The sequence below is a fragment of the Cricetulus griseus genome, chromosome 6, assembly GCF_003668045.3.
Source record: "Cricetulus griseus strain 17A/GY chromosome 6, alternate assembly CriGri-PICRH-1.0, whole genome shotgun sequence".
Taxonomy (NCBI): domain Eukaryota; kingdom Metazoa; phylum Chordata; class Mammalia; order Rodentia; family Cricetidae; genus Cricetulus; species Cricetulus griseus.
In genome coordinates, this window is record NC_048599.1 from 13,039,721 (window position 1) to 13,111,809 (window position 72,089).

Here is a 72,089-nt window from a genome sequence, read left to right on the forward strand (position 1 = left end):
CCCTGGCTGTGCTGGGATGTGCTTTGTAGACCAGGCTGGCCTCAAACTCACAGAGATCCACTTTTCTCTGCTTCCCAAATGCTGGGATTAAAGGCACGTGCCACCAGGCCCAGCTTTAACTTAGCTTCTTATTAACACATCTTGAAATGATTTTTTTGTGTGAGAGCACCTAAGTAGAGGTCTCTAGAACACCTCATTTAACATGGCCAGCAACTCTGAAGCCATCTCCCCAGTGGCTGAGAATAAACATGTGTGTTATCTTCTGCATATCAAAGGAGGTGACAGCCAGGTTGACTGAGTTTTTAAAATGTGGTGACTTGCTGAATGCTTTAGCAGAATAACATGTTTAGGCCTGGGGATAGCTCTGCAAGGGAAAAGCCAGTTAGTCTCATTTTACAGAGAACACTGAACTCAGACAAATTGATCTCAAAATCACTGGCCTCCTAATTTCAGGTTCATGCTAGCATCAACATGAGACAGTGGTAGTCAAACTTCCCATGACCTTAATCTGGAGTTCCCATGCTGGGGAGAGATGACACCCACTGGTCCTGATTCTGTGCTGTCTGGAACCCTACACCCTGTGCTCTCAGCCTGGTCTCTGGCTTATGTATAGCAGTTCCCGCCAATCTGCCTCTAATGCCTTTAGCAGGAGCAGCAGGCTCATCGTGCTTCCCTGGGGCACACACACACACACACACACACCTTCATCTTAAATAAACACCGGCCAGGCCTCCCCAAGGCTGGGACTGTCAGGGTGGGCCTCTTCTCACCAAAGACCTTGATTTCAGACTTTGAGTCACCCTCAAATGAGGCTTCTACAGAGCCAGAGAGACCTCAGGCCACGACGAAGTACTGTCAGTCACAGCATCCCCTGGACAGCCATCACAGTCTCACACTTCACCTCCCTCCCCTGTGAGCCCATGTTGCATGGAAGCTAAGGAATGTACAGGTCAAAGCTGCTGACATAGAACCGGAGCCTGGGAAGTCCAGTGCAGAGCTCACAGGCTTCAGACAGAGGCCTAAGCACCTGGGGTTGTGTTTCCTGAGGCTGCCTGGTTCTCATTTCCTGAGTGGCGCCAGGGTGAAGTGTCACTGAAGCATGTCAGCCACTCTCAGGCTCCATGGTCAGGCTCTGCTTGTCTTCATGGCTTTTTAAATTTACATTTATTTACTTTTATGCGTATGAATGCTTTTCCTGCATATTGCTCACATGAGCTATGCCTGTGCCCGACACCCATGGAGGTCAGAAGAGGGCGTCAGATCCCCTAGAACTGTAGTTACAGATGCTTGTGAGCTGCCCTGTGGATTCTGGGAAATGAACCTGGGTCTTCTACAAGAGCAGCAAGTGCTCTAAAATGATAAGCCATCTCCAGCTCCTCTTCATGTTTTAATACATGAAGGTATGAAGGTCACATTGTGCTCTCCATTCTGCTCTGACCTGGATGGCTCTGACCAAGGCTCTGGGCCAGGGGCCAGCGGCTCAAATCTTGACGCTGAGGTTCCTTAAGCATGGGGTCCCTGGCTAAGTTCTGCCACTGGCCCCTCCTTCCTCCCCCACAGTGGTAGGTATGGAAATGACACCTTGTGGGACTGTTATTTGTACTCATGGGGTGATGTGTCCGGGTCACAGAAACTGGGACCTTCACAGAGTAGGTTTTCAGCTAGCACACACATATCCTTGTGTCTCTTCAGGCCCAGCTGGGCCCTGAATCTGTCTCCTCTGTCCAATGGAGAAGGGACAGGGTTTTCCTCAGACTCTTCTATGACAGGCATGTAGAAAATGCTAAGGCACACTGACTCTGAGGCCCATAGGGTGGTGACTGAAGGGTGAAGCCTGCTGCCTCTGCCTTCTCTTCCAGTCTGTCTTTGGCTCAGACTCGCATTTGACCGCACACAGGCGTGTCCATCACCAAGGAGTCTGCCTAACCCAGCTCAATCCTCCCTCATCCCCATCTTTAACCACAGAGGACAGAGTAGGTCATTGTCCTAACCCTGCAGCTTCACTTCTGCCTCAGACATCCCACACAGCTGGATCCAGCTACATGAGAGAACTGTGCGCAGCTGGGAGGCAAGGGTTCCAGCCCCTTTCACACTCTGTCTTTGATGTCAGGACAGAGATGTGCCTACCTCTGTGGTTACTAGTTACCACCCCAGCCTCAGCCCAAGGTCCCTGCAGCTGTGTGGGTCCTATCCTTGTTTCCCACCTTGGTGGGCCCTGCAGGAGGAGGCCCAACATCTAATATCAGAAGGCACCATGGATCCAGGTTCTCACTCCCTGGCCTTTCCTGGGGCCGTCTCCTAGAAGCTTCATGGCCAGAGGTCAGAAAAGAAACCCCAAGTTGCCGGGTAGTGGCAACTTTTAATCCCAGCATTCAGGAGGCAGGGGCAGGCAAATCTCTGTGAGTTTGAGGCCAGGCTACAAAGTGAGTTCCAGGACAGGCTACAAAGCTACAAAAAAGTTGAAGTCTTCCAGCTCAGGAGTGGCCCCTTGCACCTGTTTCCTGTGATGTCACTGAGACAGCTCATGGCCCTGCCAGGAAGCCCGAGAAGCCCCATTTGTCACCCTGAAGCTCCAGGGGGTCTCTGAAAAAGCAGAGTGGGCGATGTTGCCAGTTCCCAGTGGCCCCATAGCAGGGACCTTGTGGCAGGACTGTGACCTTAGTGCAGAGCAGTGATTAAGGAAGGAAGAGAGGGGCTGGGTGGCTCTGATGGATATAGGGGACTAGAAGAAGGACCAGGCTGCATGATGAGGACATGCCAGCCCCACAATGGGAGGCTAGGCCTAGAAAGTGCTGGAATGTCATGGAAGCTGGGAGGGAAGATTCTCTCCCATGTTCTCATCACAGGCTGACTGGGGACCCACCCTGAGGGCAGATGGACTTGGGGACTGGGCTCCCAGTTGAGGTCTCTAGACTTCTGGATAGGAGCAGAATGTAAGGATGTCCCAGTAGAGCAGAGCCCAAGGGTGCCCCAGACATCAGTGCCAGAAGCCATGGCCCAGCCACTACCCAACATACTCAAGGAGCCGCACCAAAGGAGACCTGGACCTGTGCTCATATCCCAGGCACTGTGAGATATTTCTAGATGTCATTGTGGAATTGCAACCTGGAGTAAAGACTTCAGTGAGGTGTCTCCTGATCCCTAGAGGAGAACCAGGCGTCAGGAGGGGCAGGCCTAGCAGAGTGCCACTGCTTATCCCAGACCCCATAGGCTGACCCTCGTCCCAGGTCACAGAGAGGACTCAGAAGGACAAATCCCACTGTTCCTGCTGGGAGAGGAGGACAAGATCTGTATAGTTCATGACCCTCGCTGAGATGGCAATGTGAGGCAGACCTGTGGTGGGGGGAGGGCAGGGCACACAGGCAAGTTCCCAGATTGTATCCCAAACAGAAATCAGTTTGTATGAAGGCCCCAGCTGGAGCCTCCCTGAAAGTTCTAGAAGCAGTGAGGAGACCAGTGTCTAGGCAGAGTCGGAAGGGTCCCGTGGGTTGGCAGGGTCTTGAACTTTCAGTACAGTGAGACAGTTTCTCAAGGGTCCCAAGCAGATGAAGGTCATAGCTAACTTAGTCTACAGCTTCTCACTGGCTGCAAATTGGAGCGAAAGTGAAGCTGAGAGGACAGTAAAGAGTCTGGAATATTCCAAACAAATTATGATGGTGACAGGGTTGGACTGTAGTGGAGAAGTGGTAAGGAGTGGACCAGAGGGTGACAAGCAGAGCCAGGAGGGCAGGGTGCTCAGAGGAGGGGGCACCTCACCTCAGAAGGCCCCTTTACAGACTGAAGATTTTCCCAGAATTCCCCAGCACAGCACTGGTACTGCATCTTGTTTCCTCCTCTTAAGAAGCAGAAGTTGGACCCAGCACCTCCTCCCCAGGGTGTGGGGCAGCTTGAGGTCACATGTGTGCGTGAGACACAGGAAGACTCTGGTGTGTGGCAGGATCGCAGACCTTCAGCAGCAGGAGGCCCCCAGAGTCAGGGACCCAGGGCAGGCAGACATGGGCTCTTCATACTCTGTCCCAGAGCTGTCCCAGAGCTGTCCCTGGGGCTCAATCCAACACAGGTTTATGGTAAATCAGAGGCTTGCCTGTTGAAGCTGAGAAGCAGTTAATCTGGACCTCAGCCAAATGGCCTTCTGGGAGCCATAAGGTAGCAGGAAGGAGCGGGTACTGGGGGCAGCTGCAAACCCATGTCTGACAGGGCAGTGCTGGGACCTCCTGGGCAGTGCTGTGCCTGTGGTCCTTGGGGAATACTGCTGATGCCCCTCCTACTCCAGGCAAAGCTTTGGGGAGAAAGTCCCTTCCGGGCGACTCCTGCACTCCAGAATGGAAAAGCTGGTGAACTTCTTTAATGGGTGTTCACAGTCCAGACACCTGGGTCAGCTGTGGGGTGGATTACATGAGACATTATGTATGAGAGCCTGGCAAGTCAGGGAATGGTTGTTCTTACATTTAGCTAAAATGCTGGGGCGAATCTATTCTTAGCAAATCCATTCTCAGAGGCCCACCTCTCCACTCACCTCTCGGATGGTCTCTGAGCAAGCGCTGTGACCAGGTGTGGTCAAAGGTCAGAGAAAGCAATTCTGAGCAAGGCAGGGGAGACCTGTCCTCCTGGATGAATGGGATGTTCAGACCCAATCATTGAAGCAATCAAACAAGAAAAGGCCAAGCAGTGAAGAGGAGAGTTGAGACTACTCTGGAGTCACAAGAGGGCATGAAAAGGGAGGGGACTGCAGGCTGGAAGCCTCAGAAACCTGGGGAGGGGGTGATGGTGGCTGGCATTGGGACTGAACTCAGAAGGATCCAGACATGGATAAACACAGTTGGGAGTGAGGAGGTGAGGGGGTGAGAGGGCGAGGGGATGAGGGCCTTGAGGAAGGTTCCAGCCCATACAGCCACCGTTCCCAAAGCAGGCTGGCACTGGGAGGACTCGGAGAGAAGCTGGGAGTCCCAGTCTTGGGGATCTGGACAGGCAGATGTGGGCTCCCCTTCCCCTCTGACCTAGTGCTGTCCCTGGGGCTCAATCCTAGGCAGTTTTATGGCAAATCAGTGGCTTGCCTATTGAAGCCAAGACGCCGTTAATCTGGATCTCAGCCAAATGGCCTTCTGGGAACCATAAGGCAGGAGGGGGGAGGGACTGGCCGAGGGCAGCAGCAAACCCGTGTCCATAAGGCCAGGCAGGGATCCCTGGGAACCGTCTGTCCCTGGCTGGGGAAAGCTGTGCAGCTGCTAAGGACACTGGTCCTGACCAGGACCAGATGGTGAGGGGCCAGAGGGGCTGGAGGGCCAGAGAAGCCTGAGGGATAGCGTGGGAAGCCTTCTCAATTCCACCAGCTGAGGGCCATTGCTTGGGGTTGGTTCTGCCCCTCCAGAGGACTGATTCTAGAGGAATGAGAGGGAGGCTGAGGACAATGTTCTGAGGCCTGGAGGCTGGAAAGCTTACTCTCCGACAGGCAAGCATGACGATGTGACTGTAAGAGCCGGGCAGCTTGTGGGACTCTGGATTCTCTGTCTCTGGGCCTCAGTTTCCAATCTAGAAAAAGAAAAAAACTGATAAGATTTACACTGTGGCTTGTGGTCATCCTCCCAATTGCTGCATTGTGGAAAAATTACCCAAGTGCCTGTATGACCTCAGCCCTGCAGCCCTGCCCAGGAGAATTAGCATTTACTACAGGGCTCTGAGTAGCACCCTCATTCCTACAGGGCTCTGAGTAGCACCCTCATGCCTCAGCTTTGGATGGAGCTCTGGGCTCTGAGGCTCAGAGTTACCACGTCCTCTGCCTCCACACGTGGCATCTTCCTTGTGAGGGTGGGTGGCTACTAAGGGCTCCATTTGACAGATGGGTTAACGGAGCCTGATGCTGCGTGGATTTCTCCTTTGGAGTTTCATTCCGTTGAACTCTGGAGGTGCCTGTGCCACTTCTCCTGGGGCCACCGTAAAGGGACTGAACTAGGGCAGGATTCTCTGCGGGTTTACCTGCCACTATTCCTGAAGAATTCTCAATTGGTGACAATACTGAGTGTCACCTGATCCTCCCTCCTAGGGCTGAATGTCTTGGAATGCCTTCTAGTCCTGTCCAGAAAGCTTATTCTCAAGAGTCTGATAAACTTGTTCACACCACCAAGAACATACTGTGGTACCACTCCCCTCCACCCATCATCTGACTCTCATCATCTTTCTATCTGTCTATTCATCCAATTATCTGTTCATCTATTCATCCATCCATCATCTGTCTACCTATCTACTCATCCATCTATCTGAATATCTATCTACCTGTCCATCCATCCACTAGTTGATCCATCTATCAATCGTCCACCTCCCATCCACCCCCCTACCTGCCCATCTATTCATTCAGCCTATCCATACACACATATATATATCCCCACACCTACTCCTCTAGGGCTTGGGCTACTCTGGGCCCAGTATGGCCACCAGAATGACTTTAAAGGCAATGGCCAAAAATGAATCTTCACAGGGCAGATCAGGGCCACATATGCATTGGTGACTCATTAAAAACCTCCAAACCTCAAGTTGGATGAGGCTCCCAACTCTACCTTTTTTTTCCCACCCAGACCAAGAGTCTTCCAGGACCTTGGGAAGCCCAGCCCTCGGAGCTCCTGAGACTGCAGCAGATTAGGTTGGTGGTAAACTAGTTTGCTGACAGCTGACCGATGGTTGGGGTGGCGTGGGAAGGAGCCTGTGTCCCCAGCCTAGAAGCCCATCTGTCATCTGTTACATGCCCTGCTCACCCTGCCTTCATCCTCTCACCTGCCAGGAAGGACAAGGCAGCCTTGTCGATGCGGATGGCATAGCTAAGCAGAAGGGAGGCACCAAAGAAGCCTCCCTGAGAAAGAGCCAACCTGGCTGGGGGATTTTGGGATTCAGTTGTGGGGGCAGATAGCCCAAAGTACAGGATGCCACTGGCTGCAGAGCTGATGTTCCAGAGCAGTGGTTCTCAATTTGTGCGTTGTGGTCCCTTTGAGGTCAAATGACTTTCTGTGGGGGACCAAAATATTTCCGATATGGACTATTTTGAGATCCAGTCTTTGGTTTCACTAAACATGGAGCACTGGAAAGCTCCAGCCCACTATTGTATTGTTTTGCACCTAAGCATCTGAATAGCCCCTCACCTGGGCAGGGAGAGCAGAGGTGTGTGAATAACTTGTGAGGAGGGAAGGTTAGGAGTTAGGGGCGAGCACCAGAGAGCAGAGAGGGAACAAAGAGAGAAATGGTTGCCTGGTGGTCATGGCAGGATGGTTAAGAAACAGCAGAAAAGATGGCTAATAAAGAAATGACTCTAGTTCTACAACATGGAACTGAGAGCTCTCTAAAGATGACAAGATGCCTGTGCTTGGTCTTTATCGCTGCTGGGTTGCTAGGAGCTTCCAGGTCCACATACCCTACTCAGGCCAAACCTCATGGATTAAGGCTGAGACACGCTGGGTCATGACAATTTTCACAGGGTCATTTGATATCTTGCATAACAGATATATTTACATTACAATTATAACAGTAGCAAAACTAGAGTTATGAAGTAGCAACAAAATAATTTTATGGTTGTGGGTCAATGAGGAACTGTATTAAAGTGTCCAAGCATTAGGAAGGTTGGAAACCATGGCCATGAGGACTTGATCTACAAGCAGCAAGTACTGCTTGACTCTTGAAACTTCTTCCCACCCAATCAATCTCGTAAATCATTTGTGGTCCATATCAACAGGGATACAGCTAAGAAAATTCAATGCAAAGTGACTTAAGGATGGGTGTGTATTTATATTGTTACTCAAAGGAGGTTCTGAGAATTGAGTGTCCTTACCTATTACTGAAGCTCTGTGAGGTCAAAGGGGACCACAGGCCTACTTCTACTTCTGCTACCCCGTGGATGGCCTCCTCATGGATGCTTTGAGATACAAGATAGCAGCTGAGCACCAGCCAGTGTCCATACTCCAGAGACCCAGAAGGAGGCATGCAGTCAGAGCACAAAGGCACGTGTTCCTCACGTAAGACGGTGTTGAGCTGGGAGGGGAGGTGGGCAACATCTTCCAGAAGCCATGTGTCCATCTCAAATGGAAGTTCTCTTTCCAGTGATGGAGATGGGCGGGTTTGAGGCTGTTTGGCTGGGCCTCACTTTGATATCTTCTGGGAACATTAGCATCAGTGCTGACAATGTCCTGCAGTGGTCTGCCTTTATCACTGAGTTCAGACATTCATTGAGATCCATTTTCTTTTTGACTTGACTGCATCTCACTTCTGAGCCTCTTGAGGACCTGGACTTCTCATGCTCTACTTGTTGCACCCACTTCCCAGTCGCCCTTGCACTTTCCATCCCAGCCCCTCCAGAAAGAGAAACCTGGAAAGCCCCAATGTCTGCATCCCCTTGTCAATCTTCTTACTTCCTGCCCCTCTGACATGGTGCTAAGGGGCTATTCAAGGGCCCTTTTCCTTAGCTTATAAAGATTCAGGGAAGCAGCTGGGGTGGATGAGGCAAAGGGGATCCAGGATCCAGGTGTGGCAGGTGGGATGGTCAGGGAGCACTTCCCATGCCCATCCATTGGGAAACGGCAGCAACAGAGGTGTGTCAACCCCCTATCTATGGTCTGAAGTGGCTGTGATCATAGTGCATGGCGGGGTAGTCATTACTTTTCTTGTTCCCTGTGACAGAACACCTGACAGGAACGACTTGAAGGAGGAAGGATTTATTGTTTGGGTTCACAGTTTTGGGGTTACAGCCCATCATGGCGAGGAGGGCACTGTGTCTAAGGTGGCACTGTCCATTGTGGAGGGACCAAGAGGTGGCCATTTCTCACATCTTAGTGGGTCAGGAGACAGAAAGTCGGAATGGAAACAAAGCCGGGATATAACTTCACAGACTGTCCCTTGTGACATATGCCCTCCAGCTAGGCCGCTAGTCTCAAAGGTCACACAACTAGGGACAATATGGACAGATACATGAGCCTGTGGGGGGTGTTTCTTGTTCAAGGCATAGAAATAAATTTTTTATTGAGAAGGAGAAAGAGAAAGAGTGATCATAAAACAAAGCAGAGTGATTTTCTTCTGATGAGGGAACCAAAACCAATGAGGAGAAAGAGCAGGTGGTCGTTCTAGTCTACCGCTGCAACCCACAAGGTGCCATCTTAGTTAACTTAATACTTCTGTAAGAAAATACACTGACAAAAGCAACTCAAAGACGGAAGAGTTATTTCGGCTCACAGTTTGAGATACAGTCTTACCATATAGGAAAGCTGAGCAGCAGAGGCAAGGAGCAACTGGTCATATGACATCTGCTAAACATGGAGCACTGGAAAGTGAAAGAAGACTGACCTGGGAAAAGCCTGTCTTGGTGGGGTCTAGTGTAGCATGTCCTGACTCCCAAATCATTCTACACACACACACACACACACACACACACACACACACACAGAGAGAGAGAGAGAGAGAGAGAGGAGAGAGAGAAGAGGAAACACACACACACAGAGAGAGAGAGAGAGAGAGAGAGAGAGAGAGAGAGAGAGAGAGAGAGAGAGAGAGAGAGAGAGAGGAGTTCCTCAGTTCCCAAGGAGAAGCTGGAGCCAGGAGAGCTAAGACAACAGGATATCACACAGCTCAGGGCAGACCTCGTCTGTTCATGTATCCAGGAGATGTGAGGTTTTGCTTCACCAAAGGAGTCTGTTGTTTTATTCATGTTTAGAAGCTTGACCTGGTTCTGTGAGGACTCCTGTCTTAGTTTGGTTTCAAATATGGTGATAAAACACCGTGACCAAGAACAACTAGGAGAGAAACGGGTTTATTTCGGCATACAACTCTCAGGTCACACTCCGCCACTGAGGGAAGTCAGGGCAGGAACCTTGAGGCAGGCACTGAAGCAGAAGTCATGCAGGCACTGCTTGCTGGTTGCTCCCCATGGCTTCTCAGCCTGCTGTCTGATATGCCAGGCTCACCAGTGCAGGGCCCACAGTGAGCTGGGCCCTCCCACACAATCAGCAATCAAAACAATGCCCCATGGGCTTGCCGATAGCCCAATCCGATGGGGGTGTTTTCTCAGTTGAAGTTCCCTCTTCTTAGGTGACATAGCCTGTGTCAAGTTGACATAAAAACTACCTAGTCCAACTCTCAACTTTAGGATTCTGCAGCCTGGAGCTGGGGAGACGGACAGTTCAGTAAGCATAAGTGATCACCACACAAGCATGCCTACCTAAGTTTGATACCCACATAGGGAGCCAAATGCCATCTGTGGGGAAGAGATGAGTGGATTCCTGGGGCTCAGCAGTGAGTCAGCCTGAGACCACTGGCCTAGTCAGTGGTCTCAGATCCCAGTGAGAGAGCCTGTCAACATCTCCTGAGAAACATCTTCAACACACACACACACACACACCCATCCCCGGCCCCATACACACACACCCATCCCCGGCCCCATACACACACACCTGCATATACATGCATATAAAAAATAATTTTCCACCTGACTTCACTTGTGTAAGCTGATCAAATCCCTGATTCACTTACTCTGACTTGAATTGGATTTTTTGATCCTTGAGCCAATGAAGCTTGACTGAAATAAGACCATCTTTTTTTCATGACCCCCCCCCACTCAGACTACTGTCAGATTAACAGACTCTTGCAACCAACAAATATGAACCACGGAACTTGCAAAGGACCCCCTTTCAGGAACTTATTGGACAGCTGCTCCTCCCTCTAGAACCAAGGAAGCAGGCTGTCCAGCTCACATATCGAGGTCTTGCCCTCAGGCCCTTTCTCTTTGTCACTTTCATGTTGTCCGTGTCAGGATGTCACTGTTCTTTCCACCAACATTGGTGCTGTGAGTCAGGGCTAGGGAGAAGGCTCAGACAGCAAAGCACTCTGTGTTTTGTATGCACAAGAACCCGAGTCCCATCTCTAGAATCCATGTAAGAAAACCAAACATGGAGGTGGCCCCTGCCAGTCTAATCAAATCAGTGAGCTCCAGGCTAGTGGGGGAACCGTGTCTCAAGGGAGGTGGGGCATCACCCGAGGAGGGACACCCAAGGGTGTCCTCGGCTTCTACAGACACCAGAACACAGGCGAATCCACACTCACACACACACACACACACACACACACACACACACACACACACACACACAGTGTGGGAGAGAGGAAGGATTGTAACGTCCCCTGGCCCAGTCTGAAGCCTGTCACCAGCAGCTCTGGCCTCTGCTGCACGCACACTGGCTTCTTGTCTGAAGAAGTGAGTCCGTTGCTCATGACTCTGGCTGGCACATCCAAAGACAAATATTTTCCTTTGGGCTTCAGAGCCCCTCTCTCTACGCCCCTGAGCCAGCCTGGCTCCAAGAGCTTGACAGCATTGTAGGTGTGGAGCTGGCAACCAGACAATCCAAATCTTTCTGCCTCCTTCTCCACTGTAAACAGGGCCTGTGAGGATTTGGGGAGTTGGTGAAGGAACAGATGAACCTGTTGATGTGAGACACACCTGAGGGATTTTCCTCAGGGCTCGCTAGTCAATTTGGTCTTTTTCCTAATGGGCCAGGGATGACAAGTTTGTCTTCCTAGATGGGGATATCCTCACACAGAAGCCTAATTATTTACTCCAGGCAGGAAGTTCAAGGCCCAGTGAGGGTCTGGAAATACAGTGGGAAAGTCTGTTGTCTGGGAAGACCCCTGGCTGGTTATAGGAGACAAACAAGTGGAGAGGGGCTGAAATCCGAATGCAAGGTTCCCGTGTGTGATGGTTTGAGAGAAAATGGTCCCCAAAAGAGAGGCACTGTAAGGAGGTGTGGCCTTGTTAGAGGAAGTGTGTCACTTTGGGGGTTGGCTCTCAGGTCTCTTTTGCTCAAGCTTCCCGCGTGTGTCTGTTAGTTGACTTTCTGTCACCTGCAAGCCAAGATGTAGCCAGTACCACGTCTCTCTGAACACCACCATGCTAGCTGTCATGATGATAATGTACTGAACTGAAACTGTAAGCAAGCTACCCCAATTAAATGTTTCCTTTATAAGAGTTGCCATGGCCATGGTGTCTCTTCACAGCAATAAAAAAAACCTGAGACACTGTATTAGCTTTAACTGATGCTTGACCAGATCTAGAATCAACTCTCAAGGGAGTCTCATTGAAGGCTTGTCTAGACCAGGTAATAACAGGTTGGCTTCTCTCTCTCTCTCTCTCTCTCTCTCTCTCTCTCTCTCTCTCTCTCCCTCTCCCCCTTTCCCTCTCTCCATTCTCCCTCCCATCTCCCTCCCCTCCCCCTCTCTCTGTCACTCAATTATGTTAATGAGCTGGGAAGATCTGCCTACTGTAGGTAGCACCATTCCCTAGGCAGAGGATTCTGAACCGTGTAAGAGTTGAGACATTTGAGCTGAGCACTAGCACATTAATTAATTAACACCTTGATGCCTTTGACTATAGGGGCACATGACCAGTTGCTTCATGCTTCCTGCCACCTTGACTACCCCATAACAAAAGACTGTAACCTGGAATTGTAAGCCAAATAAACCCTTTCTCTCTGTCATTTTCATGAAGGCATTTTATCTTGGCAATAAGAAATGAAACTAAGAATGGTATTTGAGAAAGAGGGAGAGAAGATCTTTGGGAATAATCTTTTCCCAACCCAGGGGTTCACATGAATGCCAGAAGGTGGACATCTATCACTACATCCCTTTAATAAAACTTGATCTATTTGTTTTTGTGTTTGTTCCAGACAGGGTTTTTCCGTGCTAACAGTCCTGGCTCTCCTGGAACTTACTTTGTAGACCAGGCTGGCCATGAACTCACAGAGATCCACCTGCTTCTGCCTCCTGAGTGCTGGGATTAAAGGTGTGTGCCATCACCAGCCGGCTAAAGCTTGATTTACCAGTTAGCCTCAGTAAGACATGGATGGCAATAACAGAGAGCAAAAAGCACTTCCTATTGTAAGAATTATGTGAGGACCGGTGAGATGATTCAGTGGGTTAGGGGGGCTTGCCACCAAGCCTACAGGCCCGAGTTCAATCCCTGGAGCCCAAGTGGTAGAAAGAAGAGAACTGACTCCCAAAAGTTGTCCTTTGACCATGTCATGTGCACCGTGGCATATGCATACCCATACCCTTACACATCATCAACCAATCCGTAATGAAATAAGTAAATGTAAAAAGATGTATTTTAGTTATGTAAAGGTGGCCTTTCTCAAATATCTTACTGCACTATACCCACCCTCTTGGTCAGGGGATGAGGTGATGTGCCACAATGCCTGTGTGAGAAAAGAAAGTGAACTGAGTGACATAGGCATTGAAACAAGGTATCAGGATGCTACAAGACTCAGCTGTACACAAGTCCTACAGTACTGCAACACTATGATAACTAAGATGACATCAAGGCAACTACCAGGTGGGTAGCATATACACTGTGGATACACAGGATAAAGTAATGACTCATACCCTGGAGGGGTGGAATGGGCATAAAGACATACAACTTACAACTTATGAATCTTCTATTTCTAAAATTTTCCACTTAATTTTTAAAATTACAGCTGATCCCAGCTTACCACAGAAAACAGAACAACAAATATGGGAGAACAATTGCGTAGTGCTTTCCTAAATTCTGTGGGACATTCTGGTGATTTGTGGAACCTAGAAGGGTCATAGCAATGCCTGAATTTGTCATCAGTTGCCTGGAGGTGTGGATGGCCTAAGGAGTCTCAAGCGTACAGCTGGTGTATGAAATATAAATAATCTTATAAGGTCTGTGTCCTGAGCCTGTGTGGTCACTAACTCAGGAGGTCAGCTCAAATGTCTGACTCTGCCTTCCTTGCTTTTGAGAGAACATCAAGCTAAGCCTTAGGAATAAATCCCATGTGTAGATCACATGTGTCAGAAAAGACTGTGGGCTGCAAGCACAGCATCCATTGAAGTCAGGTTTCTATTGCTGTGAAGAACACCATGACCAAAAGCAACTTGGGGAAGAAAGGGTTTATTCATCTTCAACTCCCAAGCCATGCTCCATCACCATGGGAGTTCCGTGCAGGAGATCCAGGCAGGAACCTGGAGGCAGGAAGTGATGCAGAAGCCATGGAGGAATGCTATTTACAGGCTTGCTCGCCATAGCATGCTCAGCCTGCTCTGTCTCTCTGTCTCTCTCTCTGTCTCTTTCTCTGTCTCTCTCTCTGTCTCTCTCTCTCTCTCTTTCTCGTTCTTGTTTTTTTGAGACAGGGTTTCTCTGTAGCTTTGGAGGCTATCTTGGAACTTGTTCAGTAGACCAGGTTGGCCTCAAACTCACAGAGGTCTGCCTCCTGAGTGCTGGGATTAAAGGCCTGCACCGCCATTGCCCGGCTTCAGCCTGCTTTCTTAAACAACCTAGGACCACCATCCCAGGGGTGGCATTGATCACAGTAAGTTGGGTCCTTCTATATCATTCATTAATCAAGAAAATGCCTCCACAGAGTTGTGTAGGTGGAGTTTTTCTGTGTCCCAGCAATCACTGTCAAATAACCACAGGAGACTTAATATAAATCACAAACGCTTAGCCGATAGCTCAGGCCTGTTACTAACTAGCTCTTACAATTAAATGAACACATTTCTATTAATCTGTGTATTGCCATGCGGCTCTGGGCTTTACCTGTCCTCCAGCGTGTTTGGTTCTCTATGTCTCCTGGCGACTCCACTGATTCAGCCCTTCTTCCTTCCAGCACTCTTAGTTTGGCTGTCCTGCCTATACTTCCTGCCTGGCTAGTGGCCAGTCAGTTCTTTATTAACCAATGAGAGGAATGTATATTCACAATGTACAGAAGGATTTTTCCAGAGCAGAGTTGTCTATGGGCTAATCTGATGGAGGTGTTTTCTCAATTGTGGTACCCTATTCCCAAATGACCCTAAGTATTGTCAAGTTGACAAAAAGCTAACCAGCATAATTTCTGGGCTTGCCTGGCTGTGAAGACAAAGAAAGGGCCCACCCACTATAGTCTCCACCTCTTCTTGCTGGTGAGTGGTGGATGAAATATGACAGGGTTGTACCTCTCTCTGAGTATGGAGAAATGCAGCTGGGAGACGGCCGAGAGCCTGTGTGTCTTTCACAACCTGACCAAGTTAGGTTAAGTGACAACTGATTTCACGGGACACAGGGTACTGTACTGGAGAAGGTGACAGATTCCTCTTGGACCACACATTCTGTTCCAGTGTCTCAGGACATGCTGGTATATTAGATCTTGTCTTTTTGATGCCCTAGAATGCCAGACAAAAGCAATTGAAAAAGGAGAGGTTGATTTGTGCTCACAGTTCCCAGGGATACAGTCCATCATGGTGGAAAAGGAAAAGGCATGATGGTAGAACCAGAAAGTGTCTGGTCACATTGCATCCACAGTCAGGAAGCAGAGGGCATAAGTGTTAGTGCTTGACTCATTTCTCCTCTTTCTGCAGTCCTGTGAGACCCCAACCCATGAGATGACACCATCCTCATTCAAAACAGGTCTTCCCTAACCCAGGCACTCCCTCACAGACATGCCTAGGGGTTTGTTTCCATGGTGACCCTATCCCATCAGGTTGACAACCGAGATTAGCTTTACACCGGGTTATAAATATGAGGCAATGAAGGCCTATCCGGTTTATCAGAGCAGTAAAGGCTACAGTGATTTGTAGACGGGTTTTGTAGATGTTTTATAAGCCTCATTTACTCTCTCTCCCTCCCTCCCTCGTACTCTGTCTTTATCCAGTCTGAGTGTGACAGTGAAGGATACACACAGACATAGGTTGTGAGATGCGGCTCGAGCTGGCCATCTCACAGACATAAGAAATGGCCCTATTAAGATTTTGTTCTTGTGTCCACACACTGACCAGATCCTCGCAGCTCTTCTAGCACAGACATGCCGACCCAAACCCTAGGATCTCTGTCTGGAAATTCTCCGGACAGGCCTCCTTCCCTTCCCCAGATGCCAAGGTCATTAGCAGGCACTTTTTCCCATGTAGCAGCCAAATGGCAAGTCTGTTGGTACAGTACCGAGCCCTGTTTGCTTTTATGGGCTGGAAACCTGCTTGGCCTCTGCCTCCAGTAGGTTCAGCTTCCAAATGTTTGCTAGTAAATGGGTTAACTGTCTTCTCCTGGCCACACTGAAGCTGGCATTGTAGGATGACGATGACATAAGCACTCATCTTCCCTGGGGAAGAAAGTGATTTATTCTCATGCAGCGGCTGTTGGGCGGACCAGGCCAGGCCTGGCTTGGGATACCTTAGACAAACCCAGAGCCACAGCAAAGGCTCAGCCTAGGTCTGGCACAGACAGACCATGAGAAATGCCCTGTCTTCTCTCCCACTACCACCAGGCAGCCCCCAGCCTACCATTCAGGCCTGGCCCTGAGCCCTGGAGGTTGCTCTGGGCCATGCCTGGAAGAAGCTGGTATTTTCTACTCCCATGTGTGTAGACTCTAAGACTCACAGAAGCATCTGGCTGCGAGGGGTTCTGGGAAGTAGACAGAGCAGAGCCTGCTGGAAAGGAGTGTACTAGGGTCTGTTATGAGGGCTGGTGGGCTGAGCAGAGCCTACCTCTGAGACAATGACAGGATACAGGACAGTCTGATTTAATTACTGTCATCATTGCTACTTCTCCTCACACCCACCCCGTGGGAAAGACCCTTCCTGGCCTCCCAGCAAAGTGTGCTCCACATTGGCAGGGGTATTCTCCCTGACCCCTGTTGACCATTTAGTCAGCACTCCACCACATGGAGAACACCTTGACCATCCAGGCAGCAGTCTACCACACGGAGAACACCTTGACCATCCAGGCAGCAGTCTACCACACGGAGAACACCTTGACCATCTAGACAGCACTCCACCACACGGAGAACACCTTGACCACCTAGACAGCAGTCCACCACACGGAGAACACCTTGACCATCTAGACAGCACTCCACCACACGGAGAACACCTTGACCATCTAGTCAGCACACCAAATACAGAGAACACCTTGACCATCTAGACAGCACTCCACCACACGGAGAACACCTTGACCATCTAGACAACACTCCACCACACGGAGAACACCTTGACCATCTAGTCAGCACTCCACCACACGGAGAACACCTTGACCATCTAGACAGCACTCCACCACACGGAGAACACCTTGACCATCTAGACAGCACTCCACCACACGGAGAACACCTTGACCATCTAGACAGCACTCCACCACATGGAGATCACCTTGCTTCAGCTTCTGATTCCCCTATCTGCACCCACTGAGGGCACAGGCCCCATTGGAGAGAACCCTGCACACCCAGACTTAGCATGGCGCTTGCAGAGACTGGGGAGTAGAGCAGGCCTCCACTGTGGGCCTCTCTTCCTCTGTGTTGTGCACCCTTCTCTCTCTTCAATCCTCACTCTCCTTGCATCCACTCCACCCCACACCCCCTCTAGGACCTCACATTCACCCTCCCTTTTCATTTCTTCACAGGTTCCAGACTGGACCAAGCACCACCCTGCCCCCATCCCCTGTCATCCTCCTGCTGCAGGCTCTGTCTCCTAGGTCGGTCTCCACATGGTCTCCTATGCATGGGGATTCAAACCCTTCCATGGATTCCAGAAAACAAGGAGAATACTGGACCTGTTGGAAACTCTGTTTTTCTACATAAACCGACTTGTGACAATGCAAAACTTGGGCACAGTAAGAGAATAAGGACAACCTGTAGGGGAAGCTGTAGCCACGCCTACTTAGGGGCTGGCTACAGGTGTGCCTGAACATGTTTGCGAGGGTGTGGTCAGGGTGACGTAGAGTGACTGTGTTTTCTCTTTCAGTTTCACTTTGGTACTTGCTGGACAGACTGCTGCCACGCCGGCTGGCTAGGTCGCTCTGTAAGTAAGGCTTTTCCCTATTAAATACCCTTATATTTCTACCTGACTCCACATTGGTAATTTCCCATTGTAACAACTAGGCAGAGTGAAAGTGTAACAACACATGTGTCAGCATCGTACCCTTGCACTTTGGAAATGTGAACCGGGAACACTGCCACACTGAGAGCATCCACCCAATAACCAAGACGGTCACTGCATGACTCACGACAGGGTAGGGCACACAGTGTGGATAAGCTGGCCAAGGGGATGATTGCATCCTGGGAGGATGGAATCCTGCTGGAACCCTTTCATCACACTGTTTGGAACCGAGAGCAACCCACGGTATGAGAGTATTTACTTCTGCAATTGCGTTTAGCATTTTCAGATCACAGTTGGTTACAGATAGCTGAAATTCAAAACGCCAGACCACAGATACGGGTAGGCGGTGTGTTCCCACCCCCACCTCACACCCCTTTTCTGAAGAACAAGATTTGTTTGGGTACCAGGGTAATTAGCACACATTCAGTAAACACCTTATGTCACAGATTCAGCAAGATCCTCACTATTAGAACCACAGATGGCTTCTGGGTACAAAATATTTACAAATCTCATTTCAGTGGCATATGGCCCAAGAGATGAAAGCAACATAGACAGGGAGGTTGGCTTTTCTCCCAACAAGGGCCCCTCCCTGCGATTAGTGTGCATATTAAAATGAGGTCCATGGCTGGTCCTCCCCAGAGGCAGACACATGACTCTATTGGAGTTCATGGATATGAAAGAAGATTCTGGAAGGCTGGAAATCAGTGACGTATGTAGAAGAGAGGTGAGTGTGCCTGAAAAGAACAGAGCACACTCACCTTCAAATATATAATACCCACACTCCTGGAATCCTCTAAGCCCCAAATTTGGGAGGTGGAGGTAAGAGGATCAGGAGTTCAAGGCCAGCCTGGACTAACTATAGGGTTTTAGTTGGGGGGGGTCATAGGGGAGGAGGGGAGGGAGAGGGAACTGGGATTGTCATGTAAAACAGTCTTGTTTCTAATTCACCCTGCCTCTGCCTCCCAAGTGCTGGGATTAAAGGCGTGTGCCACCAATGCCCGGCTCTAATTCAAATAAAAAAATCTGCAGAAGAAAAAGAAAGAAAGAAAGAAAGAAAGAAAGAAAGAAAGAAAGAAAGAAAGAAAAAAGAAAGAAGGAAGGAAGGAAGGAAATCCCCCAGACCCTCACGCCAGATTCCATATGGCTTTATTTCCATGACTCTTCCATCCCAGGTGTGTCCATGGGACAGAGGTTGGCTGATGACGAGAGAGCAGATGCTAACAGAGATGAGGCATGTTTGGGGATAATGAACATGTCCTGGCTCAGACAGTGGTGATGGCTGCCCAACTCCACACTTCGCTAAGCCCTCTCTGGCTGCACACTGGCGTGCACCCTGAGGCTGAAGATAGGATTGCTTTTTAAAAGGATGGCATCAATGGGGTGTGGAATAAATGGCACTGGAGTACTTCGGAAAGGGCCATCACAAGCCCCAACAGACATTGTTTTCATTGTCCCTGTGCATCCCAAGTTGTGCAGAGAGTGACAGCTGTACTGGGCAAAGTGTCAAGTGTGGGCTTGCCTTCCAGCTGGTTACAGAGCATCATGGCTGGTTGACTCTGTTGGTCTTCACCTTCTGATGAGCTTCTGATGAGGCCCTGACCCCTTTTCAGGGTGATAACTTCTGCATCTCCCAATGTGGCCAGGAGAGATCAGTGCCCCAACACAAAGAAGCACCATGGGCACATTGGGCATGCCCAAAGCCCAGAGTCTCTGAACAGGGCTTGCATCTTCTACTTCTGAAAGATAGCAGGGCAAGCACTCGCTCATATTTAAGGGCTTGGATGAGCAGCTGGAAGCTTTGTCCTCAGCACTATCAGAGCCTAAGGGTGAATGTGACTTGCTACACCAGCTTCCACCTCATCAATGGCGGCTTCTGGACCTCAGTTCGGTTATGTCCTCAACTTTGTGTCACTCAGCTATGGGTGAGTTGTCAGGCCCAGGCAAGCACACCCTTCTTCCCCAGCCTGTTCCCTTCCCAACCCCGCATCTGTCTGAATATCTCAAAGAGGGGAAGGCATGTTGGCTCTTTGAAGACACACAATATGACCAGCTCTTAGGTAGCTGACTCCTTCATCAGAGACTAAAACTACTGATGCTCCTATCAGTGTGGGAGAGAGACACACTTGTCACACTCACTGAGAAATGACGCAGCCAGATATGCCAGGCCCTCTGGGCCATTTGCAGCATGCTTGTCTCTCCCACCATCCTTAAAACCCAGAGCTCTGGGTGCCCCAGGAACAGATCCCAGGACAACTTTGTGGGGTACCCACTCTGCCCTAAGACTAGACTCAGGAACAGCTCCAGGAAGCACCTGTGTCATGTCTGAAGACTTTACAGCATTAGCTCATTAACCATCATGGCATCCCATGGAGTGAATGTCATTTCCCATACTGCATACCCCAGGACACAGAGGGTTGGGGAAGCTGGTTACCTGATGACACAGTTGGAAAGAGGGATGGCCAGAAGGTGACTTCCACATTAGCTTCCCCTATCATCTGAGTCCTAGCCTCCAGGGAGCTAGGAGACACAGCCATGTGGAAGCTGCCCCCACCCCTGCCGGCCGAGGCTTGTGTTGCACAGTCAGCCCCCTCTGCTAAAGGTGAGATAGACCTGAGAAAGAGCTTGGATGCTCCTAAAGTGGCTAGCGCCAATGAAGAACTGGAGTGACCAGAGTCTCATATGTCAATGTGGCCTGTGGGTTCTGGGCAGGCTCTGTGAATGCAGTTCGTCTAATGAAGGTCTGGAAACCTTCGGCCCACATTTCTTGGTATGTCCTCTGCTGTCCCATAGTTCAGTGTGTTAGCAGGAGACGGTGCCCTGGGGTCAAATCTAGGTATGGACTGCATTGTGGGGAAAGGTGAGTGCTGAATAAGTAGAAGTAAAACAGGCCAGGGGAGAGCCCCTTCATTCCACAGAAGGACATGGAGGCCTGGGCTGGAAGGATCTTTATTGTATGGCCATCTGTTTCTGTTGCCCAAGGGCTTCCTGGAGGAGGTTGCTAGGAGCTTGCTCTAGAAGCATTTGACTTGAGGAGGGACGGGAGCTGTGAGACAGGCATTCTGTGTGCATAGAGGGAAGTAAGGATGAGAGGAGGGAAGAGCTGCCGTGACCTTGTGATCTACAGGAAGCCCAGGCTGGCATGACACATTGCCATCACAGGTGGCTTCAACAGAGGACTAGAGACTTAACTGCAGAATGGGTGCTGCACACCCACCCCCTGCAGAAGCCAGGCAGTAACTCATCCCCAGAGTGTGGCACCTCAGCAGCTGGGGCCCGCCTCTCCTGAAGGAGGCTTTACCACGGTAAGGAATCTAAGGGAGGCTGCTGTGAGCTGCCAGTGTGTGGTCTCTGTAAAGGAAGCCAGAAGTGTGGGTCTGTACACAGAAACACAAAACTGGAGCCAGCCGCTGCCCACATGGGCTCTGTGTAGGTCTCACCATGCAGCCATGAATTCTGCTAGCCAGGGGTACATGGCATTCTGGCCTAGCAAGCCTGACTTGAGGCTGAGGGCTGCTCATTAGGGTGGAACTCACAATAGATGTCTGAACAGGATGAGTGCGTTGTGGCGGGGGTGGCCTAGCTCTAACTCATATGCACTTGCTTTTGCACAGTCTCATTGCACAGAGCCTGGCTGTCATCTGGAACCACTTGTGAAGTCATATCCCTGCCTACAAGCACAAGAGCCTGGTGTTGTTTTCAGCCATGATTGAGACCTGGATGGGCCTGGAAAGAGTTGTGTCTTCCCCATCCCCAGCCCAGGGCCTTGGTACAGTCCCACCCTGCTCTACCCAAGCAGTCACTGTGCTGGTCACACCAAGGGATTTGCACGTTGAATTCACACAGGGACATACCTAGACACCCAGCCCTTCCTAAGAACAGGACAAGGAGCCAGGACATTGGCCAAGGGACTTTTCTTACTTAGAAATCACAGAGATTTGGGGTCCGGGGCTCTGAGTGGATGAAAGGGCAAACTGTTAACGGCAGAGTAGCCGTTGGGTGGGAGGAGCAAGCCAGGCCCCTGCATGTGTGACTGTCTGCCTTCCCATCTGTTCACTGTTCTCAGGGGCAGCGGAGGTTGAATTGGGAGAGGTGGAGGGAAGAGAAGCAAAGACACTTCAGGGGGTTTAGGCTTCTGGCAGGCAGAGTCAAGTGGGGCCAAACAGAACGGTTGGCTAATGCTGGGCAGAGTCAGAGTGTCAAAGGAATAGAGCCTGTTGGGCCACTGACAAGAGGTGTCCAGAGTGAGGGACAAGGGAAACGATTCCTGGGAATCTTCTGGGTCCTCCAAAGCAGCCATCTGGGAGGAGAGCCAGGGAGTGTCTGCCTAGCAGGCAGGCATGACCATGGTGTCTGAGGCAGCACAGTTTTCTGGTTGAGGCTCAGGTGTAAGCATGGGAATGCTGTCCCAAGACCATGACAGACCAGTGCTGCTCTACACTATTGGAATCGACTTCTAACTTTCGTCACACCGTGAACAAGGCCATTTTATTTTGCCCACAGAGGGCACCCGGAAGTTGAGAAGCCAAGCTTCCTATCTAACAAGGTGGAGCTCACAGTGATAAGGGCAGGTAGTCTGGCATCCTGAGTGGATACCACCCATCTTAGGGAGTCCTTGATGGTAGCTCAGTTAAGGCAGCCATGGCCTCTTCCTGAGGCTGGCACTTCAGGCCTTAAATGACCTACATGGAGGAGAGATTTAGAGGGTTCTCAGCCAAAACCAGCCTGGACTGCCTCAGGTGCATCCTTGACTTATACGGGAAACCTAGCGGCTTCCCCAGGGACCCCAGGGGGCAGGACACAGAGCCCCATCAGGGTTTGTGGGACTCCCCCTCTTGAATCCCCTATGTTCTCTGATCAGTGCCAGACCAAAATCTACCTTCTTCTGCAATTCTAGGCCAACATGACAGTGTCAGTGAGCCCTTTGGTCAGTCAAGCAAGGACTGATGCATGTGTCCCTGCCTACCACACACACACACACACACACACACACACACACACACAAAACAACAACAACAAAAAATGCTCATATACTCACAAATATACTTCCAAATATTCTTTAACCTGTGTGCTCATAAGTGCCCTTGTAAAACCACACAAACACACCCATCCACATATTTACAAAGCAGATCTATACACACACACTCACACACACACACACACACACACACACACACACACACACACACACACACACACTCCTCTAGACATCCACTGCATCCTTGCCAAAAACTACATCATTCCAACCCACAAAATAGAATCCAGCGCACCCCACCTTCCAGCCCCTCCATGGGCATGCACATGAATGCCTCCATCTACTTGTCATGCAATTTATATAAACACAATCTCGTCCCAGTCACACTTCCTGAACACAAACACATGCTCGTTCATCTGTTTCCACTCATCCTGCATCGCCCTGCTGGAGATTGGCTGCAGGGCTGCTGCAGGTGGCCTGGGTGGCACCGGATGGAATGTGAAGACTACAGCGCTGGGGAGCCTGCCAGGGTGGAACAGAGGAAAACCAAGCCTTGAAGGATGAAAAGAAATTTGTTTATGGGCAGTCATGAAGACCCTCGATTCATTAATTTATTCACTCATTCATTCGTTCATGTTGCTGGAGTGATGCCTTCATTTGCTTGTTTGTGAACGATCGCACTGTCCTGAAGAGGGTGAGCCCTCTCAGGAAGGGTTTGGTGTTCCTTGTCCCTTTGTCTCCAGAGACTTGAGCTGGCTCTGCTATCCATCTCCACGTGGAGGCTCTTGATAATAACTCTGGGGTCCAAAAATGTCCACACACACACCCACTTCCCCAGGGCTCTCTGCTGGAGGCAGCTTGGCTCCAATCAGATCGGATGAACATTTCAAAACGCATTAGTGACTTTTCTTGGTGCCGAACACCTGACAAGAAACAATTTGAGGAAGTTATCCTGGTTTCCAGGTCAAGATGATCAACCCACCAGGGCAGGGAAGTCACCGTGCAGAGAGCAGAGGGAGGCTGGCTGGTCACGATGCTTCCATCTCAGGAAGCCGAGAGTAAACAGCAAGTAGAGCTGGGCTACAAGACCTTAGGGTCCACCCCAAGTGATTCACTTCCTCTGCCAAGGTTCCATCTCCTGAAGGTTCCAAGGCCTTCCTAAACATCACCACTAGTTGGGGACCAAGCAGTTAAACACATGAGCCAGTGGGTCACACTCCACCTTCAAACCCCAACAACACAGATTCCAACATTTGACTCTTCCTGGGCAGAGACCAATTGAGTGGCTCCTTCCGTCTGGAGAGAGTACATGCGTACGGTAGGATCCAGGCTGCAAACCCTGCTGGATATTTCAGAGCTGTGAAAAGTGGAGGGAGAAGGAAAGGGGGGGAATAGGAGGGAAGGAGACAGCCAGACAGAGATGCAGGACACTCCCCAGACCTAATGTCACCTGAGAGTCATTCAGCCCACAGAGCAGAAGAGGCATGTAGGGTCCAGGGTAGGGGCTGTCTAATCACATAAGCAGGGCCTCCACTATGCATCAGCTCAGGGCTGGGCCAGGGTAGCGGTTCCCGAAAGGCCCTCTGTGGGTGGTGCCGGGTGGTCTCCAGATGCACAGTGGCTATTTTAGTAACTGTCAGCAGAGCAAAGGGATGGGCAGTGAGGTCCTCACTGGCTGGTGTGTGCTTGTATGCGGGTTGGCAGGTTGGTGTAAAGCTAGTGGGAAGAGACACCCCAGGGGTGGGTTCAGCATTGGTGGTAGAGGCTCGCCTCGCCTGGGGACCTCTGGCTCTGGAATTTTAAAGGGACAGATTGAAGGCTCATAGACAGTGTAGCATGAGAGTGACCCTGTGGCACTCGCTCCATACCAACCCTGGAAAGAGAAAGGAAGAGCTTTTCGAGGCTAGCTGGGGTAGGGGCCATCCTCCATTCTCATGGGCCAAGAGGTACCAGCAGTAGAAATTATCGAGCATCTTACCCTGAATAAGGGGGACTCTGAGCCTCTGCACCGGCTGTCACCTTCTCCTGAGTCTTTCCTCCCTGTTTCCTCCTCCCTGCTACTCATTCAGATCTCCTCTCATATGTCAACTGCTTAGAAACGCTTTTCTTCACGCCCCAGGTGACATATTCCCTGCCATCCTCATTCTCAAGCCCACGATCTCCTCGTCTCCTTGATGGCTGGGAGTCATCTTTATCATTTGTTGATATGGTGAACATGTGACTCCCCAGAGAAGGGACCATGTCCAGACTGCTCACTGCCGGGGTCTGAGAAGGCCTGGGTTTTGCTGACTGAACAAATAAATAGTCGTGCAGTATCCAGGTCATCTTCTGCTCCCGCTCAGATGTTTTTGTTCCATGTTCAAGCCACACCGAGGCCACTGCTCTTTCTCTCTTCCAGAACAGACCTGTGGTGCCGCATGTTCAAACAATGGCAAGTGGAGCTGAGCTGAAACCAAAAGCTGCACCCATGAAGCTCACAACTCATTGAGGGTACCAGGCATCTGCCTGTGCATGTCCCGGTGAGCTAGGCCCCTGTAGCTGGGAGGGAAGCCTTGGTCTTCCACATGCCTGGCAGAGTTGCTAATAGTGTCTGCATCCTATCAAAAGTTTGGCAAAAACTAAAGCTCTGAGGCCTCTGCCCTTGGAGGATGCCCAGTTGGCAGATCTCCATGGAGACCACAAAAGCACATCTGGTCCCTCTCGTTCCTGGGCAGGACCATTGGTTCTGACTCTACAATGCCAGGCCTCGTGTCTCTTGGGTGGGCACAGGGAGCTAGCTATACATAGGGATCCAGAGGCCCTGGGTGGCATGTGTGCATCACATGGGGTCCAGTAGTCTAGAGGCTGGAGTCCATCTCTACTAGGACCTGAAGGAGAAGCTGCTAGAACATTGTGGGCATGTGACACAGCTACTCCCGTCAGCATCGGACTCTAGAGACCTCGGTGGCGGGATCCTGATTCCTCCCCGACTCCTGCAGCCCTTGTGGTTGGTTGCCTCTGCCTCACTCTGCTTTTCCTCACTCCCTAGAATTCCACTCCCCCCCAACACACATATAACTATTTCCTTTCCTGTCTCTTTCAGTCCGTCCCACGCTGTGCCCTCCCTTCCCTTCCCTGTGTGTACTTTGCCCAGCCTGAGCAGCCATCGAATTGGTTGGTTGATGGATCACCCAGAAGAGAAACTCTTTGTGCCCATCACAGGAAGTTTGCTGGCATTCAATGCCGTACATTTGAAGCAGTGGGTGGACTTACAAACCAGTCCATAAAACCAGCGTGCTGCACAGCGGCCTCTCCCTAGGCCAGCATGGTGCTCTGCCTCTCAGGAGTGCCTCCCCAGCCCCTGCCTCAGACATGCGCAGCCACTGCTCTGAGCCCCCTAACCCTTCCAGTCTACACAAGATCTGTCTGTAGCCAAGAGGGAGAGATCAGCAGCAGGGACTAACAGGACACACTGCACCTTTGTGACAAAGAGACAAGACACACATTTGTACCCAGGTGGGAAAAAAATCTGTCCACAGCTGTGAGAGGCAGTTCTAACCTGGGCAGCAGCAGCTTGGAACCCAAACACGGCTCCCTTCTGTCACTGGGGACAGCTGCTGCATACAGTCCACCTATGGCCATGGCCCTGCTCCAGCAGCAGTGCACAGCTTAAGACACATGGAAAAGAAAGAAAGGCAAAGGCACTGAGGTGAAGGAAGGGAGCCCCGGGGAGTGAGATCACCTTGCCAAAGAGACCGGGACTAGAAAATGCTGATGGGCAAGACCGCACCTAGTTCATGACTGCTCAGCTACAAAGACCTCATGTCCTCTCTTTAAACCTAAACCGTATGTCAGAATCTCAAAGATGGACCTGGAGCTGGGGACAGTCACTGGGCCTCTTTATCTGTTCCTCTTCCAAACGTGACCACACTGAATCTGTCTCCTTTCTCTGCAAATTTTCACTATTGTTTGCGTCTGCAGTTGACCTGTGGAGGATTGGTGGCCCAGCCTAGCTCTTTAGGGACCACAGGGTCCAGCCTTGAACCCTAACAACTCTGGTAACAGGAGGGTGGTGTGCACACAGTCACCAAATGGGAAACAAGGCTGTCTCTGGAGCAAAGGCTGCCTAGGCATCTGCAGAAGCATTTTGAAGTCTCCACAAACAACAAGAGAATGGAGGGAGGGGCTGGGATGTGTACCAGCTAGCTCAGATCCAAGTATCTGCCCTTGGTCATATGGCTAAGAGTTCTTCCGTGTTTTCTCTTTGGGAGAAAATGGCTGTCCTCAAGCGCAGATACATGAGAGGTGTTCAGTAATAACTGTCTATAGTATTGGACTGACAGAAACTGTATCTGCCCTAGGACTTGAGATGCCCCTTACTCTTCTCTCTAGAGCTTGGCAGGGAAGGGGGAACAGAGCAAGAAGCTTCCAGGGGCCAGCCAGTGGTTGGACTGGCAACAGTGCACTACAGTGTTGCCATAGTAACCAGCATATCCCTGACTATAGCAGGTATCTTTGATGCAGCCAGAGTTGCAGCACTCCAAGCCACTTTCCTGTGAAACTTACAAGGCTCAGAAAGCTCCTGAAACATACAAGATGCACAAGGCCCTCCCCCAAGATTATAAAAGCAGCAACAATCACTGGGGAGAAGATGGCCTTAGATCACCAGACCCCATCTGGAAGCCTCTCTGAGGCCCAGCAGGATAGAATATCATGATCAGCTAGTGATGTCTGCCATGGAGCAGGAGCCCAGGCTCTCAATCATATTCTGCCAAAATCACAGACTCCAGGACTGGAATCCATCATGGAGCCTGATGCATAGGAATGTGTCTTTCGTATTAGCTGGGTAGGAGGAGATGCCACACATCTGGCTATCAGAGATACCTATGCTCTGTGCCAAGGGCATCTAAAATGCTGAGGCCCAGAGTAAGTTGTGCCAATCCACATCCTCTTCTCTCGGTGGCTGATGGGGAACAGACTGTTGTGCCAATCCGGGAGGATTACCGTCTTGCTTTACTTCATTGGAAATCCATTTCAGGTAGCCAGGATGATGTGGGGTTGTGGCAGGGAAAGCTGGGTGCATGCTTCTTGCTGCTGCTAGAATTGCTCCAGGAAGGTAAAGGCTCTTCATAGCCTTTTCCCACTTGACCTGTCAGAAGCAGACATCAGTTGAAGAAAGATAGTTTGGCTGCACAGTCGTGGGGACCCATAGGGAATATTCATACCCTGCATGGTTGGGACAGGGCCTTAAGAGGAGGGTAAAGGCCTGAGAAGTCCAGTCCTGTGTATGCCTGGTAAAGGAAGGAATGGACACTCAGTACCATAGTCTCAGAGAGAGGCTGTAGGCTAGACCACCGCTCTGGGCTAGTACAAAGAAGTGTTTGTCAGGACTCCTGTGAATGAAAGGAATGTCTTACTAACATGAAGGGAACTGGGATTTGTGGTGGCTTCAGGTGCAGCTGCATCCAGGAGTCAATGCTTGGGCCTTTACTGACTCAATTCCCTTTCTTGGCTGGGCTGGCTTGGAAGAGAGGCAGAGGCAACCACAGGCACTATTTCTGCCCTAATGGCAATGGTGCCAGTTTCCCTAGCCCTGTTAGCAACCATCCCAGGGCAGGCAGTAATTGGGCAAGCTCAAGTCACATGACCAACTCCTTCTTCCTCACCCCATGATGGGGGCCAGACAGCAATGGAGCAGGCCCGAGTCACCTGCCTATCCCTGAGCCACCCAAAGAATGTGGACTGGATACAGAGGAGAAGTGTCCTCGAAGCAAATTGTGTGACATGGTGACTAGGAGGAAACAACCTCTCAGACAAGGGAAGAACCCACTGTCCATGAGGCCAAGGACCTCACTTTGGACTCCTGCTCCTAGGACAAGTGTCCTTTGGGCAACTCTGTTTTTGAGAAAGCAATGTGGATTGTATTCATTTATCGAACCAGATACATCAAGACTCCCCAGAGCTCATTAACAAGAAGGATGAGTTGGTGCGTGGCACGAGGTCTGAATGCTTGTCTCCTCTGTCTGCTGAAGAACTACTATATACTTAGAATCGCCCAGCCCCGGACGATAACTGCTAATGCCTGATTTCTTGGGGGACTGTGCAGTCTGCTGTGATTGTGAGGAGAACAAGATCATTTTTTTAATCAGCTTCCTCCACAGAAGCCTGTTTGCAGCTGGCCCAGACCTGGGAGGAAAACATCATTGAGTTTCGCCTCCCTAATCCCCGCTGTGGGTCCCTAAATCACCAGATGTCGCTCAGCCAGAAACGAGCAATGCTCCACAGTCATCCCTTCAGAGTTATGGTCCCTGTCACCTCCTGCTGATGGCTCCTTTAGGGTGAGAGGAGTGCTAAGCTTGAAAGTCAGTAGCCGGCCAGGAAAATGGCAGCCACCTGGAGGACCCTGCCGATACGGTATAAGACCGTGCCCCTGTGGGATGACCACTGCTCCTCCAAATCACCCCTGGCTGCACCGGCTATGTTCCTAACTCCTAACTCATGACCTTCTCTTGTTCCCTGGAGGTGACAGCTATGATTCACAGCCTGACATCTTCTGTGTGGTTGATAAAAAATAAATGTCACCCAATGTAATAGCTGGTACTTTGCACATGAAAGTCTGGGCTTTACCCTGTCATACACAGACAGACGGCCTGCCAGTTTTTCAGGTAGATTATCTGCCCTGAGCAGACAGGCCAGCTAGCTCTCTCTCAGCCACAGAAAACCCTGTGAACCTGTGAAGGGCTCAGAGCTCTCCTCCAAGTTACCTCTGGATCTTGGCTTGTGCCTTGGGCTGAATTAACTAGGAAGAATGACGTCACTGCAGGCCCTGTGAATGGGACCTGCCGTGATTACTTCCTCCGAATTGAAGCATCCCCCTTGCTTCCTAGAGGGAAGCTCATTAGAATCCAGGAAGCAAAAGAAACTTAAAGGCCTGGGAAGCAGTTGAACTACACAGGATTCACAAGTCCTGCCCCTGCCGCCCCCTCCCAAACACACACACACACACACACACACACACACACACACACACACACACACTCTCACAAGGTTAGGTGAGCAGGAAAGGTCTCCTCTCAGACCTGTCTAACCATCTCAAGCTGTGCAAGGAGCTCCAGGCAGGCAGCTGGGGTGAGATGCTTATCTTAGTCACCCATGCTCCTGCAAGTAACCCCAATTCACTCACTGGTTCGATAAGCTAGCCTTGGGTGGAATCATGGGTCTGTCATTGACGTTCCACCTGTGCAAACAGAATTTGGGGCTTATCTCCCTAGAATAAGCCATGTCACAGGACCATATTTGGAAAATAAGTCACTGCAGATGTGAAGCAGCCTCCATCTAGCAGCCAGTGTCCTCGTGAGTCACAGAGGAGGCCGGCAGGTAGAGAGGGTGACCATGAGGAGACCATGAGGAGCAGAGCCTGGATTGGAACAGGGAGGATCACTCCTGATCCTAAATTTGGGGCCCCTGCTCCCTCCAATCTTCACTGGAGAGATGGTATCTGGTTAGGTGGTATTTTGATAACAAGTCCTATCTCTGGGAACTGTGCCCAATTTAATGAACTTCCAGGAATTCCGTGTGTTTTTAAGCAACAAAAACAAAACAAAAATCATCAGGAAATACTAGGGTCTCTCACCCAAAGGGAAAGCTACTACAAGAATTTGTTTCCATCTCCACCTCCAAACAGGCCCTGGTGGCCCTGACTGTGTCATTCCCCTGCACTTCTTTTGTCCCTACAGTTCCCATGGTTTCCTTCACTGTCGTGGTCCTCCAGCTCCAAGCACAGTGCTCATGCTCTGGCCTTGGAAGAAAACTCTGCCCTCTCTAATTCTGCCCCTACTCCTCTGTCTACTCTCTGCCTCACACCTGAGAGCCCTGTGGTTCGGGAGAGCAAGGAACAAGGGTACAGTGTAGAGAGGCCAGGCTGCTCAGAATATTGGCTTGATGCAGCTGGGCTTGGTGACTCGGTATCCCCTCTCCAGCCACATCCCATCAGGAAGACTTGGAGGGAACACAGGCCCAGGAGTAATCAGAGTTTGGAGTGGGGGCCTGATTACCTGCCTGGGGAAACAGTGATTTATGGGTAACTCTCTCTCCTCCAAGGTTGGATGGGAGCTAATTTCCCGGCAGTCTTAAATCATCCCCCGCACGCCACGAGGAAACTCAGGGGCTGTCATGCGCCTCGTGTAACCACAGACTTGATTAAAATGAGGGTGTTGAGGAGCTGTGCCCACCTCCCTGCCAAGGCGGGGGCTCAGCAGGAGTTGGCAACGTCATTTATCCCCGAGATGGTGGCAGCCCACACACGGCTCACTTAACTTCATGTTTGGCTGCTGATGGGATTTCATTTATAGATAATATAAACAGGTTGACAGGGCCCTAATTAACTGATTTGTGGTCCCCTAGGAACAAATGGTTATTAATATTCATTAACATTTGTCACATAGGCAGATGCCTGGCCCCGACATGATCATAATACGTCCTCCACTGGGCACACCACAATTCCTGATTTGTCTCTGGCCTGTGGACTCCAGAGAGCATCAGCAGCTGCTAATTGTCCACTCCAGGAGACTGCCACTCTCTTGCAGGTCTTGATAGTGGCTTTAATGCATGATTTGCCCGTTATAGCCGGCCAGAGTTCCCATCATCCTCTTTTCTCCCCAGGTGTCCTTGGCTCCACTTGTCACCTGCCCCTCCCTGAATCTCCTCTCAGACAAACCTAGAGTTTCCTTCTCCAGGAAGTCTTCTGGGACTGATCTCGGCTGCCTTTTAGGTTATTTGTGACTGTTTGGCTGTTTATATGCGGGTGTGCTAATTGACTATCTCATTTTGTTTAATCCAACAGTTCTCTGCCTCATGAACTTTTCTGAATATTAAGATCAAATATATCTCTTCCTTTGGAAGCAGAGCCCAATTTTCTGCAGTCAGCTGTGCATGGTAGAAAATTAAACAACCACCCACACAGCAATGGTAAAGGCTAGGGGCCCTTCGGGGACCATGTGAGCTACTTACTGTCTCGCCTGGGCACAAGGAGGCAGGTGTGTCAGAGCCACTGAGGCCCAGTGATGGGGTAACAGGTGGTCAGGGGGAGGCGTGACCAGCTGAGTTATTGACCTGGAAGTGTTCCATGTTTAGTGGTCCAGTGCACTGACTTTTGTATGTGTTGTGTGACTAAAGCTGATCTCCCTGTGTTTCATTTTCCATGTCTGCCGCAAGCCCACTGTGACCCTGAGCACTGACCCTGCCTGTGCTCCTCTGAGGGTGCTTGGAAGGTTGACAATGAAAGCCACCTCTGCCAAGGCTCTGTGACCTTTGGAAGGTCAGCTGACATTTCTGAGCCAAAGGCTTTTTCTAGACTCCTGGTTCTCAACGAGAGATGATTTTTTTTTTCTCCTCCTAGGAGATTTCTGCCAAAATCCTGAAATACCCCAACATGGGAGGGGAAGGCTGGGGCTGCAGTCACCCACCCTCCTACTAGACCAGGCTGCTGCAGGGACACCCAGGCCACAGACAGGTCCGCTGTATTGAGGTAAAAGCACTCCTGTCTAGGAAATCAAGATATTCAAAACATTGGACAGGGCTTGATGCTCTCTCTGTCTCAGCTGTACAGTCGGCCAGCATACCGCAGCCTGGGTCCTGTCCCCCCCACTGCAGAAGGGAGTAAACGAAAATATAACACTGATGAAAACCCACGTCTCTACCTCCCAGGCTTCAGGAGACAGCTGAAGCACCCCACTCACCCACCCCCCTCCCCATCAGGCCCCATTTCCCTCCCCCTCATCCTTCACCCCATCCCTGCCCTCCATACCCCCTCAACCTGAGTCTCTCGGGCACAGCCCCTCCTTGCAGCTAAGGTATTCCGCTAAGTCACACACTCCATTATTGCCTACATCTTAGCACACGGTGCCTGCCACCTGCAGCACAAGGCCAGCTTCATTTACGTTACACAGATATACTGAAAACCATAGGCACTCAGAGTAAGGCTCATTGGCTGAAGCAATTGCCTCACATGAGTGAAACCTCGAGTCTGGAGCCCCATTACCTGTGTAAATGCTGAATGGAAGCATCTCACATATGGTTCTAGCCTCGAAAGGTGGGGACAATCTCTCCAGAGCAACTGATCACCACGACTAGCCATATGGGCCGGGCCTGGGGTTGGTTCAGAAACCCTGCCTCGCTGAACAAAATTGAAGAGTAATGGATGGCTCCCCAACATCGGCCTCCTTCACATGCACGCACACATGCTCTTACACACGTGTAATCATGTGTGCACACCCCACACACATGAAAATGGCCAAAGAAAACGCAGACAGAAGCCTAATGGAATGCTCTAGACGTCTCACAAAATAATGTCCAATTTGGGTGGATTCCCTCACTTCTCTACGTCTCCTGTCATCCCTGGGGCACTCACATGGCAAATGAGGCCCCGAGATGCCGGAGTGACTTTTTCCAGGCCCCACAGCATGTTCTGACCACAATGGGCTCACACTAAACTCCAGTCCTCGGAGTCAACTTCCGATTCCCCTCCTGAGTGCAGCTTGGTGCCACTTTCAAAGGAATCAAACAGCAGGCATGCATGGAATCGGCCCTGGCCTCTCACCCAGGTTAATGACTGCTCTTTCCTGGACTGGTGTCAAAAGCTTTCTGTGACTTCTGTGTCTCTGCCCCAAATGGTCATTTTGTTTCTCGGAGCTGCATGGGAGCTCTGTGGTGGAGAGAGCATTGAAGCTGGCCCCAAAGGGCACTTGTCCTTTAAGGCAGCCCCCTCCAGAGAGAGCTGGCTCTGCAAGGGAAGGTAATTTGGCGGCCTCTCTCCTGTACTTCTTTGATCCTCATGAAAAAAAGGTTAAAAGGAAAGCGATTTCGGAGAAAATGACCTACACGATTAGGTGAAATGGCTTCTAGCTCCAGCTGAGAGGCGGCAGCCAGAGGCTGGGTTAGGAGGCGGGAAGGGGGGGGGAGGCTAGAGGAGAGGAGCCTGGAGCTGAGCTGCAGCTGGGACCCCAGGAGGAATGTCAAGGTGAGGACTGCAGTGGAGGACTCCACCCCACTCCACTCTTCCTTTCTGCTCTATATAAACAGGACAGTCTCAGACTAAACCAGGTTTTACAATGCTGTTAAATGCCTTTTCTGTCTTGATCCTGCAACAGCTGTTTTCAATAATTTTGGATTTTTTTTCCTCTTTTGCTTTTTTTTAAAAAAAAAAATTATGAGACAGGATCACTCTATAACCCTGGCTAGCCTGAAATTCACAACCCTCCTGCCTCAGCCTCCTGAATAATGGGATTACAGGCACAAAGCACCACACTAGCCTAGCTTCCAACTCTTACCTTAGCAGGTGGTGTTAAGGCAGCATGCTTGTAAACAACCCCCTTGTCCTCCAAACCTAAGCAGGTGGCCTAGGAGACATACACAGATGGCATGCACACAGGCAGCCACTTTGAGTCCATGAAGCATCCAGAGTTAGTTCTGGTGGTGCGGCCCTTCCACATGCACCCTGGGTGCTGCCAGAGTGCCTTTTATTATTTCAGCCTCATTATTTCAGCCATTGTCCTAGTTTCTCTTATTACCAGCCAAGCAACTGCCAGTTGGAATGACGACAAGGTCAGGTGCAAAGCTCTGGCTTCCTGGCGGTGGTTATTTACCTCCCAGACGAGCTTGAAGTCCCTTAACTCTCTATTTATTTTATTTTTATGGGTGTGCCTGAGGATATGTCTGTGTTACACATGTGCAGCTACCAGAGGAAGCTAGAAGAGCCCCTTGGGTCTGGTGAAGCTGGAGTTACAGGTGTCATGAACTGTCCGATGTGAGCGCTGGAAACACAAGTGCTCGAGACTGCTTGGTCATCTCTTCAGCGCCCTTAAACCTTTTATACCAGGCACCCAGCTTTCCAGCTAGGCCCGGCCTTACAGTGGCCAGAGAGTGGTGTGATTTGAGCAGATGAACCCATGGGTCTCCCCACCCCATGTGACACACAACTGGAAGTTCTCCTTCACAGCGTAGCGCTGGGGATTAGGGAAGCCTCTTTGCTTGGAAAGAGTAACTTTGCATTGTGATAAAGTCACACTATAAGGACAACTGGATGGTGGCATGGTCCTGTACACACATGGGGATCATACTCTCATGCATACACCCCCATGTTCCCAGCAGCATTTGCTGGCGTTCTCTAACCATAGCCAAGTGCCTTCCCAATGATACAGCTGAGGAGCTAATGGGATGTCTCATGCTGCCAAGTCACACTCAGGAGTTGGCTCTCTTCCAGGCTCTTGGAACACTTAGATGAGTTCAACCCAATCCCCCAGTATCACAAAACCCTGAAACATAGAGAGGAAATGTGTGCATGGTTGTGTCCCATGCAACAACCACAGACACTTCAAGTAAGACACTACAGGGAGCAGGCCATACATGGTACCCACTGGATCCTGGGAACTGAGAGCTTGTGGCTCTGTTGTCTGTCCACTACCAGCCCCAAGTCCAATGTGAGTCCAAAGACTGAACTTCAAAGGAATGAAAGACTATTCCAGAAGGTTCTAGAAACCTCAGTTTATAAAGACTTAATTAGATGGCTGCATTTCCAGCTGTTCTGCCCTTATGGATGGGAACATGTGCCTGTCAGCCTCAGTGTGCTGGGGGAGGGAGGCTATTAATAACTGGCCACCCTCCCTCCCTGCTGCCCCACCCACTGGACCTCAGTTCTTGGCATCCCTGACTAGAAGCCTAATTAAAGTCATGCACAGTATGAGTTTTAAACCCCATCTTTTAGGACTGGACATCTTTATTAAATTGGTGTATGGAGGGAGTATGCAAACAGTGTATTGTTAGGAAAACCAGAGGAAAGAGCTCATGAACACAAGAAGAAATTGGACTCCTGAAGCTGATAGTGGGATATATTTAGAAAATAATAATAGTTAAAGGCCACTGTTGACAGAACCACACTTCTCTCTCTCTCTCCCTCTCTCCTACTCTCTCTCTATTGTGTGTATGTGTGTGTATGTATGTATAATTGTGTAAAGAATGTTTAAAGGACGTTTGTCCTGAACCAGGCATAAGTGTGTGACTCAATCTTGTCCACTTGAGTCCCAGTATAGATAGCAGATCTCCAGAAATACACACACAAAACAAACACACTTTCTTTTCAAGATTTATTTCAGAGGCTGGGGAGATGGCTCAGCAGTTAAGGGCACTGGCTGCCCTTCCAGGGGACCTGGGTTCAATTCTTAATGTCCATACAGCAGCTTACAGCCCATTTGGTTGTGGGGGATCAGACACTCTCTGCTGGCCTAGGCACCAGGCATATGCATGGTTCACAGACATGTGTGCAAACAGAACCCTACATACATACACAAAACAAAAATAAATAAGATTTATTTTTAATCTGTATATGCTATGTGTCTTTGTGTGTGTGCACGTGAGTGCAGGTGCCCTCGGAGACCAGAAGAGGGCATCAGATCCTCTGGAATCCCAGGAATGTGGACAGGCAGTGTTTTCTGTGACAAACTTATTCTCAGTATCCGTGGTTTGCCCTTGTGATGTATTGCAATGGTTTTTGTTTTGTTTTTCCTTGAAGGATGAATAGTTTTCTACTGTCCATACCACATCAGTGTCCAACCATCGGTAGACATTTGGGCTGCTCCCACACCTTTTAATGGATGTGGGAGTGTTTAAGACTTTTTGTGATCTAGATTTCAGTTTTTTTTTAATAAATAAATAACCCAGAAGTGGAGTAGCTGGTTCATACAACACTTTTATTTTTTGCATATTCAAACAATTTAATTCCCCAAACAAGTAATTTTAGCTAAATGCTTACACACATTTTTAGAAGGTTACTAATAAACAACACTGTCAGAGATTATAGGCAGCTTTGAAGTCAGACTTGAAAGCCAAGATAACTGCACTCCTACCTTTTTAAAAATAGAGTATGTTTTATTCTTTGACAATTTCATACATGTAAACAATGCATCTTGCTCATAATACATTTCCACGTCCTCCCTTCCTTGCCTCCCCCAGCCCCAGGTACTCCCAACATATCCCCCTCCTCTCTTCATGTCCTTTCTTTAAAAAAAAAAAAATAGTAACCAGCTGAGTGTAAGGAGGCTGTCTGCAATGTTACTCTGACCTTGTGCAGTCCGCAGATGCAGTGAGTTTGTGAATGCGATAATGGGCATGCCATGTCCAGAAGACGGCCGGTCGCTGTGTTCCTCCCCATCCTCCAGCCCTTCATTCTTTCTGCCCCTCTTCTACAGTATTCCCTGAGCACTGGGCAGGGGTGAGATGATCCCTGAGCCTTGGGCAGGTGATAGGATGTTCCCTGAACATTGGGCAATTTTGCAGGGGTGAGATGTTCCCTGAGCCGTGGGCAGGGTGAGGTGTTCCCTAAGCCTTGGGCAGGGTGAGATGTTGCCTGAGCCTTGGAACATCCCATTTAGGGCTAACCACTCAGGAGATACTTCTCCTCAGCACCATGACTACTTATGAGTCTTAGCACTAACTGCTGACGACTGAGAGAGAAGATTCTCCAGCCAGGGTTGAGGGCAGCACTAATTTACGGAATGGATTGCTGGCACAGCTGTGTTGAGTTGAAAGGTGAAGTTCACAGATCCAGGTCCCATGCGGAAGAGAGAGAATGACAATTGCCAGTGTCAGTGGCCGCAGTGTTTTGGGGGAGCTCTCTGAAGCAATTCTTGTAATTTACCTCCTGGTCTATAGATAGAGCCTTCAGCGCTGTACTCTAATACTTCTACTTATTAAATTTCTTTTTTGTTGTTGTTGTTTTTTTGTTTGTTTGTTTGTTTGGTTTTTCTAGACAGGGTTTCTCTGTGTAACTTTGGAGCCTATCCTGCAACTTGCTCTGGAGACCAGGCTGGTCTCGAACTCACAGAGATCTGCCTGCCTCTGCCTCCCAAGTGCTGGGATTAAAGGCGTGCGCCACCAACGCCCGATTAAATTTTTTTTGATGTTATTGTCTGCATGTATATAAACACAACTTACATGTGCAGTGCTTGAGGGAGCCAGAAGAGGGCGTCAGATCCCCTGGAATTGAAATTGCAGATGGTTGTGAGATGCCATGTAGGTGGGTGCTGGGAATTGAGCCTGGGTCTTCTAGAGGAAGAGCGCCAATGCTCTTAACCACCAAGTCATTCTCCAGCGCCTTCCTCTGAGTGTTTACATGATTGTCCATCACCATTTTGGAGTAGAGATTCCCTTGGCTGGGCAGCCCTGTTAGCCAACTGAGCAGCCCAGTGTGGTGTGGGTCTGGTCTGTGGTAAAGGCAATGGAGCTACCGACACTCTGTAGCAAATGGGGACGGTCACAAGACCCTTGCCAGGTCTTGGGTTTGTGGTTCAGGGAAGACACTGAGATAGATTGTCGTCCTTTTTAGTAAAAAGAGTTTTCAACTATTTTTGCTTGTGTGACTTTGTGTGTGAGAATGTACACCACATGTGTGCAGAGGCCCATCATATAAATATGCCCAACACACTAGAAATAGAGGGAAATTAACTCCATATAGTAATGACTGTAAATAAAAGCCTCACAGTTAATTAGCTGTCAATGTGGAAAACCAAAAGCTTTTTCTCTCAGATTATGCAAAGAGGCCCACACTCAGCACTACTCTTCAACTGGGCACTGGGCGTCATAGTCAAAGGCAGGAAAAAGAGGAGAAAGATGGAGAAGGAGGAGGGAGAAGAAGGAAGGAAGAGAAGGAAGAAGGAGGAACCAGAAAAAGAATCAGCAAAAAAATAAGTTTCTATTTGTTTATCCTGCCACCTTCTATATCCAAACCTCTGAAGACTTTGAAAAAGAAAGAAAATGAAATTTGTTAGAACTAAGAAACAAATCCAGCAAACTTACAGAACACAAACAGCAAAGGTCAGCTGTATTTTTTCATGAGCTGTCTGAAAAGGAAATTAGGGAAACAATGTCATTTAAAGCAGAGAGACCAGACATGACTCCACACATGTACCGTCAGCAGATTTTCCATGAAGCTCCCAAGTCTATACAGCAGCACAGGGGACAGTTCCTTCAAATGATATTGGGAAATCCAGACCCCAGTGTGCTGAGGGAAAAGCCTTCCTTCACACACATGAAAATTAATCCCAAGTGCATTACATATTTGTGGACATGAGGCCTAAATGTGTCAGTACAGAGAAGAACACACAGGCTGATCATTAGCCAGTAGCTTTGGTGGTGGTGGTGTGTGTGTGTGTGTGTGTGTGTGTGTGTGTGTGTGTATGCGTGTTTATTTATTTTTGATATGACATCACCACAGGTAAACACAGCAAAAATAGACAGATGGGATGGCATCAAACTAAAACTTCTTCATAGCCAAGAAACAATATTTAAAATAAAAAGACAACCTACTGAGCCTATAGAATATTTGCAAATTATCTATCTGATACAGAATCCATTTCTAAAACATGTAACAGAGTTCTACAACCTAATATTAAAACCAAACCACACCAAAAACTTAAAACCACCCAAACCAAATATCAAATATGAAGGACTTGAGTAGATGTTTCTCCAAAGAAGCATACCCGTCATTAGCTGAAACAGCCCTTGGGGAAGTTGTGGGCATGAGCAGGACACTTGTACCCCATCATTTCCTCCATGGATCCTCTGACCTGGGCAGAGCCATCTGCAGGGCTCTCAGTCTGTGCCAGGACAGCACCATGGAGGTGCTTGGAGCACCATGGAGCTTGGCAGGAACAACCACAGTCCTCGTGGGTCTGCCTTCTAGTAGCTAGAGGGTAAAGCCTTTGATGGAAGGCTGGATGGCAGCAGGTTCACATCCTGTAAGCTAGCTGACACTGTAAACTGGCCTCAGAGAACATAGAGGGCGGGATTTCCTATCCTGGAACAAATCAACAGCAAAGAAGATGGGGGGGGCTCAAACTCTGTGCTGCTTCTGTTTACATGACTCTGTAAAGTCCAGATGTAAAGGCAGAAGTCCATTTAAGAAAGAGAGACAGAGACAGAGAGAAAGAGAGAGGAGAGTTAGGGGAGGAAGGAAGGAAGGAAGGAAGGAAGGAAGGAAGGAAGGAAGGAAAGAAGGGAGGAAAAAAGAAAGGAAGGAAGGAAAATAGGTCTTTTCCTTAGCAAAACAGTTGGTGTGTAGTCTTTTAGAGCTGATACTGCCATGGCTTTTCAATCCCTGAGCCCAGTCATAGGTAGCATCTTCCTCTAGAGTTCATTGGGTGTTCTAGAAGGTGACTATCACAAGCTGCTCTTTCCGTGTGGATGGCAGCTATGCTCTTAGAACTCCAGGCTGGGGAATCCACTTAGAGCAGCAGACTGTCTACAGACCATGAGACCTGCCCCTGTGGCTGACTGATTCTGCACGGACCACCAGGGTTCTAGGAGTTGAGGCATATTTATCCTCCCCCTCTCCTCCCTTCTCTGTGCATGCTCGTGTGTGTGGGTGTGGGTGGACAGCCTCGGTTGGCAGTCCTTGCCCCTTGTGGGTTGCATATCAGTCAGCTGGCCCACAAAAGTTTCCCGACTCTCCTATCCCCACCTCCAGTCTCTGTGGGAGTGCTGGGATTATATTGTTTGCTACAGCACCACATCTGGGTGGTGGTGATCTGAACTCGGGTCCCCATGCACAGCAAGTTCTTTCTTTACCCACTGAGCCATCTCAAAGGCCCTCGGGGTCATGCTTTCAGACCGATTTAATCTTCAGTACACCAGGTACTGTGTGCTAGTTTGGACCTGAAATGTCCCCCTCAGGCCTTGCTTGGGTCAAAGGTTTAGTCCCCAAGGTGATGCTGCTGAGAAATGGAGGCTAGAGGGAAGTTTTAGGTCATTGGCAGGGGCAGAGGTACCCTTAAAGGGAGCAGTGGGGCTCTGGTATAGTGGGAAATTACCAATACGGAGTCAGGTAGAAATATAAGGGTATTTAATAGGGAAAAGCCTTACTTACAGAGCGACCTAGCCAGCCGGCATGGCAGCAGTCTGTCCAGCAAGTACCAAAGTGAAACCGAAAGAGAAAACCAGTCACACTATGTCACCCTGACCACGCCCTCGCAAGCGTGGTCAGTCACATCTGTAGCCAGCCCCTAAGTAGGCATGGCTACAGCTTCCCCTACAATTCCCCTTTTAGTCTAAAAGAGGATTAAAACTTACCAGTTTAAAGTATCCAAAATTAACAATCATAAAGGTAAAGTATAAGAAGATACAACAATCTGCTTATGTCACATCCTAACTATCTATTTTAACTAGACCCTAGGCACTGTCATCTGAGAGAGGTGTCCAAGCCTGAACACCTCCTTCCAATCCCAACTATAAACAATAGGAAGCTATTCCTAACTAGGTATATACACTATCCTAAGTGACAACAATGGGGGAAGGGGGCGTAGCATCCTCCAACTTACTTCCTGCTGAAATGGGGGTCTCTTCTTTCTCCATCCTTTGCTTCCTGGCTACCATGCAGAGAGCAGCTTACTCATGATGCAACCCAGAGAGGCAGGGCCACCTGAACCAGATCTGTGGGTTTAAATAAGCTCTCCCGTCACTAAAACCATAATCATGGGTATGTTTTACCTCCACAGAAAGCTAACTGGTGCAGATACCAAAAAAATTAACAACAGCAAACACTCTACCCACTCACCCACTCAAGAGTGTGTATTTCAGTGAAGCAGGGCAACTGAGAACACTTACAGCCAGGATGGTTAATGCCAACATCTGGGGCTTAGGACAGAGGCTAGAACTTGGAAATATGGCAGAGGAGAGCTGCTGGCCCATGGCTGGTAGATAGCACCACAGGGAAGAGACCAGAGTGAGGGCTGAACCTGCATCGTCTGTTTGGGGGTTATGGGTGTGCTCACTGCCTTTGTGTTGCTGTGACAAAACCTGACAGAAACAACATAGTGAAGAAAGGAGTTACTTGGGAGGATCTCAGTCCATCATGGCAGGGAAGAAAGATGTGGCCGAGCAGATCTTGGCAGTAGGGATGTGTGGCAGAGGCTGTTCACATCATGGTGGACTCAGGAGTAAAAAGCAATCGGAAACAGTTGGAGTAATATGCCACAGCCCTCTCCCCATGCAGTGGCTGAGTTTCTCCAGCGAGGCACCATTCCCCAGAGTCTCCAGAATCCTCTCAAAATAGTAGCAGCAGTCATGGACCATGCATTCAGACCTCAAGCCTGTGGGGGTTGGGTCAGGGTTAGACTGTGGCAGTGAGAAAACACAGACTTTAATAATTCTTTTCCACATGTCAGATCTGCTGTCAGGATGCTGTGAGGTCCTAGCCCAGCTCAGCTCCTGCACTTCCAAAGATGGTTTGGAAAATAAGCTCCATCCATGTGTCAATATGGCCCCCAACCACATCTCATGGGAGCTTTTCTTCCCACTCTTCTGAGCATTTAATTCCTTTCTGAAAAACAATTCTTATTTTCATTTTTCCATGTTTCAGATGCAGCTGTTGCCATGGTCTGTGGGAGCCTGAACACAGCAGCCAACAAGTGACAGATCTTATGGAAGTAGGGGACGAGGGGTAGGGTATGGAAACTGTGGCCTGGCCCCAGGAGGATCAGGGAGGAAAGTCAGAGCAGAGAGTTGGAGAGGATGCTGGGAGGGTGGGAAGGGTCTGTGGGCTGCTACCCATCTATCTCCTAAAATCTGCACATGTAACAACTAAAAGCAAAGGGAAGGGTAGGGGATGACTCCATGGCTAAAGTGCTTGCTGCACAACATGAAGTCTTGAGTTCTAATCCCCAGCATGTTAAAGCCAAGTGTGGCCATGTGCTTTTGTAATCCAAGCACCGGGGGGTGGAAAGGATGCCAGTACTCAACTGGCCACCCTCTAGACAAAACAGGGTGCTCCAGGTGAGTGAGTGAGTGACCCTGTCTCAAAGGTATGGTGGGAAGTGATCGAGCAAGACACCAATGCCCATTTGACCTCGACAAAACCCTTGTGGGCAAGTGCACTGCGTACACATGTGTGCATGCACACTGGAGAACAAGTATGTGTGATCAAAGAGGAGGAGGAATGAAAAGAAAATCACAAAAAGAAGACCATTGAACAATAGGAAGCAGAGCCGTGGAGTCAGGGACGACATTGCTATGAGCGGCATGTCTAACTCTCACTGGAGTTCATCTAGTCAGAATGAGGCAAAGATCAATGGAAGGATCTGAACTACAAAACCCACTGTGCTTGCATGGTAATGGGAGGTCAGGATGGGAGCCGGGCTGGAGGGCAGAGGTGAGAAGCCCATGAGCAGTTTGTTGTAAGAACTACGTGGTTCCAGCCAGTGGAGAAGGCAGGAAGGGCTGGATTTTGGCAGTTTCCTGGTGGGAAGATGACGAAGATGGCTCCTAGGTGATGTGCCAAGGCACTGGACAGATGAGCTTGTAGCTCATAGGGAAGCCGGCAGGATCCACAGACTTAGACAACATGATCAACCTGTCTGGGTTGGAGGCTATAACATAACTCCATTCATAGAGTAGTTTTTAAAATAAATTCACTTATTTATTATTATCAGTGTTGAGGCTGCAAAGGCCAAGATCCAGATACCAGTGGAGTCAGAGTCTGGGGAGGCCCCTCTCTGGGTCCCAGGTGGTACCTTTTCTGTGTATGTTTGTAGTGGAAGCAGGTGACCAAGTTTCCTTGCACCTCTATCATATGGGTACCCACGCCATTTCCTGAGGGAACTCCACCCTCAGGACCTAACCACTCCCAAGGCCCGTCTAACACCATCACCTTTGGGCAGGATTTCAGTACGTGCTCTGGGGGAGAATGCCGCAGAGGCAGAGAACTTTCATCTGCCCACTCCTGACACTCCTGAGTTCAGCAGCTCAGAGCTCAAGAAGGTTCCGAGAGGAGAAGCACACATGGGCACTGTCAGCGTGCATGTGAGGCTGTTTAAATCCCTCTTGAATAGTTCCCAGGGAGAGAACAGATGGCCCCAGCCTCATGAGGACTGTGCGATCCTACTCAAGGCCATCCTGGCCCCAGCCTCATGAGGACTGTGTGATCCTACTCAAGGCCGTTCTAGTCTCAGCCTCATGAGGACTGTGTGATCCTACACAAGGCCATTCTGATCCTAGCCTCTTGTGGACTGTGTGATCCTAGGCAAGGTCATTTTGATGCAGCCTCATGCTAACTGTGTGATTCTAGGCAAGGCCATTCTAGTTCCAGGCTCATGTGACTGTGCCATCCTAGGCAAGGCCATTCTGATCCCAGCCTCATGCCAAGAACATTCACCACCGCAGCTCTCTGCTGGTTTGCAAACTGACAGACTGGAGCGGCTGCCCTCTGACATCATGTCCTGCTCTGTAATCTACAAAGCAGGACTTCAGGCAGAATTGACCTCTGCCAAGAAGGAAGAGCTAATCACAGACCAGTATGATCCTACCAGGGTAAGACCTGGGTCACATGGGCCATCCCAGGACTGGCCAGGCCTGGTGCACCTGCCATAAGACACCAGAGGCCCTCACATCCCCCAAGCTGCCAGGCTGGGACCACTAGCAATTAAGCCCTTGTAAACTGGAACCATTAGGAACCAGGGCAGTGGGATGCCTCAGCTGGGAAGCCAGGGCCACACAGCTGGAAAACTTGTGTCTTCACAACCAGAGGAAATGGGTCTCTGTGGCTTCAATGAGAACTTTCTGCAGAATATCCTTCCTTATCACAGGGCACACCCAAGTTATTGCTACCTGTGAGTAATTCCTTGGACATAAGATGACTGGTGCTCTATGGGGGTAGGGTAGACTTCCACACTGGTAAGACAATGATGTCTTCTAAATAGGGTTGTGGAACATGGAAGAAACCTGTTTCCAGGCCAGGCAGAGCATTCATGGAGAGAAGAAATGACACAGGCACCAGAACATACAGAAGAGATTAGTTGGGTTGGACTGAGGACTCATGCAACCAAGGTCATGGTGAGGAGGACTCCCTCCCAACAAGGTCAGGGTAAGGAGGGAACCTACCAGTTTGTGCCAATAAGACCAGCGAAAACACACATCTCCTCTGTGAGTGATGGGTGTGGAGATTAGGAATACAAAACTGGGGACACGCTCCCTTGTCTGAAACCCTGCCTCTTTTCATTTTTCATCCGTGTCACCTTGGACAAGAGACATAGCCTCTCTACATCTAGAACCTTCATTTAAAAAATGAACTCACACATGCAAAAACCAGATCACACAGGCCCAGCTGCTCTGATGCCTGGCTGATCCCTTGGCTACATTACAGTTTTGGTTTTTTTTCCTGCTCTTTGAACAACTACCTGGAACACATCTGGATTCAGACTCCATAGGCACATGTTAAGATCTCAGCCCATGAGGAGCTCAGCTCTCTCCTCTCCTCAGTCATCAGATGAAGTCAGGGTGGCTCCAGCATGGGCAGCTCAGGGCTGACAGCAGAAGACTTTAAATTTACAAGGCAAAGCCAAGATACAGCTTGTAACGTGGTGAACAAAAACAGGAGAGCCAAGTGGTGTTTGGGATGATGCCAGGAAAGCATCCACGCCAGCATATGATGAAGGACAGATACTCAAGCAGGCAGGGGGTGGCAATGGGAATGTGAGATCACCTGCTGTCCTTGGAAATTCCAGGAGAATACACTAGAACTCTCACTAGTCCAATCGATACACATTTGGGGAGCTATCTCAGCCATTATAACACCCACACAAAGAAGCACATAAAGAAACCCCTGGAGTTTCTGGAGAGGGAAGGGATGTAGGAGGAGCCCATTGACCAAACTTGGTATTGATGTTGGGACAGAAAGAGATCAATGGACAGAGCACCAATTCACAAATGAATGAACTCTATGATTAAAAATGCATAGTTGTGATGGTTAATTTGCATTGTCGACTTGACTGGATTTGGAATCACCAGGAGACACACTGCTGGCATGCCTCTGTGTATTTTTTTTTTAAGATTTTATTTATTTATTATGTATACAACATTCTGCTTCCATGTATATCAGGACACCAGAAGAGGGCACCAGATCTCATAACGGATGGTTGTGAGCCACCATGTGGTTGCTGGGAATTGAACTCAGGGCCTCTGGAAAAGCAGTCAGTGCTCTTAACCTCTGAGCCATCTCTCCAGCCCCTCTGTGTATGTTTTACTGAGGAGAAAAGGTCTACTCCAAATTCAGGCAAGTACCATCCCATTGTCAGAGGACTCCGAACAAAGTCAGACAGAGTCAAGAAGATTCCTAGAGGGTCAGAGTGAGCAAGGAGCTCAATAAATTGTGCTGATGAGATCAACGCATGCCCCTGCATGTGTCCCCTTTATAAAATGGTGGGTGTGGTGATTAAGAATTCAAAACTGAAGCTGGGTGTTGATGGTGCACCCTGTTAGTCCCAGTGTTCAGAAAGCAGAGGCAAGTAGAACTCTGAGTTCCAGGCTAGCCTGGTCTACAGGGTGGGTTCCAGGACAGTCAGGACTACATAGACAACCCCTGTCTCAAAAAAAAACAAACAAGGAAGAAAGAGAGAGAGAGAAAGAAAGAAAGAAAGAAAGAAAGAAAGAAAGAAAGAAAGAAAGAAAGAAAGAAAGAGGAAGGAAGGAAGGAAGGAAGGAAGGAAGGAAGGAAGGAAGGAAGGAAGGAAGGAAGAAAGAAATTCAAAACTGGGGACACAATGAGCTACAAAATTCGAAAAAGAAGTATGCAATCTGGGCAGATGCATTGTTTCTCTCTGCTATTTGAATCTGACTGGGAGCAATGTGATCAACTACCTCACGCTTCTGTGGCCACATCTAGAATCACTTTCAATAGGATGCCTTCCCCACCATGATGCACTATGCATCCTGCAACTGAGAGCTCAGGTAAACCCTTCCTTCCATACATTGCTTTTTTGGGATTTTTGACACAGAAATGAGAACAATAACTTAACATGATTGTCCTACCCTGAAGAGATGAAATCCAAATTCAGTAGCTTATAGATTGCTTGGGTATGATCACAGCAAGCCATTGAGGTCCAAATGAGCAAAGTTTGAAAAGAGAAGAATGAAAGAAAAGAGTGCATAGCACATTCCTTGTGAAGAAGATAGGACTGGTTGACCAGATGTCTATTTCCTTCATCTCCAATCTCTAACATCTTCCAGGAATATGGCATGAGGAAAAAGGTCTAAAGTGAATTTGGAAAATTAAGTCATAAAAGTTTTTTGTTGTTGTTTGGTTGGGTTTTTTTTTTTTTGCAAAACAAAATAAATGATAAGTGTAGTCAGGTGCTGTCACACATAGGATTATAATAACAAAAGTATGGAGATGATTTGGAGCCAAGAAAACTTAACAAAAGTTCATACCCACATAGGACAGGTTTGATGATATCATAATATTCAGAGGATGGTAGATTTGGGGTTGGGAAAATTGGACTTCAGAACATAGTGGAGAAGCATAATGCTCTACACAATCTAATCCATATCTCATTATGTATATCAGAATAAGCTCCAGATGTACTGGTAAATTAAATGTAGAAATCATCAAAGTCCCAGATGAGAGTAAATGAATATTTACATAATATTGTGGGGTTTGTAAACATAAATATGGAAAACACAAAGGAAAAGTTTGCTGAATGTAAAACCAAAATTAAAGAGCCTCCTTTCCCTCCATCTTCAATGCATTCATTCTCCACACTGCACACTTAACTTCAAGCCACATTCTTGGCATTCATTCATTCATTCATTCATTCATTCATTCATTCATTTGTGATACCCATTCCCAGGCAGGTATTTTTTAGGAAAAGGGAAATCACATACTTCTTCATGTGAGGGCCTTTTATTTAGGGAGGGATTGACCACCATGGGCAGTGTCCTCACTGCAGTGAGAAGAATCCTGTGTCTCGCTGTGATGCTGTGCATGAGAGCCCTCCTTCTCAAGCCAGGGATGGTCAGGGACTTCTGTCACCAGAAGTCACACTCAGGTCAGCAGCAATTGCTGCAAAGCACTCTCCCAGACCACACCCCAGGACAGGAAATTGGTGGTCACCATGCCCAGAACAGATGGCTGATTTATAGGCTGCTGGTGTTGTTCTCCACTGAGGAACCTTCCTTGGGAGCACATCCCTCTTCCACAGCCAGGCAGCATGAGACCATTTGTATGCGTCACTGTGCCCATGTAGGGGACAGATGGGAAGCCTTCTGCAGGGGACATGGTGGACATCACTGCATTTCTTGAGGGGGCAGTGGGGACAGTTCCAATGAGCCAGCTTCCTGGGACCAGCCCCAGCAGATTCAGGACAGGAGACAGGGGTGTGGGCTGGACACCAGCACACAGATCTAGCTGCACCTTGCAGCTCTCACAAGACCTGAGTCTTCTCCCTCCATCTTCCAGCCCCAAGCAAGCCCAGTTTCCTGATGCATTTTATGACCTTGAAATCCATCTAGTGCCCTCTTTATGTAGACTACATCACACGATGCTGAACTTGCACACTTGCTCTCTGCAGTGACCTTGAAGAGCAAGAAGCCCCACTTTGTTCTTTGGAACTGAGTGTTCTGTTCCTTCAGGCCCCCTGTCCTGATGTTTCTCCCCCTGCCCAGGCCCTCATGGTGGCTGCCTATGGCCCTGAGCCTAGAACTCTCCTAATAAGCTCTTCTGCAAGACAAATTTCATCTCAACTCCCTGTCTACAGACCCAGTATTTATCCTATTTCTAACTAAAGGAAGGAAAGGAGCTTAAAGTCTGGCTCCACCAGCTGCCAGAGGGGAGACCCAGGCAAGGTTATTTATTCAGTGTCTTTGTGCCTGGACGTCCATCTCTGTAAAGTAGAGGAGTTAGTGATGGGCTAGCTGCCTCTGGGAGATGAGGACACCAGCACTTCAGCTGGCCTATGCCCCCTCTATTATCTCAAACTTGTTTATATGAAGTCATGCCATGCTTGCTGGCGTCCGGGCTCTCCCTGCTCCTGTGCCCAACCTGGAAGGCCTTTCTGTGCAGCTCCACTGTCACCTCTGACCTCCTACATGAAAGCAACTGGTCGTTGCAGAGCACCCACTGCCTTTCTGTGGAGATGAGGGAAAGGGAGTTGAGTAGAGATTTTTGGTCTTGGCCGCATTTGCCTGAGTGGCATGTGTTAGCTGGAGTGAAACTTTCAGGACTCTTTCTCTGATCTCTGTGTCAGCTGCACCTTCAGGGGCCCAAGTCAACATTTTAGCCGGCTTCATACAGGAGAAGCTCACTGATCTCAGACAGGAGCCTGGATAGTTCAGGCATCAGGTGCCTCGGGTCCTTCTGCCAACAGCTCCCTGCCGTCATCCACAGGCTAAAGATGTCTATCACATCTGGGTTTCTAGGAAAGGGACAACACATAGGGAGGGCCCTAGCAAAGTTACAGGGACAACTTCTGTTCACTCTGATTGGTCAGAACCTGGCCGCATGACTAGTCTCAATTCCAGGAAGCTGAGAGATGTGGTCATCTGTATAGCTCTACAGCCTGCTGGGGTGCTGGTGTGTGAATGGTTACTGGGAGAAAGAACACAGCAATGAAAGACAGAATGATCTAGCCCATCCCCCACTCCACCCCCACTACAAAGTCCAGGCACTTACGAACAAAGAGGTGAAAGGAGCCCCAGAAAGAGAGTTCTGGGTATCTGGTTCCTGCTGTGTGTGTGTGTGTGTGTGTGTGTGTGTGTGTGTGTGAGAGAGAGAGAGAGAGAGAGAGAGAGAGAGAGAGAGAGAGAGAGAGAGAGAGAGAGTTGAGCTGCTTCTATGTGCTTGTTTCTGCTCCCTTCAGCCGCCTTCTCCAGCCCTTGTATTTCTGCTGGAAGTGAGAGAGTCAGAGTACAAGTGATGTCCCCTCTCAGCTGCTGAAGCCTTCATGTCCCCATCCCTAGCCACCTGGTCTGTATTTCCTTCCCAGTGGCAGACTGGAAGGCTAGCTCTGTCCCAGACAGATGGACACCATGCCAGGCATGCCACACTCTTCCCTGCTGGGTCGCAGCACTTGACACCAATCCTGTGAGACTCCTGTGGGCCAAGGATGTCCACTCTGCCAAGTGACACTGTGTTGACCAAAGACAGCATGGTGCCATTTCCTAGTTTCCCTAGGGCCACATCCAGCTGCAGGTCAGGGCAGGTCCCTGTAGTGATATATTATTTATGATTTATTAAAGCTCGCCTGGGGATTCAGAAAAGCAAAGTCAGCCTCAAGCTGTAGAGCTCAGGCAGTGGTGATACACACCTTTAATCCCAGCAGCCAGAAGCTGGGAGGTGGTGGTACACAGCTTCAATCCTAGGACTCAGGATTAAGAGATAGACCGATGTCTGTGAGTCCAAAACCACCAAGATCTACAACATAAGGTTGAATCAGTCTTAAAGAGAATTATAGCTCACACCTTTAATCCCAGAACTAGAGGGGTATAAAAGACAGGAGCAAGTAGTCAGTGTGAGGCATTCATTCTCCAGCCCCACTGAGGAGAGGCAGCAGTTTGAGACTTGGTGAAGAGCTCGTGCATGGATCAGCCCTTTCAGCCTGAGCTAGAGATGAGAGCTTTGCTGAGTGCTTTGCTTCCCTGATCTTCAGCTTGAACCCCAATATCTTTTATTAATTCGTGTTACAGGTCACAGCAGGGGTGGAGGTGGTCAACCCTTGGTTGCCTGAGAATATTTTGTTTAGGCAATGACCAGTCTACAGAGAGCCCTTTCCACCTCTCTGCCATTTTTCTCCCTAGAAACCCAAGGGTGTTTTTCTACTGTCCTTCTATGTCTGTGCTCAGCACCTGGGGCTCCCTGGTCCAGGGTGTTCTGAGGGGAAGGAGCATATGGAACAGGCTTCCTGTTTCCACCTGCCTTCCACACAGCCCCATCTGGGGTATCAGCGGTTGACTTCTCTTCTGGAGAGTCTACTACACCTCAGGATACTTAGTCCACATGTGGACATATGAGCTAGGCCCAGACAACCAGAAGATTCCACTCCCCTAGGCAGTGGGGAACAGAAGGTAGTCACATCAGGCCAGTGAGAGTTGGCACTGAGACCTTGGCCAGAGTTCTGAGGAATGGGCTCTCAGGGGGTAAGGTGCTCTTCCTGACTTGTGAGGCTGTAGGATGCTTCGGGGCTCCTGATTAGCACCTCACAGGAGAAAGGCCTGCCTGTAAATGGAGCCAAAAGAAAAGCAGAGGGCTGTATGAGAAAGGGGATGCCGAGGCCCATCTCTGCCCAAACACTGTTTTATCTGGTGACATTTGCTGTACTCGAGACAGCAGGTTCCTCTGTATCCAGCACCTTTTAAAACAGTGTCTCTTAGAGTGAAAAGACCTCTGCCTGCTTCCCCCTCTTCTTCTTCGACAGGCAGCATGGCCCTCAACAGGCAGAGACCAAGTCCACCCCAGCCTTAGGGAGGGCACCGTTCCCATCACTGTGGCATTTTCTGCCAATTCCTAATCAACCTGGCTGTGTCCTCTCACTGTCCCCTTCAGCAACCGCTCACACTCATCCCAGCCTGGCCTCCTTTCCCTCAGACCTCGTGGGTTCCATGTAGTACCTCCCTCTCCTTCCTCCTTTCTCTCCCATGTCCAGCCCTGAAATGGACATGGAGCCTGTGGTGATTAAGAATTCAAAACTGAAGCTGGGTGTTGATGGTGCACCCTGTTAGTCCCAGTGTTCAGAAAGCAGAGGCAAGTAGAACTCTGAGTTCCAGGCTAGCCTGGTCTACAGGGTGGGTTCCAGGACAGTCAGACTGCTGAGATTTTGCCATTGTGCCCTCTGCAGACGAGAGAGCCCAGCCAGGAGAGTGCTTGCTTGGCAAGCAGGAGGGTGTGAGTTTGAGCCTCAGCACTCACATATGAAACCTGGTGTGGCGGTGTATGTTTGTTTATTTTTCTTTTTTCTTTTTTCTTTTTCTTCTTCTTCTTTTTTTTTTTTTTTTTTGGTTTTGTTTTTGTTTTTTCGAGACAGGGTTTCTCTGTATTGTTTTGGAGCCAGTACTGGAATTCACTCTGTAGACCAGGCTGGCCTCGAACTCACAGAGATCTGCCTGTCTCTGCCTCCGGAGTGTTGTGATTAAAGGTGTGTGCCACCACCACCCAGTTGGTGGTGTACGTTTATAAACCCGGGGTAGAGACCGTCAGAACCTGAAACATGTTCACATACACAAAAACAAAACATGCAGATCATAACATCTACCGTTTAAGTCATGTTTAGGGGTTGGTTCTGTGGCAGGAAGCATATGAAACATATCCACACTGCTGTGTGGCCGTCACGCTAGCTACCCACAGAATTTTTCACCTGAGAAAACAGGAATTCTAATGAAACATTTGCCCTCCCTCCACCTTCCCCGGGCCTGGGCTTCTACCCTCAACTTCCCATCTCTAGGAAAGTAACCATTGAGGTACTTCGTGTGCGAAGAGTCACACAGTTTGTCCTCGGAAGACTGGCTTATGTCACTGTGGCAGAACGCCTTCCAGCTTCATCCGTTTGAGTTCCCCTCCTTTTGGTAGCTGAATACTATTCCATTGTGTGCATAGATTACATTGTCTTTGTTCATTTCTCTAACAAGGGGCGCTTACATGATTTATGTAGAAGTCTTGTCTTTGAAGCAGGCCAAGAGGAGAACTCAATGGAGCATATGTGGTGCATTAGTCGGGGCTCTCTGGAGGAAGTGGTCAGTTTTATTAGGTTGGCTTTAACAATATCGTCTGGGAAGTCCAACTCTGGCTGTCTCATGTTGGGCAGGTTGAGAATCCACGGGGTTGGATGTCTCTGCTGTCCCAATCTGACCCAAGGTCTGGTCTGGTTCTAACATCAGTGAAGCAATGCAGCAGCAGCAGGAGCAGCGAGATAGATGAACCAGCCTGCAAGAGTGGGAGCAAGCAGGTGAAAAGAGTTTCCTTCTTCTGAGTTCCCTGATCTGAGCAGCCACCAGACAGCAGGCGCCAGAGTCTTCCTGCTTCAACTAATCCAATGAAGAAAAGCCCAGAGTTTTGTTGTTTCCTTGGTGCTGTGGAGCAAGCCTGGAGCCTCACATGTGCTGGACAACTGTTATTTTTACTTCTTCATGGAGCCACCATGCTGTTTTCCATGGCAGCTCTGCCATTTCACATTCCCAACACCAGTGCACCAAGTTTACCATTCTCCACATCCTTACCCAAAACTTGTTTCTTTCTGGTTGTGTGTGTTTCTATAGAAGCCATCCTAGTGAGTGTGAAGTGGCTTCTCACTGTTGCTGGGTTTTTGTTTTTAAGATTTTATTATTTTTATTTAGTGTGTAGGAGTGTTTGCCTGCATGTAGGTATGTGTACCACTTGCATGCAATACCCTTGAAGGACAGAAGAGGGAGTAAGGTCCCCCTGGGACTGGAGTTTGAGGCAACTGTGAGCTACTCTGTGAGTTCTGGGAGTTGACCTCCAGAAGAGCAGCCAGTACTCTTAACCACTGAGCCATCTCTCCAACCCCCTTACTAAGGTTTTAAATTTCTATTTTCTTGATGGCAAGTGGTGGCTGTGCATCTTCTAATGTGCTTATCTTTCTTGGAGAAATATCCGCTCAAGACTTACAGCCTTTCTCATTTGTTGCATTGAGCCTTTATTCTTCCATTCAGCAAATATTTCTCAGGAATCTATTGTGTGTCAGTTATTGCTCTCTATGTTAAGAATATAACAATGGCCAAGGCAAAAATAATCAAAGGAACAAATCAAACCAAAGGCCATGCCTCCATGGAGCTGACAATCTTTGTCTACTTCTGGCATAATTCCTGCCTCTGGGGGTGGAATAGAACATGCCTACGACCCCCTAGCAAAGGCTGGGTACCAGCCAGTTCCTCTTCTGTTCTCTACACTCTCCCTCCCCTGCTCCCCCCCACACACACACACCACTCTCTGAGGGTGGTGCTGAGGTTTGAACCTATGGACTTAAGAATGCCAGGCAAGTCCTCTACTAAGGATCTATACCTTCAGCTCTTTTTTATACCATTTATTTTGAGATAGGATCTTGATAAGTTGCCCAGGTGGGGCCTGAACTCACTCTGTAGTTCAGATGGGCCTGAACTTGCTGTCCTGCTTCAGCCTCCCAAACAGCCCCCATCAATTTATTTTCAGGTTACTACCTCACCTCTCGCCCCTACCATCTTTGCTTTCCTCTTCTGCTTGGCTCCTTTTCTGGTCTTTTCACCCATCCACCATCTTGTCTCTCCTCTGCCATCTTGTCTCTGAGCTCCTAGTATTATATCTCCCCTGCCTTCTCTTTTCATGGGCATTTCAGTTTGGGGCAAGAGCCATGCCTAGGGACCTGGTAGAAAGGACCTGCTCCAGCATTTATTCTATTGTTTGTGAGCCCTGCCATAAAACCGGTATGAAGAAGTCACCATTTCTTATCGAGACCCTTTTGTCTGAAGCCTTTACTAGGATTCTTCTACAGAGCAAAAGGCATTTGAAGTCTGGAAATGCAAGAGAACTCAGGTCCTTACAGTGAAGACTGACACGTGATATGGCTGTGAAACAAGGGACACTGACCATGAACCATGGGCAACTGGCTAAATACAGGTCACCATCTATTAACTTCTAGAAGCTTCTACCCATGACAGGGTCTCCCATCAGAGGCCAAACAAGTCTTCCATGTCCTTAGGAAGAGGTAAACATGCCCCTAATAAAGGCCCACCTTCTTCTCCAGGCTTTTCTTGGGTTTGTTTCCATGTGTTCACGGAGGCATAGACCTCAGTGCATTCCTGGCTCTCCGCAGGGTTTCATTCTGTACCATACTGTCTGCTGCTCCTGGATCAACCAAGTAACGTGAGACAGGAGGGCAAACATAGGGGCCTGCCAGCTGGGCCCTCCTCCATCAGGACTTTTCAGACCTGCATGTCTGAGCCAGGCATCCCATACAGATGGGCTCTGTTAGCTGTGCGTACAGGCCAGCGGCTCAGTTCATGTCAGCCTTGTGATGGATGGTGATGGGAGCCAGCACCGCCAGCCACAGAAGACTTGAAGGCTATCCGGCAGGCAGCACCAGGCTCTGGATGAGGGTTGGAACAAGCCTGAGTCCTCACAGTGTGACTTCTACCAAACAGAAGCACTCAGAAAGGGTCCAACAGCCACAGCCAGAACAGAAAAATGCACTCTCTTATGGTAATGGAATAGGGAACTGAAATGCCATGGGGTCCCATCTCTCCTCTTTATGACTGCCCTTCAGGTCCCTGATGGCTTTACAGGGACCCTGTGTCTAAAGACCAAACATCTGTACATGTCACAAGCTACCCATGCAGGGAGCCAGCTACATTCATTGTGCCCCTTGGAAAGTTCCAGGTGTTTGCTTGTCTCCTTGACAACTGTGCTGTTCTCTGAACTGAACCAGAGTCTAAGAACTGTGTGTCCAGGTGTGCGGACGAGCCACCCAGAGTAAGTACCTCTCACACCTCTTCAGTTCACTTATGAGACTAGGAAGTCCTGGCAAGATGTCAGCACCATCCCAGCACCCAAAGGACTCTCCCTGCTTGGCCTTAGCAAGCAACGGGATAAAAGTTCCATCTGAGTCCATCACTGTCACACAGCAGACGAGTCTCTTTGGGACATTATTTCTGCGACAGTAGGCGCAAAAACAGCTTTCAAGTGGTTAGAGGTGGAAGGTGGAGTCCAGTTTCCTCTGCGTGGAGTGGGACATCCTGATGTTCAGCCAGGAAAAGCAGAGCCGAGAGAAGGCAGGGAGGGCAATGGAGACGGAAGATGCTCCCTGGTGCCGTCGCTGTCTTCCTATCGTCAGCGTCTCCCCCCTGCAAGCTACTCACACATAGCGATCTCAGAATCAGACCAAGTTAGACCACTTTCCAGAGTAAGGGGGTACAACAGCATTACTTGGGGCTAATATTACTTTGGGCTGTCCCCCTAGCAAAACATATGGTCACACTAGACCTCCATCCGTTACTTTATGTCTCTTTATCCTGCACCCTTCATCAGAGGGATACCACCTCCAAAGAAATGACTGAAGACTACATTAACTCACAAGAGCACTTGGAGGATCCGAACGTTGGACAGAACATCAACACGCATCAGCTATTGGTGGGTGGGTTTCCTTATTCATCTCCTTTTAAATTCACTGTCTGTCTACAGTTTTCCATCTCATAAGCTCACCTCTCCCTGTGTGAGATGGTAGTCTTTAATGCACTTTTTTATGTTTGCTCAAACTAAATTCATTTCTCCTAGTTGTAGGTAAAATGCATAAAAGACTAAAAGATCCAGCCATGCCTGCAACCATCCACCCTTGACTTTTCAATGAAAAGAGCTTGTCAACTCTTCTGGTTTAGTCTGGATCCCTGTTATTGCTAGTCAAGGCTTAACAAACACACACACAGCCTGTCAAAATGAGAGAAGGGACACACATAGCACTTTTAAACTATGGTTCTTTAACTGTGCCCTCTCCATGATGGTAAACAGCATATATGCCTTCTTTGTTTTGTTTGCTTTTGGTTCTGAGATTGGGTCCAGTGTAGCCCAGGCTGATGGGCAGCAGAGAGTAACCTTGAATTTCTGATTTTCCTCCTTCTAACTCCTGAGTGCTGAGATTACAGGCATGAGCCCCTAATACACCCTCTTGCCACTCATGAGCCCTATCAATAGAGTCCCTGGCTGCCCAAAAGCATGGCCAGCCACAGAGAGAGTCTGTGTCTTTCTTTGAGTATTTCCCAGGTGCTGGCTTACAAAATACCAGCAGGGGCCCTGTCTGTGGCTTCTCGCTTTGGTGGAGCCCGAGGATTGGCTGTGTCTTTGCCTGTGTGTGAAAGGCCATTGTCTTTGCAAAGCCTATCTTTCTTCCCACCTTGGACTTGGGGTGGTCCAATATCTAGAGCACTTTGTGAATGGGATCAGAAGGAAAAGAAAACACAAAACAGCCTTGAAAAGCCACAAGGCCTGCCACACCCTCAGTGGAGACAACCCCGAAGAAGGGCAGTTCTGAACAGACCTCTGTGAGCCTTCCCTGACTGGGCCTGTTATCGATACCCCAAATAACTTATTTGGATATGAAAGAAGCCTTCAACCCAAGAGAAAAAAAATTATAAACATCTCTGGGAATAAAATCCCCATTCCTGCTCCCAGCTTACAGTTCTGGCACTGTTTCCATATGTGCTGTCAGGGCTGGGCGGGGGCAGGGGATGGGGGGAGTGACGAATGGGGGCCATCAAGGCCCCGGCTGAGCTGGGTCTGTGCTTTCACAAGCAGGCACACATTTGATGCTGCCTCTGAAGGGTGCAGCCCCATTCTGTCCCTCTGAGGGGATTCTGCATGAGGCAAGCCAGGGAACGAGTCCTCCACAGAGGGCAGCAGGGACACTGGGTTACCCTTTTCTTATTTTTAAGAAATCTGGGTATGCTTTCAGAGACACCATCAGTTCTGTGTGAATTTCACTGTCATAATTTTAAAATTATTATAGAGCCAAAGTGGTCTTTGTGTGGGGCGCAGGGCTATGAATTTCAACAGGAGGAGCTCTTTGTGTAAACACCACCATAGTCAGGATTCCCTCCCCCCCTTTCGAGCAGCCCACCTCATTCCTTTCCCTTAGAGTCACACCCCTACCCCAACCCCTCCACCCCTGCTCCCTCTCAGGTGCAGCCTACCCCTAGCCTCCTCCCTCTCTTATTGTCCAAGTGACAGAAATGGAGATGTAGGGTACATCACTGTGGAGCCTGCTAGTGCCTGCCACATTCAAACAGTGTTTGTCTATGGTTTCTGCCTGTGTAAGGCCAGGCAAGGTCCCACCTCATGCCGGGACAACCAGATTGTTTAACCAGGCACCCATTGAAGGCAGCCTAGTCCAGTACCTTCGAGTCTTCCTTTCACTGGGGGTTCACACAGGTGCAGGCAGCTGGGTCACCTGGCAGACAGACGGATGCTCTGCTCTCTAAGAAGCTGCAAATCACTTACCAGGATGAACGCTCTACTCCTCCGAAAGCAGAGCGCTGTGTGCTCCCAGCCTCCAGCCACCTTTTCTCAAGGGAAGTCAGACTGTAAGCTGTGTCCTGAGGCTCTCAGAGAGGTGGAGAGGACATCTCAAGGTGGTATTTGTTTGCCCAGGTTGGTCTTGAAATCCTGATCCTCCTTCAGCAAATCCTACCAGCATGCTCCACCACAGCCGGCAAAGGTGGCGTTCATTGGCATTCCTCTAAAGGCTAAGGGTGGGGAATACTTTATCCTGCACAGTACCACCTTCTGCACCCAAGAGTCAGTGCAAGGCCCCTCCTGGGGTCTTTGTTTCCCATTGGATGAGTTCTAAGATGTCGTTGTTGATGGTGTTGATGGTGTTATTTGCAGTACCAGAGAATGAAACTATGGCCTCAGACACACTAGGCAAGTGCTCTAGACACTGAGCTATAGCCCCAGTCTGGGTTTTAAGACTCCTTTACATATATGATGGCTATACATGGTTTGTCAGATATGACTGCTCTTCAATAGTCTCTCCTAGTAACACACTGGACTTTTTTTGCTTTTTTTTTTTAAATTAGCATTTGCTCTCTCTGTGTGTGTGTGTGTGTGTGTGTGTGTGTGTTCATGTACATACGTGAGCGCACATGTGTGCTTACATGCAAATGTCCAAACATGCTATAGCCTGCTTGTGGAGATCAGAGGACAATTTGTGGGCATCTCCAGTTGTCTCCATTTGCTGTGTAGGTTCCAGGGGTCGACCTCAGGTTGTCAGGCTTAGTAGCAAACCTCTTCCCCCACTGAGCCCTCTTGCCAACCCCAGACTGGATTCTCTATTCTTTTTATAGTGTCTTTCTCAGAGTGAATGTTTCCTCAATCAGTTTCATCAGTTTTTGCCATTTATTGATCTATCAATGGTGTTTATGAACTGGCATCATGTCTAAAACCTTTTTTCTTAACCTAGTGTCATAGCTATTCCCCTGTTCTTTGCTTGGGCTGTTTTCAATTGCTCACAAATCTATACTCCTTTTAAAGTCATCAGGAAATGGCCGTATCACTTCAGTGGTGCTGTGTGAAACTGCCATTTCTGGTGAGTTCTGAGTTCCTGGGTTCCCATGTACCAAGCAAGGAATTGGAGATTTCATCCTGGTTGCTTCATATTTTGCACTGAGATTTCATCTGATTTGGGTCTTGCCTGCCATTGTTGCAGGGTCAAAGGAAGATTGGAAAGGAGGGAGGGGAGTTCAGACTGCCAGAGGTCCCCTTGTCCAGAACCAGGCTCACCCTAGAACTAGTGTTAGCTATCATCTGTCTGCTAAGTTTGGGCATCAGGGCCAGCTTGATCAACGTTTCTTCACTTTTTCTTTCTTTTTTTTTAATCTTGGTGTGCTCATCTCCTTGTCCTCAGCCCAGCTTTCCAAGGTGGCTCAACATCTTTGAATCACAGGTTCTTCCACACAAGAAAGAGATTTCCAAGGAAAAAATGGCAGGTTCATTGGCTGAACCACTCTGGACACATGTTATAGGCTAGTTGGAGTAAGCCTGTGTCCACTGATGTCATTACTTGGCAAAGGGCATAGAATACCTCCAGTGTCTTAGACCAACCAGGCTCCCTGCTGTCTCTGGGAGTGGGTGAGTTTTCATGAGCCTTGAAGGCTACTAAGGGGAAAGAGAGTGTGCCCAGAGAGTGTGGTGGGAAACCAGGTACTGAATAGACAAATAGACTCTTCCCAAATTATCAAATACAGAGCCCACTCTTTCCAAACCTGAGAACTGTGGGATGTTCATAGTACACACCATTTAGTAGGCACTCAAAAAAATTATAGAGAGGTTGAGTTAAAATGACGAGTGATTAGAAGGGTGTACACTTCTAATGACAGTTGGGTCGGCTTCCCAGTGCTCAATCCCAGTGGTAGGCAGCATCCTGAGACAGATATTTTGCTGTAGTTTTATCTGTGACTAATTGTCAAAATATTTTGAAGTTGGGTGATGATTTGGTATCTATTAAAATGCTATCCTCCAAAGTCTCTTCCCAGCACACACAGAGCATCGAGGGCAAGGCACACCAATGTCAAAACACTCATTTTACAGCATCTTATCTCAGTTCCCAGGCTAAGCAAGCGCTGTCAGAAAGTGACACATGTCACAGAGCTCAAAACAAAGACAGTTCTTAGGAAGAGCACTGTCGGCCGGGGTTGACACAGAGGCCCTAGGGTGGTACTGATATCAAATGCTGTAGAATTCTGAAAAGGGTTGAGCCTTCAAAACTCTTGGTCAAGGTGAGATTTGAACAGAGTCCTGAGGACTAGGAAACTGATCCTGGAAGCCAAATCGATGTCCTGGAGGAGAACAAGGACCCCCAAGCTAAGCTGTGGGGTCCAGTAAAAGGTAGGGATGTTATATCCAAGGGCTCAAAGCACCCTCAAAGGTTGGATGGTTCACAGGGATGCCTCATGGCTCCCCAGCATTCATCATCCTCTTGGCTATGATTCATTCTTTACTTTAAAAGGAATTAAAAAGCTGAATTATCCAGAGAAGAAGGTGCCTGGAGAAAAAAAATGGGGCCAGCTTCCAGAGACCTACATACAGAGCGTGCTAGTCCCCCAGCAAGGATTTGCTACACCATATGAGGGGTGTTGTCAACCAAGGATCTCACTACAGACTCTGCTTGGGGGCCGGTCATGGGACCCCCCTCCCCAGTTTAGCAAATGTCAGGATTCTGCTATCAGAAACGGAGCTGGCCCTCTCTTACTGCCCTGCTTTGAGATCCAAGGCCTGGGAAGCCTCATGGGGGAGGGGCAGCACCTTAGAGTCAATGGCACAAAGTCAGCAGGCAACAGATGGGCAGGGCATCACCTCCTGCCAAGACAAAGGGCCAGGGCTAGGGTGGCAGGCACTAAAAGACTTTTGTATCCACGGTGCAAAAAAATGACAAAGGGAAATTATTTATTTTAGACATATGCTGATATTTACCTATAATCTCATCACATGGAAGGCTGAGGCAGGAGGACTGTCAGTTTGAAACCCTGTTTTAAAAAACAACAGGGTACTGGAAAGACGGCTCAGTGGTAAAGTGCTTGCCACACAGTGTGAAACCTTGTTTGGATCCCCAAAGCCCATGTAAAAGCAGTGCATGGTGGCACATTCCTGTGACCCCATCACCATGGGCAGGGGTGAGTGAAGACAGACAGACTCTGGCTAACCAGCTTAGCTGAAATGTGTGAGCTCCAGGTTCAATGAGAGACTATTGTGTCTGCCCTGTGAAGTCCCAGCAGGTGCCCTGCCTAGCACAGCCAGCACTAGGCCATGTCATTGTCCCTCTGTCCACCACCTGGGTTGCCTTTGGCTACGAGCTCTGTGCTCCAAAGATTTTCTCTGAGAACATGTGGCTGTCTGTTGTTAACTTTTTGTTCAAACAACATTGGTTTCCATGGCGAGGCATTGCTTCCTAAGGGTAGAGTGAGGGGTTACACAAATACCAGCTTGATACCTAAGAGATTCTTGTTCTGTGGGATTCTGGGAAGTAAGCATGCAGTCTCGTTAACAAGTCAGGCTCAGTCTTGCCTCAGGGCCTTTGCATTGGTTGCATTGCTGCCTGCTGCACTTTTAAAATGCAGTTTAAGTTCAGCATGTTCCTCCCTCTCTGTTGCTACCTCCTTTGGGTATCCTTTCCTGGTCACATCATAGCAACAAATCTGTCTCCCATTATTCTGTGTGCTTTCCAGTCCTCACTGCCACCCAGTCTGGCATGAGTGTGCCCTGGCTTCCATCCCTGTCCTTGGAAATAGAAAAAGAAAAACACCGGCAAAAATGGGCTCTGGAGAGGAGAAACCGAAACCACAGTTAACTGCCAGCGGCGGCCAGCTCTGCACACTAGTTGGAAGTAATTGAGAATGTTCCCAGCACAGGTAAGCCCTGGCTCTGCTGTTGCAGGCTGGCTCCGAAGATTCTATGCTCAGCTGTGGGTGGGTTAAGAATGACTTCCCTCGTGCAGTCTGGGCCTGAGGGAAGTGAACAGCAACTACCAGGACACACACCGTTCTCAAGGCCAAGCCCAGGGCCAAGAGCCAGCCAAACCACAAGTGCACATTTTTATACCCCTTCCCTGACACTGTCACTCATGCCCACCGGTCACAGAAATCTAAGTAGACTGTATGAGACACACTTTTCCGTGTGTGGTGGTTTGAATGAAAAATGATCCCGCTAGGCTGTGTGCAAACACTTGGTGGCACTGTTTGGAGAGGTTATGGAACCTTTATGGGGTGGAGCCTTGATGGAGGAAGTGTGTCACAGGGGGCAGAGTGGGGGAGGGTTCGGGGGTGGGGGGTAGAGTTTATAGCCCTGTTTTATCTCCAGCTTGTTCTCTTGGGTTCGTGTTTGCAGTTGAACTTGTGGATCTCTCTGTGTCCCACTCAGGCCACCTGCAGCCCTGCCCCCCCCCCCACTGTATGGACTCTCCCAGAAATGTAAGCCAAAATAAACATTTGTTCATAAGTCGCTTTGAGTCATAGTGTTTTATCACAGCAACGGGAAGTAACTAATACACCTGTGTATCGGAAAAAGTGTATTTTAGCCGATGGTTATCCAACCACCACACGAAACATGGCCCCAAACAGTGACCCAGTCCAGTTTAATGCAGCCATGGGCTGAAGCTTGTCTGTCTTATTGCTTCAGTGTGACCTAATTTGCTGAATCAAATGCCAGAAACTGATATTCTGAGTGACAAGCCATGGTGGCAGCTGGTGTGAGCACATCCATGGCCATCTGTCAGGGACCCTGAATCTCACCGGCACCAATCCCCCTGGTAAATTGACCTGAAGGCACCTACCCAACTCAGAGATGTGACTGGGAACATCACTCCCTCAGCAGGTGGATCCGTGCACAGTTTAGCTCCAATTTCCACTCTAAACTGCAGCTGCTGTCGTTGCCTGGGGACCCCTATCTTTTTACTTGTTATTATAGATCGGTTGCCCTCTGCTGCAATAAAGAACCCTCGACGGGCTGTCTAAAATGTCTAAATCAGTGCTGCAGAGAGCCTGGTGGCTCAAGAAACCAGACAAGCTGCCCTTCAGAGGGAGATTCGAGAATCAGGTGGGTGGCTCTAGCTCCCAGCTTCTTAATGTCAAGCATACATTTGATCCCTTACAGAGAGGTAAAAGGGTGTGGCCGGAAAGTGATGGATGCACCAGGAAGCACTAGGTTCACCATAGTAGTAAGCATTGGTGGAAAAGCGCCCACTGGCTTTTCTTTTTAATGCTTACTTCATTCCCAACACATGGTGAGGGAACAGGCATAGTCAGGCATTAGAGCAGCTTTCATCAAATGGGAACAGTGAGACCTGGGGGAATATATGATGCTTTCTAATAGGGTCACAGACACCTTCAGCTCAAAAATATAAAAATAAAAATGAAAACCCACAATCTCAGACCCTCAGTTGAAATGGGTACTGTTTTTCATTTCCTCCTCTGCAAGTTGCAGTTTCCACTTGGGACTACTCGCCAGGACAGTAACATCAAACATCCAGCTCACTCAAAGTGGGTAATGAGAAAAGAGCGTAACAGGAAATGTTAATAAAGATATGGATGGGATAAAGGAAGGAACAAGGGTAGCGTAGCTCCTGGGGCTAATGGGGCTGTGGGGGCTAATTTTGTTACCACCTATGACCAAATATTTGACGGGAACAACTTAAGGGAGAGAGGGTTTGCTTTTGCTTGTGGTTTCAAAGGGTTCAGATCATGATTATAAGCTCCATGTGTTTGGGCGGGACATCATGCCAGTGGCCCCGTATGGCACAGGACCTCCTTTACATCATGGTGGGCAGGAAACAGAAACAGAACAACAGGAAGGGGCCGGTAATAAGATAAACCACAGACCCAACCCACTGCCCTACTTCCTCCAACTCAGCCTCACCTCTTAATGCTTTCAAAACTTGTCGGGGTGGGGCAGTGTGGGGGTGGGGGTGGCACACACCTTTTATCCCAGCACTCGGGAGGCAGAGGCAGGAGAACATCAAAGTTCAAGGCCAGCCTGGTCTACAGAATGAGTTCCAGGACAGCCTGGGCTACACAGAAAAACCTTGTCTTGAAACAGTTTCCAGAGCATCCCAAAAGAGCACCCACAGCAGGGAGCTCAAGCATCTGACTCCTGTGCTTAACATCTCATATTCCAGACCTAACAAGCATAGTGAAGGGTCAGGGGAGGGTGAAGTCTTTCATAGATAGAAAGAGAGACACACAGACAGACACACAGACACACAGACACACAGACAGACAGACACACAGACACACAGACAGACACACAGACAGAGGTTGTGAAGAACGTGAAGGCTGTACCCCTCCTGAGAGAGATGAAGCCACCATGAGTCACAAGCAAGCTTAGCAGCCCTGGGAACGGGCGCCCAAGCTTACTAGACTTTCCTCACTATCACCCAGTGCAGCTCCACCCACCTAACTGGAAACTCTAAGGGAAAAGAGACCAATGATATGGGCCGCACAGCCAGCCTCCAAGCCTGGAGGAAGATGCCCCACGAAAGAGGTCATTATCTGGAATCTTACAATGGTACCATCTTTGCTGGGGAAAACCCTCCAGGGAAAGATGCACTCTGAAATATTGGCCTTGGAGCCAAGAACATCTTTGATACTCCAGTACCATATCTGGGTACAAAAACAGAAATGGAAGAAGCCCCTCATTTAAAAATCAGCCCAAATATTTTGGGGGGGTCTTGTGAGGTGGATCAGCAGGTAAGTGCAATTGCTACACAAGCATGGGGCTCTGAGTTAAAATCTCCAGCAACCACAGAAAAATTCTAGTGCAGTCACACACACACATTCCTGGAACCCTGTAACTGTGGCAGGGATGGAGACAGGAGGATGGCTGGGGCTTGTGGGATGCCAGCCTCACTTCATGTTCGGTGACTCAAGGGAATAAAATTGACAGTTACAGAGTAAGACAGCCAGTGTCTTCCTTTGGCCATTCAAAACCTGCACACACGTGTGTGTACCACACAAACACTCAACTACACAAACACACACAATGTATTATAATGATAACTCATAATATGAGTTTGGCACTCAACTTAAATGGAGTCTGGACAATTAACTGGTGACATTCAGCACAAGCCTACCCTCTTCACTATGAGCAACGGCTCTGGGCACTGGTGCCAAAGAAACCAGGACACTGTGGATGGATCTGACAAAATTCCTGTATCCTTCAAATGACAATGACCATTTCTCAGCGGTTACTGAAAACACAGCCTCCGCCATGGGAAGGGACAGGTATATCCCAAAGAAATACCTTCTTTTATGATTTGTTTTTATCATGAGGTATGGCTTATTTACATCCTCATCAATTGTGTTCCTCTAAATGTAAAATGATTTCAATGAAAATAAATTATTTTAAAATTTAAAGACCCTAAAAAATTTTTCTCTGTTTATGTGTGTGTGTGTGTATGTGTTGTGTGTACGTGTATGTGTATGTGTGTGTGTATGTGTGTGTGTCTGTGTGTGTCTCTGTGTGTGTGTGTGTCTGTGTGTGTGTGTGTCTGTGTGTATGTGTGTGTATGTGTGTGTCTGTGTGTGTGTGTGTGTGTGTGTTGTTTGCAGGTGCCTAAGAACTCAGAGGCTGAATTAGAGTGTCTTCCTCAATCCCTCTTGACTGTCCTTACTGAGGCGAGGACTCACTGATTAGCGCAGCTAGTGCAGCGGCCAGCTTGTTCCAGTGATCTTCTGAACTCTGGGATAACAGGTGGTTCACCATGCCCAACCATCATTTACGTGGGTGCTAGGGATCCAAACTCTGGTCCTCCTGCCTGCATATCAAGTGGTTTGCCCACAGAACCATCTTCCCAGCCCCTAAACTTTTTAATTCTCAGTTTCAGTCTGCATCCATATGTTTGCTGTGACATAATAGAGTGATCAACAAAAGCTTTCCAAGAATGAAAAATGATGCTGAAATCATATTCTGCAGGCTCAATGAGAAAGAAAAAACAATGCAAAATTCCTGACAAAGTGAGGCTCCTACGTGAGTGTTTTCAGTGATCTGACACTTATGGGCATCGGCCGCAATGGTACTGAGCTCGACTGTAGAAGTTTGAAAAGTTATTTTAAAATCTTCTCCTAAATATCAATATTTATAACATGCCAAATATATCCATTTATTCATTTCATATAAATATTCTAAATGTCTATATATAACGTAGAGTTATATCCAAAAATGCATTAAACTTGTGATAAATATTCAGAGGACAGTCTCGTGACTCCTAACCCTGGAGGACATAATACAGGGTTCGTCTGGCAGAATTCAGAAGGAGTCAAGTTTGTCAGTGAGAGCCTTATCTGATCATTACCTGCAGAGAAAACAGAAGGAAATAATAAAGTCCCCAGAGCTGGTTGAGGAACCATTTCTCCAAGTGTCACATGACAAGGTGACCTCATACCATCAGAGATGATGACTACTGGGGCCTGAGGTGACCACATGAGATTAACAAGACCTGAACGGGCTTGAAAGTGTGAAGAAAAAGATGCACAAGAAACTTAGAAAAAGGCAGTTTGGTGCTGGGGGTCCCCTCTCCTGCTGTCAGATGAGCCTGCTGGCATGTCACTCAACCACACAACAGCCACACAGAAAGGGTAGAGGACCAGTCCTGTATGCTGAGTAGTGTTTCAGGCAAGAGTCTGAGACACCTACATACACAGCGTATTCATTACCGTGCTGACAGACAAAAGCAACTTAAGGAGGGAAGGAAGGAGGGAAGGAGGGAAGGAAGGAGGGAAGGAGGGAAGAAGGGAGAGAGGGAGAGAGGGTGGGAGGGAGGGAAGAAGGGAGAGAGGGAGAGAGGGAGAGAGGGAGGGAGGGATAGAGGGGGGAAGGAAGGAGGAGGAAGGGAGGGAGGGAGGGAGGGAGGGAGGGAGAGGAGGGAGGGAGGCAGGCAGGCAGGCAGGCAGGCAGGCAGGCTTATCTTATCAGTCACAGTCCGCTGTGGAGGTAAGGATACGGTGTCGGGAGGTGACACGGCATTCACATTGTGCCTCCAGCCTATGCTCAGGCATCTGTCTTCTTTCTGTCCAGATCTCAGCTCCTGGGATGGTGTCACCTACATTCAAGGAAGGCCCCCCACCTCCTCCGTTAACTCATTTGGGAACGCCCTCACTGACACATCCTCCACTGTTTCCTGGTGAGTCTAAGTCCAGTCAAGTTGAACATCAAGGTTAAATGTGAGAATCTATCACCCAGCGCGCTGGGCCACTGTCCCTTCCTGCTCCTGTGCCTCTGGGTGGTGCCAGTCATTTCTTCTTTATTGCACTCTGCAAATGACTGTTGTGTGCTGTCATGTCAAGACACATAGAGTGACAATTTGGCAAATGATGGCCAGAAAGTACAACAGTGTTCCTGTAAGACTATCATGGAGCTGAATGACACTGCAGTCCTGATGTCACAATGCAGTACGTTGCTCACCCATTTGAGTGATGCTGGTGTAAACAGCCCTGTCACCCACCAGCCACTCACCAAATGGGGGCACGATCTTGCTGAGGATGATGAACGACTGTGTCACTGTGTCACTTAGGGGCTGCAGAGATGGCTCAATGGCTAAGAGTACTTGCTGTTCTGACAGAGGATTCCAGTTCCCAGCCCGGACAGAGGACCTCAAACCATTTGTTTTTGTTTTTGTTTTTGTTTTTCCTTTTTTAAATTTAAATTAGAGACAAGCTTGTTTTTCATGCCAATCCCAGTCCCCTCTCCCTCCCCTCCTCTCCTGTCCCCCACCAGCCCCCTATCCCATCCCCTTTCTGCTCCCCAGGGAGAGTGAGGCCTTCCATGGGAGATCTTCAAAGTCTGTCATCATTTGGAGCAGGGCCTAGGCCCTCCCCTGTGTGTCTACGCTAGGAGAGTATCCCTTTATGTGGAATGGGCTTCCAAAGTCCATTCATATACTAGGGATAAATACTGATCCACTACCAGAGGCCCCATACATTGCCCAGGCCTCCTCACTGACACCCACGTTCAGGGAGTCCTGGAACAGTCCCATGCTGGTTTCCCAGCTATCAGTCTGGGGTCCATGAGCAACCCCTTGTTCAAGTCAGCTGCCTCAAACCATTTGTGACTTCAGCTTCTGGGGATCCAATGTCTCCTTCTGGGCTACACACACACACATACACACACACACACACACACACACACACACACACACACAAAAGAAAATAAATTTAAAAAAAAACAAAGAATTTTACTTGATTACTGTTGTCACACGTCATTCACTTCTTTCCCCAAAGTCAGCACCTCTTCCAGCCCGTGCTGCCCCTCTGTCCACAGAGCTTATAGTCAGAATGGCCCCAGAACTACCAGTGTCCCTGGGAAGATCTCTAGCCCAGAGGTTTCTAAGCCACCGACTGCCATGAGGTTTGAGATCCTCTTTGGCTACAGCTTCCTCCACACTACATAGAGCCACATCTATGTCAGAGAGATGTGGCTGATCTGCGGGCATGGAGAGCCCAGGCCCCTTCCACTTTGTGGCTCTCACCTGCTCAGAAACAGGCTCCTCATGATGGCTGCAGACATCTGCTATCGATTGAAATCCAGCCAGCAGCAAGGGACAGTGGCCCCTCCACGGTAATGATCCCTCCATGAGAGACCTCTCAGAACTCAAGTACAGCACTGAGGCTTATGCATAAGCTGGAGCACAGTGGCCACATCCCCCAGCAAACCTGGGCAGGAACTGTGACAGCCACTCTGCACTCCTTGCTGAGTGACACCATCCCTACCACAAAAGGATGCTACTAGGGCGGGGGCCATGCCAGTGTGCTGCAGGGTCTCCACACAAACGTCTCGCCTTGGCTTGTGGCACCTTTCCAGTCTCTTGTCCCATTTCTCAAGGGACTTGGCACCCAGGGCTCACTCTCCCCATCTGTGATAAGCCATTTCCGTTACCAGGAAGTGTTCATCTCCATGGCTACTAGATCCAGCACTGAACAGCTCCAGGGACCTGAACATCTCTGACATGCCTTGTTTTGAATTTGTGGAGAACATGTCCCAGATGGGCCCTTTCATTGATTTACAACCCTGTGCTCTTCTGAGGGAAAAAAAAAAAAAAGTTTTCTACTTCATTGGTCTGTCAGCTGTCATCAGGAGGTGAGTGGGAGGGGCCATGCCCACCAGGCACTAGAGTGTTTGTTGCAAAGCACCCACCAGCTGTCCAGGCCTGGCCAGGAAGGCCTGGGCATGTAAAGTCTGAGCCCACATCTGCTAGGTGCTTGCAGGGAGGGCACCCGATAAGTGGTGTTAGACATTCACTGGCGGGAACAGCAACTCTGAGCGGTTGGGTCCTGTGAAGTAAGAATAATGTGTGTGTGTATAAAGAAACTGTGTAATTACACACACACACACACACACACACACACACACACACACACACTGGAGCTGGAGAAATGGCTGCGCATCGAAGAACACTTGCTGCTCTTGCGGAGGACATAGGTTATAAGTTTTGTTCTCAGCACTCAAGTCAAGCAGCTCACAACTGTGTGACTCCAGCTCCAGAGACCCTCTTCTGGAATGGCGTCCAGGGCAATGGCATGTACACACACATGAACATGCACACAGACTTTTTTTTTTTTTAGAAAATTACCAAAAAACAGTAAGCATGGGAAGTAAGTGTTGGAACTGGTTTGAACCTTGCTCTTGGAGCCTGAATTGGCTAAGGTATACCATTCAAGACAGTATACAAGAAACCAGCTGGAGCAGAGCATCCAACCCTGGGGTAGTAGAGACAAAGAAGATCATAGCCGAGCCAGCCTGAGCTACATGACACGGTTGGGGGTGTGGCGTAGAGAAGCCATGTGTGTCCCACTGTTGTGGCCACAGAAGGGGCCAAGAAACGAACGAGAAAGACTCGGGCATACTGGCCTCCGGGTCTCACTGGCCATGTGTACCCTCAGTTTATCAGTATTGTATATTGTGCCTTCCCAAGTAAAACTTGCTTTTTTGAGTCAGAGTGTCAGCTAGCCCAGGCTGTCCTTGAGTTTGCTATGTAACTGAAACTGACCCCGTACTCCTGATCCTCTTACCTCCACCCAGCAAGTGCTGGGGTCCCAGGCTTGCACCGCCACACCCAGCTTTCCAAGGGAAACTGCTCACTTCCTCAGGGCACTTCCCCTTATTTTCCCCTTCTCATCTGTAGTAAATAAACTATTGATTTTGATTCCAGGGTGATTTAAGAAGCAATAGGACTCCAGCTGGTAGCAAGCAAATTTAAGTGTTACAATTAGTTATTTTGGTCATCGCATCAGGCTGGTGACAATTGGAAGAAGGGGTTGAGTGTGGGCTGCCAACTATCCAAGGCTATTGGATACTGAAAAGGCCCTGCTCCCTGCTCATGACCAAAGCCCTCCCTAGCCCATGCTTCTAGAATGCTGTGCTGTGCGTCTGTCCTTCCGCACCCCCACGCTTCCCATCGCTCTTCCGGCCCATCTCATTGAGTTTTGCTCTAACATACAGACCCCGGGTTCCCGACCACTTCACTGTTCAAGCCTCTGAGCACCCACTCCTGCTCCTCCCGCCCCCCCCCACCGGTGTTGCCTATGACATGACAGCGCTGAGGGCTAGAGGCAGTCTCTCTCTTTTGCTAAGGATGAGAGCTGCCCCAGTGCAACCCTCCTCTCTTGTTCCCACAAGGCCGTGGGAAACCCAAAGGGCCCAGCTTTTCATTTAATCATGAAATGGCCTTGGGCCAAAAGCAATAGCAATGTGACAAACTTTTCACGGTGACTTGCCTGTGTTGATGAGCTGTGTGTACGCTGTGCATGCGTGTGTGACCGGGGAGCAGAATGGAAGGTTACTGCTTCAGTCAGATCATGACTGGCATTGGAAAGACAGGCTCTGACTGCTTATACTAAACACACTTGCAGAACTAATGTTGTATGCTTTTAGGGGTGGCAGACGTTATGAATACTTAGCATGGCATTGATCACCTCTTATGCTTAGTGTTCTGAACAAAGTCCCTATTCGGTTTTCGTTTAGCAAACAAGGAAACTGAGGCACAGGGATATTAAGCGGCTTCCCCATGAAGTCACACACAGCACTGATGTCCCATATGTGGCACTGAACTTCCTCTGGAGAAGGTGGGTGTGTGTGTGTGTGACCCCTCTGTCCAGCATCGTGTGGGAGGATGAGGGGCGTGTCTTTGGAGTTGACATCTTCCAGCCCATGGTGCCCCCCCCCAGGTACATTTCAGGTCCTGGGTGGAGGAGGAGCTGTCACCTCAGGATTAGAAAGAAGCCCACCTTCCTAGACAAGAGCTCGGATTTGAGCTAACAAACTAAGGCACCAACCCCGGCAAATGAGCCATTCTGTGTGCTTTGTTGGTAGATGGCTCTTATAGTCAAACTCTTATATTCAAAGGCTGCAGAGAGGGCTCGGTGGTTCAGAGCAGTAGCTGCTCTTCCAGAGGTTCCGAGCACCCACAGGGCAGCTCACAACCATCTGTAACTCCAGTTCCCGGGGAGCTGATGCTCTCTTCTGCCTTCCACAGGCGGCAGACGCCTGCAGAGTGCCCATGCATACGTGCAGGCACCCACATATACGTATAAAAATAAGTAAATAAGCCAGGCAGTGGTGGCACACACTTTTAATCCCAGCACTCGGGAGGCAGAGGCAGGTGGATCTCTGTGAGTTCAAGGCCAGCCTGGTCTACAGGCTAAGTTCCAGTACAGCCAGGGCTATTACACAGAGAAACTCAGTCTTGAAAAACAAAACCAAACAGACAAACAAAAAAAGCAAGTAAATAAATAAATCTTTAAAGAACAATCTTAAAAATTAATTATGTATATTGAGACAGGTCTCACTATGTATCCTTCACTGGCCTTCTCAAGCTTGTGGCAATCCTCCTGCCTCTGCCTCCTAAATTCTGGGATTACAGTTACATACCACCATACCTGTCTTTGGTTAAATTTTTCTTAAAGATTATATTAGTGCTCATTGTTCTCTTTCTCTAACGTTTATGGTCTCTTTAAGGTAATGTATGAAAACATGCACCCTTGAGTAGAGACGCTTAATGCAATTTAGCTTGCTTGTTTGTTTTTAGCTGGTATTCCCAGAGGCCTTGAGGCTCTGGTATACACTCAGTGCTAGGTAATATTCCTAGCATCTCACAGACGCTGGCCTCTTAAACTGGACACTCACCTCGGGTCAGGGTTTATGAGCACAGATCTTCCTTCACTGAGTGTGTAACAGCCCAGACTGGCTGGGCAGTATGTGAACTTCGATGTCTGTAGTATGACCGCTCTGCAGCTCAGAGACTTTGCCATACATTATTTCAGGGAACACCTGTCCCTATGGTAGAGAAAGGAAAAAACATGACAAGAGAGTCCCAGGCTAGGTAGCCTGGAAGGGGGACATTGCCATTCTGCCCTCAAAGTCAGCGAAGACAAGAAAAGGGCCACCCCTCTTCTCCAAGGGAAAGGGATCCTGCCTCCTTTATCCAAGAGGACTGCCATTAGA